The 68962-nt window shown below is 38.7% G+C and overlaps 7 protein-coding genes and 2 pseudogenes across 10 annotated transcripts; 5 read left to right on the plus strand and 4 right to left on the minus strand.

Moving 5' to 3' along the window:
- Window positions 1-12871: 12871 nt before the first annotated feature.
- On the plus strand, window positions 12872-15264 carry LOC143633371 (RNA polymerase sigma factor sigE, chloroplastic/mitochondrial-like). Its single transcript, XM_077101688.1, has 5 exons — window positions 12872-13591; window positions 13672-13818; window positions 13918-14154; window positions 14241-14498; window positions 14589-15264. The coding sequence occupies exons 1-5, from the start codon at window positions 12884-12886 to the stop codon at window positions 14784-14786; spliced, it is 1548 nt and encodes a 515-aa protein (XP_076957803.1). The 5' UTR covers window positions 12872-12883; the 3' UTR covers window positions 14787-15264.
- An 836-nt stretch (window positions 15265-16100) lies between these two features.
- Window positions 16101-18268, plus strand: LOC143633362 (uncharacterized; annotated as a pseudogene). Its single transcript, XR_013153660.1, has 3 exons — window positions 16101-16488; window positions 17522-17778; window positions 17856-18268. The product of XR_013153660.1 is annotated as an uncharacterized LOC143633362 (transcript).
- Window positions 18269-18739: 471 nt separating this feature from the next.
- Window positions 18740-20674, minus strand: LOC143633386 (syntaxin-61-like). Of its 2 annotated transcripts, none has more exons than XM_077101703.1 (7): window positions 20486-20674; window positions 20130-20243; window positions 19589-19702; window positions 19349-19515; window positions 19171-19261; window positions 19007-19072; window positions 18740-18921 (listed from the first exon to the last, which is right to left on the minus strand). In XM_077101703.1, exons 1-7 carry the CDS (start codon window positions 20537-20539, stop codon window positions 18811-18813), a joined length of 717 nt encoding a protein of 238 aa, XP_076957818.1. In that variant the 5' UTR covers window positions 20540-20674; the 3' UTR covers window positions 18740-18810. The 2 variants fall into 2 exon arrangements, with proteins under 2 accessions (XP_076957818.1, XP_076957819.1); XM_077101704.1 differs by having other exon boundaries at window positions 19589-19707; window positions 20486-20624.
- A 1507-nt stretch (window positions 20675-22181) lies between these two features.
- LOC143633385 (ATP-dependent zinc metalloprotease FTSH 11, chloroplastic/mitochondrial-like) lies at window positions 22182-27561 on the plus strand. Of its 2 annotated transcripts, none has more exons than XM_077101701.1 (17): window positions 22182-22830; window positions 23458-23611; window positions 23703-23795; window positions 23907-23995; window positions 24566-24689; window positions 24814-24933; window positions 25051-25101; window positions 25372-25433; window positions 25622-25679; window positions 25773-25898; window positions 25980-26060; window positions 26147-26276; window positions 26388-26536; window positions 26623-26904; window positions 26994-27083; window positions 27158-27211; window positions 27294-27561. In XM_077101701.1, exons 1-17 carry the CDS (start codon window positions 22340-22342, stop codon window positions 27438-27440), a joined length of 2301 nt encoding a protein of 766 aa, XP_076957816.1. In that variant the 5' UTR covers window positions 22182-22339; the 3' UTR covers window positions 27441-27561. The 2 variants fall into 2 exon arrangements, with proteins under 2 accessions (XP_076957816.1, XP_076957817.1); XM_077101702.1 differs by having other exon boundaries at window positions 22182-22817; window positions 23454-23611.
- A 174-nt stretch (window positions 27562-27735) lies between these two features.
- On the minus strand, window positions 27736-29445 carry LOC143633372 (putative trehalose-phosphate phosphatase 2). The gene is made up of 7 exons (XM_077101689.1): window positions 29163-29445; window positions 28935-29075; window positions 28755-28826; window positions 28554-28679; window positions 28426-28482; window positions 28019-28330; window positions 27736-27952 (listed from the first exon to the last, which is right to left on the minus strand). The coding sequence occupies exons 1-7, from the start codon at window positions 29265-29267 to the stop codon at window positions 27788-27790; spliced, it is 978 nt and encodes a 325-aa protein (XP_076957804.1). The 5' UTR covers window positions 29268-29445; the 3' UTR covers window positions 27736-27787.
- A 15372-nt stretch (window positions 29446-44817) lies between these two features.
- Window positions 44818-47714, plus strand: LOC143633373 (cyclic nucleotide-gated ion channel 1-like). The gene is made up of 5 exons (XM_077101690.1): window positions 44818-45582; window positions 45676-45977; window positions 46072-46183; window positions 46653-46889; window positions 46975-47714. The coding sequence occupies exons 1-5, from the start codon at window positions 44818-44820 to the stop codon at window positions 47668-47670; spliced, it is 2112 nt and encodes a 703-aa protein (XP_076957805.1). The 3' UTR covers window positions 47671-47714.
- Window positions 47715-48755: 1041 nt separating this feature from the next.
- Window positions 48756-52567, plus strand: LOC143633388 (plastidial pyruvate kinase 4, chloroplastic-like). Its single transcript, XM_077101705.1, has 4 exons — window positions 48756-48868; window positions 49990-50414; window positions 50590-52191; window positions 52278-52567. Exons 1-4 carry the CDS (start codon window positions 48806-48808, stop codon window positions 52411-52413), a joined length of 2226 nt encoding a protein of 741 aa, XP_076957820.1. The 5' UTR covers window positions 48756-48805; the 3' UTR covers window positions 52414-52567.
- Window positions 52568-52794: 227 nt separating this feature from the next.
- LOC143633374 (spermine synthase-like) lies at window positions 52795-56039 on the minus strand. Its single transcript, XM_077101691.1, has 10 exons — window positions 55437-56039; window positions 54830-54874; window positions 54670-54746; window positions 54463-54585; window positions 54145-54249; window positions 53997-54069; window positions 53721-53792; window positions 53453-53648; window positions 53201-53330; window positions 52795-53006 (listed from the first exon to the last, which is right to left on the minus strand). The coding sequence occupies exons 1-10, from the start codon at window positions 55540-55542 to the stop codon at window positions 52947-52949; spliced, it is 987 nt and encodes a 328-aa protein (XP_076957806.1). The 5' UTR covers window positions 55543-56039; the 3' UTR covers window positions 52795-52946.
- A 579-nt stretch (window positions 56040-56618) lies between these two features.
- Window positions 56619-59369, minus strand: LOC143633389 (pentatricopeptide repeat-containing protein At3g49170, chloroplastic pseudogene; annotated as a pseudogene).
- Window positions 59370-68962: the final 9593 nt, after the last annotated feature.

Raw genomic sequence — 68962 nt, forward strand, 5'->3', positions numbered from 1 at the left:
GAAAATATCTACGTTTATTTTTATTGTTGTTGGGTCAAAGTATTTAGTTTATGTGTTAATGGGCTGAACTAATATATAAAAGGCCTATGTTTGCATTTAATGTATAATGGACCTATAGCTCAGTCAGTATGTATTTTAGGTTTACGTAATGTCTGTTAAACGTTGTCAAGAAGTTGATAGTGAACAGTTATGAAACAGTTAATCAACCGTTCTCATTAACAAGTATAAATGGGTCGATGTATAGGATTGTGTGTAAGTGTATTCTATGATCAATATATTATCTTTTACATCAGTTTGTTCTAATAAGATTTCTGTTCCATTCACTATATTAATTGTGTTATATTATTGCTGTGTTTTAAATCGATCATCATGAAGCCCTCATCGAAGCAACATACCAACAGAAAATACCAGTCCTTGAGGCCTTCAAGGAACAACAAGTATATATGGTCTTTAATTTGTATGAACAAACATTTAAAATGAAAACTACACTTGATCAATTTGTAAATTTCAAGTTCTCAAGTTGTGCCGGTTCAATTCTTGAATATGATATGAAGTAGTTAAGAGCATCCTTAACGTTATCCAAGTTCAAATCGCTTTAAAAAGTAAAAAAAACACTAATTCCTCTCATAACACTATAAAATTTCAAATCCACACACACAAAAATCGTCAGACATGGCCACTTAGGCCATGTTGTGGGGGGTGCTTTGACAATTGGAAAAGGGATACCTAGGTTTTTTACTTAAGTTATTATATATATATATATATATATATATATATATATATATATATATATATATATATAATCTTAAAATGTGTTACACATTTGTGGCCATACCAAAAACGAACTAAGTCTTTAATCAAGCTATACACGTATGTATTAGTTAATGTCCTCGCAGTTTATATTTGTTTGTGTCCGCTTATATATATTGGCGGTGAAAAAAATCATCTTGTAAAGAAAACCTATCGATGCAACAATCTTTTGTTCATGTATCATTAGTAAAATGCAGATCTTGGTGACAAAAAAAAAATAATATTAATAATACAAATGTTAGCGACAAGAAATATAGATAATTAAATAGCATGCATAAAGTATAGTACTTGTTTTTATTGAATTAATATATCAATATTGTTATTAGGAAGTGAAGAAATACGGATCTGATCCCCGGGTATGGGTCCTGGATCCAATGAGTATACGGGGTAAAGTACGATAATTACAACTAAGATATGAGTAAAGCTTCCCAAAGTCCGATGACCGGAACCTGCAAAACAGACACCGTGAGTCTCGTTACAGGAATGACAAGAGGGGGGGTCTTCCTGTAACCACCCTCCGGCGTGAGAATCAGTAACCTTCGTAAATGAAGAAAGTACTAAAGTAAGCAGACTAATTAAGAGGATTCTCTGTAACCCGCGGGTGATACTTAAGGGTATTTGGGTGTTTTTGGTACCCTGCAGGTCTTACTCGTCAACGTGCTGCGTCCCACCAAACGGCGAACCAAGACGATGCTACCACTGTAGCAGAAGGTAAGAGACCTGTTGCTCAGGACGTCACTGCTGAGGGTGATCGTCCAGTTGTTGATGCAGGTGCTTCCAAAGTGGCGGGCAAGCGCAAGGTTAATCCCGTAAAGATTATTTCTAAGAAGAAAAAATCTAAAAAGACGAACCCTTCCGCCTTGGGAGCGCGCCTGGACCAGCTTGATGCTGAGGATCCTTCGTTAGGTATGCAATGTTTACCTTACGTTCTCTTTATTTATTTTTGAGTTGGAATATTTCTAACCCACTGTTAACGGTCTTTAGTGAATATGGATAACCTGTCTGAAGGTATTTCCGGTTTAAAGGATTCCCTTGTTCGTCCGCCACCACCGCCTCCTAATACTGCCGAGGACCCGGTAGTTGTAGCGGATGATTCGCCTTTGAAGGGTAAGGGGGTCGACACGACTGATCATGCCAAGGTGTCGCCCTCTTATAATGTTTACCGTTTTAGGGATCGAGAGGAGGGGGTAAGCACGTTCCCTTATGCTTCCCAAACTTCTCCTACTCCTGAAGAGGAAGACCCTACCCCGCATCAACCTAATTGGACCTTCCGTCGGGATTCGACATTCCGTGACGTGAATGCATGTTATGAATTTCTGCGAGAGGGTGTTCCGCATGGTGAAAAGGAAAGACGTCGCCTCAGCATCCGCCAGAGTTGCTGAACTCTCATACTTACTATGTGGCAAATTCTATTTCCACTACCCATGAGATAACCAGAGACTGGCTGGCGATGAATGAAGAATGGGACGAACTGGCGACCTCTACTTCTGATGCTAAAGAAGAAGCCCTTAGGGCTATAAACGAAGCTAGAGAAACCGGCCAAGCCCTGGAGGCGGAGAAGGTCGCTCGCTCCGCAACCGAGGAAGCTAAGGTTGCCCTCCAGGGACAACTGGAAGAACAGGCCAAAGCAATGGCTGAACAGGCCAAGTTGATTGAGGCTCTACAGGCTGAATCAGCGGCCAAAGACAAGCGTCTTTCTGATCTTAATGCCAAAAATCGTGACCAAGCTTTGGAGTGCGCTGGTCACAAGATGGAGCTTGTGCGGGCCAAGGCGGACCAAAAATGGCTATTGGCGGAAGCTATTCCCAAGGTATGTATTCTATTCTAGCCACAAATAATCTAAGTGTTTAGAGTTATTTATACGTGATGATTTTGACAGGTCATTGCTGATGTCCGGGCTAGTGATGAGCTTGGAAATTGTGTTGCTATCCTTCTCAAAGCTTCTAAACAGGCCGGTCGCCAACTAGGCTTCCAAGAAGGTTATCAGTTTGGATTAAACTCCAAGCTTCCTGAGGAGTATGTCTTAGCTGGTCAGGATACTGTTGCCATCCTTAAGCATAAGTCAAAGGATTTCGATTTATTGAAATTCTCCTTGACGGATCAGATATTCGGACTTGCTGATAAGGAAGACAGCTTCCAGCAGCTAAAGACTCTTCTAGAACTTGATGGAGAAGAGGAAGAAGAGGAAGAAGAAGGTGCGGGAAACGATGATGCGCAACACAACGATGCCGCGCCTTAGATAGATTTTTCTCTTTTCTTCTTAATTAAGTTTCTCTATGTCTTTGTAATCCCTTTTTGTATGAATAAAGAAGGCTTTTCTCTTTTCTTCTTAATTTTTCTCTTTTGTAATCCTCTATGTCTTCTTAATTAAGCTTTACTCATATCTTAGTTGTAATTATCGTACTTTACCCCGTAGACTCATTGGATCCAGGACCCATACCCGGGGATCGGATCCGTGTTTCTTCATCGGCGCCATCCGTTTTGGTTTTAGAACAACAATAATTTTCGTTGGTTTTTCGGTTCGTTTGATATGAGTAACCTTCCTGAAGGGCCAACGGGAACCCCTGCACCAGATTCACGTGTAACTAACAAAGAAACACCTCCGGGTCTCAGTGTTTTTGCACGAATTACGACTCCAAGTGGCCTTACTCTTGAACGTGTCACAGCACCGGGGTCACGAATCACCAATGTAACACCTGGGGAATTTACTCTAGAAAATATTACAGCACCGACCGGCTTCACTCCCACAGACATGGGACGTGCCTCGGCACCGGAAGGTTCCAATTTGGGTAACCCCAAACAAATTTCAGAAGAGACCCGCCGAAACCGGTCGATATTTGATCCGGAAAACAACTCGGGCGACTCTGATAGGATGGGATCTCAACAACGTAACTCTAAATCAAGAGGAACGTTAACTCCTGAAGAATGGCTCCACGCGCAACAACAAAGTTTGGTGGCTGAGTATGAACGCAGAAAACGTAACGAAAGGTTTCACATTCATACTCTGGATTATGAGGAATCTCCCCGGAGATCTCTTTCTCCTCCACCTACAATGAGAGGAAGCCAGATCCGTTACAGTCAGCAGGCGGAGCCAGAGTTTGGTGAAATACCGAGGTTACGCCCTCGTCCTCGCATAGACATGCGGATGCCATCCTACTTGGAGGAATTTGATAGCTATGATTCAACTTACCAACATGGTGAATACAGTACGTATACCGGAGATAGTGGAATGAGCTCCAGAGCAAGGAGTAGTCGTCCGCATGACATAGTTCGCCATACCGAATACCACAGCAATGCTGAACGAGACTTCACTAAACCATACCGCTCCGCAGCTTTCGCCGAAAAATCAAAATTCATAGCAAGCATTGCCACAACACCCTTTCCTGTTAATGCTAAGATACCTACATCGGTAGTTAAGTACAATGGTATGACTGATCCAAGTGATCATCTTTAGAATTTTGTGGCGGTAGGCGGTGTTAGTGGTTAGACACTTCCCTATTGGTGTCACATGTTCGCATTGACATTAACAGGGGCAGCAAAAGAATGGTTCAAAAAGTTACCTGACGGTGAAATTTCTAGCTGGGACGATTTGGTGAAGAAATTTTTTCAACAGTTAAGTCAACAGAAGAAACATACTCGAGACCAATCAGAAATTTTAGACGTCGTTCGTCGCGATAACGAGTCTATAGAAGATTTTATTCCCAGATTCAATGATGAGATCCTGGACATCGGTGGTATAAGCAAAGACATGCTTCGGGGTGCCTTTCGTAAAAAAGTCAGATGTGATGATTTAGTCCGCACACTTACGGGCAGAGATGGAATGCCAAAAGAGTGGGACGATCTCATGACTGCAGCAAAAGTGTATGCGAGCACCGAGAAAACGTTAAGAAGTGGTAATTCAAAGCAAAAAATTTAAAGTCGTGTTCCAAACCCCGAGACCAAATAGACAGGCGAAAGGCCCTATCTGGTCAAGAGTTCAGCCAAGTACGGAAGCACCAAAACCATTTGATGCATGATCCCTCTTAGACAATAAAAACAAAACGGGACCCTCGAACCGAGGCCCTAATAATTGGACTCCCCTTTCAAAGACTCCCGCTGAAATTCTCACCATGGAGAATGTGAATTTTAAAAAACCGTAGCCACTGACGAGAAGATCGTTCCCTGACCCGAAAAAGCGTTGTTCGTATCATTATGACATTGGTTATAATACGAATGAATGCAGAACATTAAAAAATGAAATTGAAGAGGAAGAAGAAGGTGCAGGAAACGATGATGCGGAACACAACGATGCCGCGCCTTAGATAAATTTTTCTCTTTTCTTCTTAATTAAGTTCCTCTATGTCTTTGTAATCCCTTTTTGTATGAATAAAGAAGGCTTTTTATTGTATCCGGTACACTTTGTTTTTATATATATTTTTTTTTATAATATGTGTTTTCGGCGGATCTTCTTTGTGTGCGAATAAAGGATTATGTAATAATACAAGTCTCAAATGACTGAAATGAAAATTTTCATAACTAAGGCATAAGCCGAATTACAAGAAACGAAATTACAAAGGTTCTTAGCATCTAGTTAGACACAGGCCAAAAGAAAAACCAACTAAATGTAACATTTTCTCAGTTGGGCCCCATTCCAGGTTCTAGGGATCTCTGTCCCGTCCAACCTTTCGAGTTTGTAGGCCCCTTTAGATAGAACTTTTTGAACTCTATAAGGTCCTTCCCAGGTAGGGGCCAACTTGCCCGAAGGCTCTTGGCCCGAGGCTTCATTACTGCGGAAGACAAAGTCTCCCGCGTCAAATTCACATCTTTGGATCCGAGAGTTATAATATTTTTGCAACTGGAGTTTATAGTTATGCTCTCGGATCGATGTCAATTCCCTCCTTTCCTCAAGGAGGTTAAGGTTCATCCGGAGTTCATGATCATTATCTTCGATCATGAGAACTCTGGCGGATGGGATTCCGATTTCAGCCGGAATCATGGCCTCTGTGCCATAGGTTAGACTAAAGGGGGTTTCGGAGTTGATGGAGTTTTTCTGAGTGCGGAAAGCCCATAGTACATGGGGCAATTCGTCCACCCAACCCGTCCTTTTAGTTCCTAGTCTGGCGTTGATTCCTTCTTTGATGGCCCGATTAGTTCGTTCAACTTGACCATTCGCTTGCGGGTGAGCTACAGAGGTGAAGGTTTGAGAAATGTGTAATTCTTTTAGCCATTCTTGTAACCCACTGTCCGCGAATTGTGTTCCGTTATCACTAACGAGCTCTAGGGGGAGGCCAAAACGACATATGATGAATTCCCACAAGAATTTTTTAACACTCGCTGCTGTTATAGAAGCAAGTGGTTTGGCCTCCACCCATTTTGTAAAGTAGTCAATGGCTACTATTAAGAATTTAACCCGTCCAGGGGCTTCAGGGAAAGGTCCCATGATATCAATAGCCCATTTCTGTAACGGCCACGCTGAAGTGTCTGGAACTAACTTGTTCTTTGGTCGTAGCGTGTTAGGGGCATGCCTTTGACAAGAATCACACTTTCTGATTTCATTTACAGCATCCAAGTGCATCCCCGGCCAATAGTATCCGGCGTTCATTAACTTCGCCATGACCATTCGCAGGCCAGCGTGAAGACCACAAATGCCTTCATGAACTTCTCTGATTAGGTAATTCGCGTCCTCAGCATCCACACATCGTAGTAGTGGTCCGAGGAAGGAACGTCGATACAAGACACCGTCAAGTATTTGATAGTTCAAGGCTTTGTGCTTTATCTTTCGGGCTGCTGTTTTTCCTTCCGGAAGTGCTCCGGGCGACAGGTATGTTGTAATCGGTGTCATCCAGGATTCTACTCCCGTTTGGATCACTAAGACCTAATGTTGCGGGACAGACGGGAGGTCTAATATTTCGATGCGGATGTCTTTGGCAAAGTGTTCGAAGTTTGTTGAGGCCAATTTACTGAGGGCATCCGTTGATCTGTTCTCACTTCTCTTTATATGAATGACTTTGCAAAAAGAGAATTGGAGCATCAGATCTTTCGCCTGTGACATATATGAAGCCATGATATCATTTTTCGCTTCGTATGTGCCGTTAATCTGTCCCGCAATCAACATGGAATCCACTCGGGTTTCCAAATGCTTAACCCCAAGCTTTTTAGCTATTCTCAAGCCTGCCAAAAAAGCTTCATATTCTGCCTCGTTGTTGGTACTTTTGAAGTCCAACTTTATGGCATATGTGAATTCATGGCCTTCGGGATTGACTAGCCTGAGGCATGCGCCACATCCCTCACTGCTTGAAGCTCCATCCGTAAATAAGGACCAAATCTATCCTGATTCCGAAGGTGCTTGGGGTTGTTGCTCGATCAAACATTCTTTTTCTTTGTGATGCGAGACTTCTGTCATGAAGTCCACCAACACCTGCCCTTTGATTGATGGCCTAGGTTTGTACTCTATTGCGTGTTCACCTAACTCGATGGCCCACTTGGCCAGTCGTCCAGACAATTCAGGATTGCTGAGAACGTTTTGAGCTTATATCCAGTTAAGACATTGATGGGGTGCCCTTGAAAGTACCTGCGGAGACGTCGGGCAGCATATACTAGTGCCAAAACAAGTTTTTCCAGCATGGAATATCTTGTCTATGGGTCTGATAACGTTCGGCTGACGTAGAAGAACAGCCCCAATGGCAATGTCGGAAGCTGATAGATACAACGTTAAAGGTTCTCCCGTTTGGGGTGCTGTCAACGTGGGCAATTCCATCAAACACCTTTTAACCTCCAGAGAAGCTTGTTCCGCTTCCGCGGTCCATTTAAATTGTGCCTTCTTGAGGCAATTCCTTAAAGTTGAGATGAAAGGATGAGACTTAGCTGCATGATTTGCCAAAAAAGGATTCAGAGCAACTAGTCGGCCATTGAGTGTCTGAACTTCTTTGAGGGAAGATGGAGGAGGCATGCGGGCTATAGCTTGAACTTTATCTGGGTTAGCTTTGAAGCCAGCATCCGTGACAATTACTCCCAGAAACTTTCCCTCTTCCATTCCAAATGAACACTTGGCGGGATTCAACTTCATATTGATGCTCCTCAGAGTTTCGAAAGTTTCTTCGATATCCCTCAACATCTGGTCTTCCTCAACACTTTTTATTACGAGATCATCCATATACACTTCTAAGTTTCGGCCAATTTGATCTTTAAACGCTATGTCCATTAATCGTTGATATGTGGCTCCCGCATTTTTTAGTCCGAAAGGCATCATTTTGTAACAAAAAGTGCCTTGATCGGTACGAAATTCTGTTTTGTCCTCATCGCCCGCTGCCATGCGGATCTGATGGTAGCCCTTGTAGGCATCCGGGAAGCATTTGAATTTGAATGGTGCCACAACATCAACCTTGAGATCTATTTCGGGTAAGGGATAACAATATTTGGGACATGCTTTATTTAGATCTTTGAAATCGATACACATCCGCCATGACCCATTGCTTTTGGGGACAATAACTGGATTGGCAACCCAGGTCTGATAACGAATTGGGCGGATGATTCCTGCTTATAGGAGGTCCTGGACTTGCTCATTCATTGCTTTTGTTTGTTCCGGACCCATCTTACGTTGTTTTTGAACAATAGGCGTAAACAACGGGTTTACCCTTAATTTGTGCTCCGCAATGTTCCGCGGAACACCAGTCATGTCCGCGGGTTGCCATGCGAACACATCAATATTTTTCGATAATAACTGTTTTAAGAAAGTCCGTACTATCTCGGAAATAGCAGGTCCTATTGTTACAGTTTGATCAGGAAATTTTATGTTCAAAACCCATTTCTCTGGTTCGGTCTTCATAGTTTGTTTTGGAATCTTGCTAGGTTTTGAGCTCTCTATTGCAAATCAGTGTCGATTAACATAAATTATTGCTATGCTGGTGTGAGTTGGAACTCCTACTGCACCGTGTGCTGTGGACGGGTGAGCATTGAAGTCACCAATCGCTTCTCGTCCAAAAATAATGTCATGCTTTGATGTTGCTGTTAAAACCAGAAATTCGACCTCTTCTGTCCTAGAATGAATTACATCACTTAAGGTGACTGGGAATGAGATTACCCCTCACGGATGCATTATTTCCCCTCCGAATCCCGATACTGGAGCGTGGATGGGTTTTAACCTTTCCTTATCGTCCTCGTCAAGTTGTTCAAAACATTGTTCATACATAATGTCTGAAGTACTACCGGTGTCGAAGAAGACGTATTGGGAACGGTAATGTCCGAATTGAGCAGTGATGATCAAGGGGTTTTTGTTATTCGGGACTCCTTTGATTCGAGGAAAAATCACTGGCTCATTCTTCCATTCCTCATCATCAGACTCCTTCCTCTTTTTTCTTGTATCATACCCGTCTTGTATCATATGGACGTTTAAATCTCTAACTTGCTTTTTAATCAGACCCTGGATATCCCGTGCGGGAGCTTTACCATTGTCAGGTTTTCCACCTTTTACCAAGTGTCCAAGTTTTCCAGACTTTATGGCTGCTACAATTTCATTTTTGAATGTTCTGCATTCATTCGTATTATGACCAATGTCATCATGATACGAACAACGCTTTTTAGGGTCAAGGAATGATCTTCTCGTTAGTGGCTGCGGTTTTTTAAAATTCACATTCTCCGTGGTGAGAATTTCAGCGGGAGTCTTTGAAAGGGGAGTCCAATTATTGGGGCCTCGGTTCAAGGGTCCCGTTTTGTTTTTATTGTCTATGAGGGATCGTGCATCAAATGGTTTTGGTGCTTCCGTACTTGGTTGAAGTCTTGACCAGATAGAGCCTTTCACCTGTCTATTTGGTCTCGGGGATTGGAACTCGACTTTAAATTTTTTGCTTTGAATTACCGCTTCTTAACGTTTTCTGTAACCCGCGTGTGATACTTAAGGGTATTTGGGTCTTTTTGGTACCCTGCATGTCTTACTCGTCAACGTGCTACGTCCCACCAAACGGCGAAGCAAGACGATGCTACCACTGTAGCAGAAGGTAAGAGACCTGTTGCTGAGGACGTCACTGCTGAGGGTGATCGTCCAGTTGTTGATGCAGGTGCTTCCAAAGTGGCGGGCAAGCGCAAGGTTAATCCCGTAAAGATTATTTCTAAGAAGAAAAAATCTAAAAAGACGAACCCTTCCGCCTTGGGAGCGCGCCTGGACCAGCTTGATGCTGAGGATCCTTCGTTACGTATGCAAAGTTTACCTTACGTTCTCTTTATTTATTTTTGAGTTGGAATATTTCTAACCCACTGTTAATGGTCTTTAGTGAATATGGATAACCTGTCTGAAGGTATTTCCGGTTTAAAGGATTCCCATGTTCGTCCGCCACCACCGCCTCCTAATACTGCCGAGGACCCGGTAGTTGTAGCGGATGATTCGCCTTTGAAGGGTAAGGGGGTCGACACGACTGATCATGCCAAGGTGTCGCCCTCTTATAATGTTTACCGTTTTAGGGATCGAGAGGGGGGGGGGGGGTAAGCACGTTCCCTTATGCTTCCCAAACTTCCCCTACTCCTGAAGGGGAAGACCCTACCCCGCATCAACCTAATTGGACCTTACGTTGGGATTCGACATTCCGTGACGTGAATGCATGTTATGAATTTCTGCGGGAGGGTCTTCCGCATGGTGAAAAGGAAAGACGTCGCCTCAGCGTCCGCCAGAGTTGCTGAACTCTCATACTTACTATGTGGCAAATTCTATTTCCACTACCCATGAGATAACCAGAGACTGGCTGGCGATGAATGAAGAATGGGACGAACTGGCGACCTCTACTTCTGATGCTAAAGAAGAAGCCCTTAGGGCTATAAACGAAGCTAGAGAAACCGGCCAAGCCCTGGAGACGGAGAAGGTCGCTCGCTCCGCAACCGAGGAAGCTAAGGTTGCCCTCTAGGGGCAACTGGAAGAACAGGCCAAAGCAATGGCTGAACATGCCAAGTTGATTGAGGCTCTACAGGCTGAATCAGCGGCCAAAGACAAGCGTCTTTCTGATCTTAATGCCAAAAATCGTGACCAAGCTTTGGAGTGCGCTGGTCACAAGATGGAGCTTGTGCGGGCCAAGGCGGACCAAAAATGGCTATTGGCGGAAGCTATTCCCAAGGTATGTATTCTATTCTAGCCCAAGGTATGATAAGGAAGACAGCATCCAGCAGCTAAAGACTCTTCTAGAACTTGATGGAGAAGAGGAAGAAGAAGGTGCGGGAAACGATGATGCGCAACACAACGATGACGCGCCTTAGATAGATTTTTCTCTTTTCTTCTTATTTAAGTTCCTCTATGTCCCACGGATGGCGCCAATGAAGAAACACGGATCCGATCCCCGGGTATGGGTCTTGGATCCAATGAGTCTACGGGGTAAAGTACGATAATTACAACTAAGATATGAGTAAAGCTTCCCAAAGTCCAATGACCGGAACCTGCAAAACAGACACCGTGAGTCTCGTTACAGGAAGGACAAGAGGGGGGGGGGTCTTCCTGTAACCATCCTCCGGCGTGAGAATCAGTAACCTTCGTAAATGAAGAAAGTACTAAAGTAAGCAGACTAAGTGTAGTCAGAATGCAAGTGAGTGAATGAATACCTCATACCGTTTGACAAGGTATTTATAGCCGAAGGATGTAGGAAGATGATTGGGCCAGCTGTCCTCTTCCAGAAGATCTTTGATAACTGTCTGGACGCGTGTCCTCTTGTGATAGGTTGAGCTATACGTCCCATATGCATGGGCATAACAACCTGGACACGTGTCGCCCGATGATAGGATGGATTGCACCCTGGCCATGTGCACGGTTATAACAAACTGGCCAGATGTCCTTTATTTATTGGCTGTTCAGTCACGTATTCTCCAAGTAAGAATCATGAACCTTCTTCTAGAGAGTATTTGAGTTATGACAGCTGTCCCGCTGGCCTTGTCTTCCGGACGTTTAGGCGGATAGATATCCTATCCTGCGGATGACTTTTGAGGAAGCCGGGATGCTTCCGCATGTGTTATGAGGACGTTCCTCCTTATTCGTGATATGCGGGTAATCCATGTGTTCTGCGGGTGGTTTATAAGAAGATTCCCTGTAACCCGTGGGTGATACTTAAGGGTATTTGGGTATTTTTGATACCCTACCACTCAAATTTTAAAAATGTAGCTATAATTTAACCACGATAATTGAGTTTGAGTGATGATATTACAAGTTGAGTGGTGGTTGTAGTGCCACATAACTAAGCTACATCAATCTACGTGTCAAAAAGATTGATTGATCCACTCCACACAAATATCTCCCAACCACTCAAATATGATTATTCTGCTGCACCTCCTGCCACGTCGTTCCGTCATCACCACCCTCCGATTCTCATTCCATCTCAACCGTCCATTCCTGCTTGTGGCCACCATAATTTCCACAATTCTTTTCTTTTCCCTAACCTTAATAATAATATTATTATTATTATTGAGGAAGGATTGATTGATTATTTGTCTCTGAAATCACACTCTCCATATTGTTTCTTTATTCAGTTTCATCTATTTCTTTCTTTTGAGGTGCAATTCTTATTTCAAACCTTGTCTTTCCTTGCTTCAATTACATAATGTATTCTCTAAGTTTTATTTATTTCTTAATTCATTTCGTTCGATCTTACTCAACGACCAAATTAAGTTATTTGGTAGTTTATGATGCAAGGTATTTATGCTTCGTTTAAATGATAGATGCAAACTAGTTGTGTAGATTCACAGGATTACTATTTATCACCATGATTACTGCTGCCCTGTCCTGTGATCTATGTTTTGTTTATATGTTTGATTGCTTTGCTTGTTAACCTAATAATTAAATAAATATACAACTAACTCACTGATTGCAATATTAGCTTCAACTTTTTTCCCTAGCCTAGTAAGTTAAAGCAATAATAAGTTCGTTCCTGCTTGCACTTGATTGTGTGTATTTGCTTAACCGGGATCCTAACACGAGTATCCCATTTGCCTCTCTACATGGAAAGGAAAATTCCCTTGTTGGGTCCACTCATGCCCAATAATGAACTCACCTATTTGTTTTTCTGCAGGAGTTATCTATCTTAACTTAAGTAAAAGCTCTTCCATTGCTCAAATTTCTTGCTTAATTGGCATGGGAGTTGTGTCGGCATCTAGCACTGCTGCAAGGACTCCATTTGGATCCAGTGCAAGATTGTCAACTCATAAATCTCCAACTAAGAGAATAGCAATACTTGCATTCAAAACAGATAAAACCAAAAACACAGCTTTGGTTACATCCAAAGAATCTGCAAACTTATCAGTCGACACATCAAAAGAAAACCCAAAGAGACTTAGACGGACCAAAAAGCCTTCAGAGCGAGTTCATGCCGTGTCAGCCGCCGAGGCTCCTTATTGCTCATTAGATTTGGATTACCTTGAAGCTGCAGCTGAACTTAATAGATTATACAAGCTAAGTCCCACTATTACTGACTCTGATACTGAAAACCATGATCATCAAGTGAAAAAGGCCCGTAAGAGGAAGAAAAAGACCTCCGATGATAGTAAGAAGCCAGAAAACAAAACAACTGTTGATATCGTGAGGAGTCAACGTAAAAAGTCCCCTAGGTTGACCCTTGAAAACAGGATTAATCTGAAATGTAAGAAAGATGTTGCGGTTATTACTTCAAGCCAGAAGAGAAAATATGTGAAGGGCAATGAAGTTGAAAAGATTAACAATCTGGTTAGAGATTACTCGGCTTCTACAGATTTAGGCAGCTTAGATTGGAAGAAAATGAAGATCCCACCAGTTCTTCCTTCTTCAGAACATACCAGGCTATTTAAGCTATTACAAACTATGAAGGTGAACATTTCAGGTGTTTCCTAAATTTGTTTCTGTTATATTAAAGATCATTTCTTAGTGGTTTTGTTTTTCTATAACAGGCAACCCTTAAAGTGAAAGAGGATTTGTGGGAGGCTTTGGAAAGAGAACCAACAGATGGTGAGTTGGCAGAGGCAACAAGCATGAGCACATCACAATTGAGGCAACAAATCGCACGTGGACAAGCAGCCAGAAACAAACTGATTAAGGTGTGACGATAACCGATAGATTTTCCAAAAAAAGTATTGCAGCGGTAGTAGGCATTTAAGTCTTAACTAAAAAATTGTTATCATGATATGTATTTGCAGCATAATCTTCGACTGGTATTGTTTGTCATGAACAAATACTTTCAAGAGTTTGCAAATGGGCGAAACTTCCAAGATTTATGCCAGGCTGGAGTAAAGGGTCTGATCACAGCCGTCGATCGCTTTGAACCAAGAAGAAAATTACAACTTTCAACATACGCTTTATTCTGGATTCGACATGCCATCATACGGTCCATGACCCTCTCAAGTTTCTTCAAAGTCCCATTTGGCCTTGAATCTGTATGTATACTTCCTATAACTGTAGTTAACGGATATATGACATTCAACCAAGTAACGATGCTAAAATCATTGACACATGAATGCAGGTTAAAATAGAAATACAAAAGGCGAAAAAGAAGCTGTGGTTTGACCATATGAGACCTCCAACCGAAGAAGAGATAGCAAAGAAAGCTGGAATATCCGTTGAGAGATACCGTGAAGTAATGAAGGCATCAAGACCTGTTCTCTCTCTTAACAAAAAAAATCCGGTGACACAAGAAGAATTTATCAACACGATTGCAGATGATGATGATGGCGATGAGAGACGACAGCCTGCACTACTCAGGCTTGCACTCGATGATGTGGTAAATTCTAAAATTTTCATCCTTTTTATCATATTTGTCCAGTAAATTCATCAGCTTTATTTATAGATAAAATGAAACGAAACTGTGCAGCTTGATTCACTGAAACCAAAAGAGAGCTTGGTGATCAGACAACGATACGGGCTAGATGGTAAAGGGAATAGAACACTGGGAGAGATAGCGGGTAACTTGAATATATCAAGAGAAATGGTTAGGAAGCATGAAGTGAAGGCTTTGATGAAGCTCAAACATCCGGCTCGAGTCGAGTATCTCCGCCATTATCTCTTGTAATAATTTGTTTTACCTTTTTACATGGATATATAATTGTGTGTATAGGTGATACATGTATCATGGTCATGAGCTAAAACTAAACATAAAGAACAGAACAGCCTCATTGTAGTTCCAGGTTACACAACATTTGGGGCAGGTACATTCGTGAATAAGTGTGATGGTATAAGTTTCTAGTTCTTAGTGTGTTTATGGTTGATAGATGTACGATTTTTATGCGTCCTAAATCTTGTGACTCGTTACCAAACGTGCTATAAAACTGATGTTGAAAGGGTTGAAAATTTGATCAAATGTGTGTCTAATTCTGACTATTAACTGAATACATTATCAAAGTTTAGCGAAGATGTTCAGACATATTTCATTTATCATTTAAATTGCGTTTTATCTAAGAATCTCAATACATGAGATTTAAAAGTTTAATTGATAAAGCCGGGATTAGTTAGTATGTAACCCAATCATTTAGAGTTTCTAATAACATATTTTGAGGAAAAAAACATTTTGGATTATTAGTTGGATTATTAGTCAGGCCGTGTGTATGGGAGCGGTTTGCGCAATGTGACGTTACAGCATCATAAGGGTTTTTTGCTACAAAGAATGTACTTTCAATCATTATCTCTTTAATTAGTATTTTCTTTATTTAAAATAATGCAAATAACATTTCATTAAATAACTAAATTTTACATTAAAATTGAAAAACGACTAGAAATTAATCGTCATCGTCGTCTTCTTCTTCTTCTTCAGACTTGTTTTCACCTTCTTCGAACTCATTTTCACCTTCTTTGTCTTCTTTGAACTCGTCTTCAACTTCTTCGTCTTCTCCTGCAAACTCCTAACCGTCTCGTCATCAGCCGTGAGCTCGTTATTTTTTAAATATCAGTTGTTTATGTCAGAGGAAGATGGAGAATCCATTTTTTTGAATAGAATGTCTATAAAACTGTGATGATTGTTGTAGGATTTGTAGAGTTTTATAAAAGTGTAAGGATTTTGGTTGATTATATAAGAAAAATAATTGATTTTTTTATGTATATAAAAGAGCCGTTACCACCTTTAAATCGTCTAAATATGTTAGAATTGTATAAATAATAATAATAATAATAATAATAATAATAATAATAATAATAATAATAATGTTGGTTTCCTTTTGTTGTCAGATAAACGGGGACGAATGGTATGGATTTATGCTAAATATAGAAATGCCACGTGTCATACGCATGACACCAGTCGCCACGTAACCCTCCACTCCACTCTGACTCTTTCGCATTCTCACTGATCTTCTTCTCTGCACTTCAGATCGTAAAAACATCAATTAATATTACTATTATTATTATTATTATTATTCAATTCAATTCAAACGATAATGGTGAAGCTGGCGACGGCACGAGAGAGCCGGAAGTACGGATCACGGCGGCGAAGGGAGAGATCGGAGTACATGAACGCCGGACTTTACTTGTTCTCGACGATCGTCTTACTGTGTGGCTTTGTGGCACAGTTGTCCAAGGAGGCTAAATCAGGACTGGTGGTGCTGTTGATAGGGTTAGGGTTGATAGTCATAGTCAACATACATGATCTCATCGCACATCTCGCCGCCATTCATTACCGTTTCCGCCTAATACACCTCGATACTCAGCTTCTGTTTGTCGAATTCGCCGTTCAGGCGTTCGGCGGCATCTTACTTTTCACCGCGCTTCTTCTCCTCGTCCTTCAGGTATAATAACATTATTATACCATGACTTCCGTATAATGCAAACATTTTACCTTAAAAAAAACAAACTACACCTTAGACACTTAACAAACCTAATGTACTTTTTTTTTATGTTTTTTACTCTTTTGGACTTTTATGTATTAACTGGTATTATTTACACCCCTGCGTTGCGGGGACATTGGGGAGGAGGGGTGTAAAATCGTTTATTTATAAATTCACTTTACTCGAAAATATGGAGTCGTTGAACCATAGAGGAGTGGTTCATATTGATGAAAGACAAATGAAAATTAGATATAAAAACGTTGACTCATGCATGATGGTTCATATTGATGAAATACATCAATAAAACAATAAGTACAACACAACATTCTTTACTGACAACAAAATAAAGTAGAAAAATCGAAAATAACATAAAGGAAAACAAAATAATAAATTTATTAAAGTTTATAGACTCTAGTTTAACTTTTATAAAAATTTGATTAAAAATTAAAACTGACATGTGTGTATATATATATATATATATATATTGAATAATTGTGTTGAAACACAAAAAAAAAATAAAATCAAAGTTAGTGGATGGCATTTGGTTTAAACATCTAAACTTTCAAATGTACAACACTTGATGCAGGTGGTGCAACCCTCCAAGCCAAGCATCTCCCAAAATTGTATATATATAAATTTTATGTTGCACAACCTTGCTTGAGCCGAACTTTGGCTCATTCAAGGTACTGCACAAAAGTCGAGCCGAGTTTAGGCTCTTAACATTTTTCTCAAAATATAATTAGAAATTTATATAAAATAATTGATAAATGATACACAAGCCGAGCTTAGGCTCGTTAAGATTTTTCTCTAAATATATAAAAATAATCAGGAATGTATATAAACTATTTAATAAACGATAAATGAGTTGAGCCTGATCTCGAGCTTGAAAAAATCTAATGCGCTTGGCCAGCTCGTTTGCACTCCTATTCGGGTACTCGTTGCACGTTATTTAGTTCTACCAAATGATTTTCTGATTTTTATTTCTCGTACGTAGGTAGATAGGGGATTTGGTTATGATAAGTTTGAGAGACATGTTCTTAACTTGCTTGTTGCCGGCACTTCGCTATGGGCGGTCGGGTCCATCCATAATTCATGCCAGATTTACGAGCACAGCACGCAGACGGGAAAGTTCAAATCTTGCAACATTGTGTCCAAATCCCCTTCTTGATGGGCAGCTTGTTGTTTTTGGCGGGAGCAGTTGTTAATTTTATGGAGCAAGTTGGACATAGACATGATGGTTTTAATTTGTTGGTATGTTTGTTTATGTTTCATCTTAATTAGAAGTGCATAGAAAGAGGTTAACTATTGTTTTGATATGGCATGTGCAGAGCTATAGATGGGTATGGATAGGGATGACAGCGAGTTCGTTTTTGGTGATCGGGGGGTTAACAAATGTGGTTAAAGTGGTGATGATGTTACATATGGGAGGAATAAATTTGGAGAAGCTCCGAGGCGGAGCACAAGAGCAGCTCATCCAAGAAGAAGAAGAGAGGTTTCTTCTGTGATTACCGGATCAAACCAAGCCAAACCAAACCAAACCAAACCATTCTTTGCTTACTTGATCGTCCATGATTCGTGATCAAGTGCGGCCCTTGTCCCCTGTTAGGACGACTTGTTTTCATTAAGTATCGTCACGTAGATTGAAGGAATTGTTTGATCAGTGACTGAAATTTTGGAGTTACTTTTAGTCACTACTGCATGATTACAATTACAAACAATACAAGACACAATAACTGTCACAAATGTCAAAAATAATCCGGAACAAAACATCTAAGTTTTTACCAATATAAGATGTACTTGTTACTGAAAACGATAGTACGAGTAATGAGAAAACAACGGACACATTATAGACATTATAAGTTTACAATATCTCTATCGATAAGGGACTTGTCGAACCTCTAATGAACTCACGTCGTACTATGTAGAACCATGCTGTTAATATCAAGTCTAGGTAAAGAAAACCAGAACATATAAAAATGTGAAAAGTTGACAAAATAAGCCTGTCACTCAGAACAATTGGTATCTTACATAATGGAAAACAAAACAACTATCAGTTTCTGCAAGTATAAGACATAATTATTACTCTGTATTCAAAATATAAACCTCCGAAACCAATACAAGTGTAAGTAACGAAAAGACAACCAATACAATACAAGCGTTGAGTTTACAGTACCAATATCACAAAGGGATGTGTCACAGTACCAATATCACAAAGGGATGTGTTGACCAAAAGTCTATTGAGCACACAACATACTCTATAGAATCATGCTAATAGTATCAAGTCTAGGTGAAGAAAACGAAAACAAATAAAATGATGAACAGAACGATCAAAAACAGAATCATCATAAATTGGCCCTTGGCACTCGCCTTCTTCATAACTACAGACACCTTTTTCTGCAGGCATTCAAAAATAGCAATCCTACCATTAGAATGTGACTAATTTAAAGGAACCACTGTTTCTGAATAATAGAAAACTCACCTGAACAAAATCGAGCCGATTAGAAGTGCTATCCATCTCTGAACCCAATTCTTCTATAATTTTGTCCTGCATAATATAAAATTTTTTAATTATGGTGTGCTTCATTACGAGCAATCCATTATGTAAATGCATACATAGATATATATGAGAAGGATCTGAATCACCTGTGCAATGAGTTCATCATGTATCGTAAGCCCAACAGATCCGATCCTTTCTACACTAGCACTAAGCTCATCCAGCTCTTCGTCTTGTCGCCTGGAGGTTCACAATTACAAGGAAAAATCAGTCAAGTGACAGAAAAGAATGTTATCTAATGTGAAGAACAGGGAAACACAATATTACTTGATGAGAAGCATCTGTCTGTCTGATTCAGAAGATATGAAATCATCATTATCTACAGCAGCATATGTTGTAGTCCTATCCTGCTGATGACTCTTTGGCATTCGCATTAGTTCTTGACGCATCCCACCAAAGTTTGAACTGCTCACTGTCTTCTTAATATTGCCCACCTAATTATATTACATGGCACTAATATCAACTGCAAAATAAAACACATGCATACATAAAAAGAAAGAGTCTTACTTGAACCCGAGCAGTACTAGTCCACTTTCTTCTCTTATCAAGCTCAACTTCATTGATGCCATACAGAGAAGGGTCTCTGGCTGCTACAGATATAGCCTTTTCCAGCTCATCCACCTTCCCTATCACGAAAACCAATCTTCAGTACTGGACAAACAAAATTATCCACCGGACATGAGCTTTTAGATGAAAAATTCAATATTCAGAAACAATGACCATATAAAGCATGCCAACTATCTTCCACTAATCTCCTATACACACAGCCAACTGATTATATTATTTGGTAAATTCTAAAGTTTCAGCGTCAACCAATTAACCTCAAAGTCAAAACACACCTGTGTAACAACTTTTTACAGAAAAGTCATTTGATTTCAGTTGATTCCCTACAGCTTGTGTGCAGAAAGAGGTGAAAAGAGAACATTATAATTTGAAAAACGCAACGTAGTTTTTCATGTGATTTGAGATACAGAGATAGAAACCCTCGATTGGTTTTCAGAAAACAAAAAAGAAAACATGATTTGTTAATTGCATTTCAGATACATACCTGCCATTCGATGCTCTCACAGTTGGAAAGGAGTTCTTTTGTGAGTCGGGATTGCTCACCGCTTGCCACAGGGATGTGTTCCCATTGATGAAAGGTAGCTTGCAGATTATCAATCTAATAATAAAAATAGTAAAAGATAGATAATCAGACCGCCAATAAACTTGAATTATATCCAATCCATCAAGTTAACTTAGGCATAGCACTAAATAAATGGCAAAAAGTCATATTAAAAAAAAAAGACAGGTTGGCGTTGGAATCCAAATCACATAATATGGATCTATTATCAGGCAGGCATAAAGCAAGCGGCAATGGCAATGAGATTGATTATCCTTTACAATGTAAAGAATGTAACTTACAGAGTCTTGAATCTCGTCCTTTACTATGTAAAATGGATCCTGAGCTGAAGACATCTTTAGAGATCAGCAAACTAGAATGAGATCATCAATTTTGCGCTGTTCAGTTGTAGATATGATATGATGATCCCTGCTTAAGTTCGTCAGTCCCCGTTGGTAGTCGTGCAGACTGATACAAATCCTAAGAATAAACAGAGAGACAGTTAGAGGGACAGTCCATCTACATGATTTACAAAAGTATAAATAGCAATATATATAGAGTGTTATTGAAACTTGAAATGCCTAGGTTTTTTTTCGAAGCTGAGGGAGAATTAACATCTGTATCAATCACAATTCAATTAAGCCAGCCAGGTCCATCTAACTGATAATAAACCTAATTTGTAGCTGATCTTACATACAATATACAGAAGGAGTATGTATGAGGATCTAAATAATATATTATATATGATTGATCATGAAAAACTAAGTGGCTGGCTTCCTTGTTTAATTAGCAATCAATATACATATATATATATATATATATATATATATATATATATATTAATATACTAGCAATAATAGATAAGCAGGTGATTAATAGGGATTAATATTCCTTCCAGAATAACCTAATTAAACAACAAAGAAATGAAAACAGGACCAATAGCAGCAGATAGATCGATCTGTACCGATGCCGACTTTACGAAGCCTCCGTCTTCGTCCTTCTCCGATCTGCTTGTTTACCAGTTTCTTTCTTTTCTTCTTGATATTTATTTCGATGATAAAATGAAATCCAGTTTTTGTTCCTTCAGAAAGTAAATCACAAACAGGCCCTTGGATCGGATTGGATTTTGGGCCTTGTGATCTACCGGGTATTTTAGGAACCAATTATGGGTATGGTCAACAAAAGTTAAAACCTGGTCGGGTAATAACTGGTTTCGGATATAGACATGTACTTGAATGGGTTTTCTGGGTCGGGTTTTGACCAGGTAAAGGTTGAATCGGTTTCCGGCGGGTCCGGAACCAAGTATCTTATGCACCTATAATATCGTACTTGCTTTGTGAACTACTTCTATTACAGAGAAGAATTATTAAGAAGAGGGGTTGATCGATCAATCCCTTTGGACAAAATCGGATACATTTACTCAAGGATTGTATATAAACCATACACATCTTATGAAGAAAAATAAAAAGATAATTAATATAGTGTTTTGGTTTTTTCTAAGCTATTCTTGTTGTTTCACATTTGATAAATTACAATACATGTTAATCATAGAGTTTTAAATTCCGTGTCATACCATCAACTGTTTCAGTTAATATAATTACTAAGCTAAAAAATTATGTGAATCTTGCATGGTCACGTGGTTAAAGTTATTTTATTTTAACTTTATTCTTCCTAATGTAAAACTATATAAGTTATACAGCAAATCATAGTATCGTAAGGATCGACTCAAAACCGATACCGGTCAAGTTTATATCACACGCCTAGTGCAACGCAAGGGTCGAATGCAACTAGTCAAGAGGTTGTGAGCAAATAAACTGATTAATCGAACCAAAACTAAACCGATTAGAGAATGAGTGAGGGTAGCGACTAGCACGTATTCGTTTCCAAATAATGAATCTATCGAAAGAAAGAAAATATATAAATAGAGAAAAAGATAATAAGAGTAGTAGGATAATAAATAATAAAAAAGAGACAGAAAGACAAGAGAAGAGAAGAGCCAAGTTCTTCTTCAATCATATCATCGGAGAAGATAAGGTTTTGTTTCGGCAACCTGTGCTGTGTTGTGTGGCTCACTTTCATTTTATTTTATTTTATTTCCGTCCGGCAAGGCAAAACTCATCACCTCCGATACCTAATAATAATAAACCCTAATTAATATGTCTGCTCTTCAATCCTTTCTCATCTGTAAACCCCCAATTACATCCACTCTACTCAATCGCCCAAGAACCCTACAATTTCGCTCTTTCAATTTCAATTCTGGGCTGTCTTCTTCTTCAACAAGATTAAGTTTTTATTATTATCGCATAAAGCACCGGCCTTTCTTCGCATTGGATCCAAATAGTCTTGATTCTTCTAATCTTGTTCAAGATTCTGACCAGGATGCCCAGCAGGTGTTGAATAATGAAATTGAAGGTGACAATCAAAAGAAAAATGCCAGCTTTCCATTGTTTGTGTTTTTGATGGCATTCTTTGCAAGGTTGAAAGCTGGATTCCAGAGAATAAAGCTCTTGTTTTTATCCAATGGGTTTAATTGGTGGCCCTTTTGGCGCCAAGAGAAGAGGTTAGAGATCTTGCTTTCTGAAGCTGACTTGAATCCTAAGGATGCTGCCAAACAGACTGCTTTGTTGGTTGAGCTCAATAAACACAGGTGATGGATCAAGTTCAAAAAAAATTTATTTTTTTAATTTTTAGAATAAATTCATTGACTTGAATTGAATATTTGGTTTGATTGCTGTTTTTGGGAATGATATAAAGATCATGATATGTTTGGTGTATTTGTCTATACTGTTTGAAACTGATTACTTATTGGCATATTGCTACTTAAAATAATTAGGACTGACTGTTTGATTAAAGTTGGGGACAATCATGTAATTTACATCTGTCTTGACTATTAGTTTTCAAATGACCAGAAGATCATAATTATAATCGCTTTTTCCCAAACACTCATGTTGCTATAATCATTTTTTACTTTCCCTGAAGGCACATTAGACTCTGTTAAACTGAATAAAGCAAATAGATTTTGTATAATGTTTTATTATGCGATCATCTTTTGATGTTACTGATGGATAATCTTTTAAAAGTTAATCCGACCTTACAAGAAGATCCATAGTTTTTCAGAAATTAATGTGCTCTTGGTGTTTTACATCAACAAATTTTCTTTTACTGTTGATGACGCCTTTTGACTTTTGAATGCTTTCATTTATGTCTAACTATATAGTCATAAAAGAAGGTATATTATTATTATTACTATCATCATCATTAATTTTATTTTCAGCCCGGAGTCTGTTATAAGGCGTTTTGAGCAAAGGGAGTATGCAGTAGACAGTAGAGGAGTTGCAGAATATATTCGAGCTCTGGTGGCCACTAATGCCATTGCTGATTATCTTCCTGATGAGCAATCTGGAAAGCCTTCCGGTCTTCCTGCTCTAGTAAGTAATTTTTTTTGTAAAGCATTCCGTTGTAATGATATTAAGATATTAAGTGGTTCACAATAATATATGGTTTACAATCTATATTCAGTTACAAGAACTGAAGCAACGGGCATCAGGAAATTTAGATGAGTCCTTTTTAAATCCCGGCATATCTGAGAGGCAGCCATTGCATGTAATGATGGTGAGACTTCATTTGTTTATAAATTTGGGCCTGTTTCTGCAGGACCACTATCCTTGTTTTTCTTTGCATAAAGGGGGATTGCTGTTTGACTTTAGGGCTTCTTGTTTGTAGGTTGATCCTAAAGCGTCAAACAGGTCATCACGTTTTGCGCAGGAGCTCATCTCGACAATCTTATTCACTGTTGCTATTGGGTTAATGTGGTATGAATTTCTCCTCAATTATTTGTGCCTTTGTTATGGTTTTGCTTAGTGTTTCAAGGTAATGAATAGATTATGAGAAGAGGTTATAGAATATAGACTCATCCTATTTCTCTCCAAGTATTGTGACACCTCTTGGTTGCTGGAGACAATTTCAACTTATTTATATGTGTAACGGACTATGGGTAGCTGGTCAAATGGGTAGACTTTGAACAGTTAACTAAAAACAATATAATCATGTTGAAATGATTTTTGACCAAGTGTTCATAAATTTTACATACACACAATTTTCCCTGAAGAAAACTGGATCATTTATTTATAAAAGGTTGTATTCATAGTTAGTTAGTTACTATACTAATTATCAATGATAGGACAAAAAACTGTAGTCGGGTCAATCCCACCTGTTTTAAGTAGTCTTCAATATATACCTTCTTCGGTTTGGACCTTTTTGATCCATTACTAAGTCTGCTCATTTTTGCCACCTATACTCTTGGTAACAGCATCTTGCATGCTAGTTTGTTTCATTTTCTGTTGGATTATTGTTGAAGTAAAGATGTTTTTTCCCTTCATCAGGGTAATGGGTGCCGCTGCACTTCAAAAGTACGTTGGAGGTTTAGGCGGTATAGGAGCTTCTGGTGTTGGTTCGAGTTCTTCTTACTCCCCAAAAGAATCACACAAAGAAATAGCACCTGAGAAGGTATATCTATCTCTTCAGTTATATTGTGTTTCATGTTTTCTAGTAGTTGATTATTTTTTATTTTTTTTGCATCTATTAAGCTAACAAATGTGTAACCTTTGTATTATGAAATGATTTTGTGCAGAACGTAAAAACATTTAAGGATGTTAAAGGTTGTGATGATGCCAAACAAGAGCTTGAGGAAGTTGTGGAGTACCTAAAAAATCCCGGGAAGTTTACTCGGCTTGGGGGAAAGTTACCAAAGGTTTGTATGCATACGATATAAACTTGATATTTTTGTTAAAAGTTGTTGTGCTTTTAAAATATGTCTCTTGTTGATGTATGTTAGTGATAAGAAGCCTTCTACTGGATCATTTTGCAGGGGATACTTTTGACTGGGGCACCTGGAACAGGAAAAACTCTACTTGCCAAGGTCTGTTTTTACATGATGTTCGTGTTTGCAGTGTTTGTTAAGAATCCACTTTGATCATGTGGTAATGCCACTATGTGTAACCCGTATTTGTAAACTGTTTCGGGGCATATTATTTGCATATCTGCAAATTATGTAATCATTTGATACAATCACATCATTCTCTTGTGTGCATCTCTAATAAATCTGCATGTTATCAATAGATTGGCTCTTTTTCTTTAAGTAGTTTCTTTTCACAAGTTGTAAATTATGATTGTTACAATATTTTTGAAGGCAATTGCCGGAGAAGCTGGAGTTCCTTTTTTCTACAGAGCAGGTTCCGAGTTTGAGGAAATGTAAGTATTGTTTTTTGTTGTGTAGTATTTGGCATGATTTGTATATTTGGGAGTTTGGAATATGAAGTCCAACATAACAAGTTTCATGAGCACTTTGTATTAAAATGATAAACAGTAATGTATTTATTATAGACGGTTAAATGCTATTTGCTGAATACTGAATATTTCTGTTTGTTTGCCTGTGTTAGGTTTGTTGGAGTTGGTGCTCGGAGGGTAAGATCCTTGTTTCAAGCAGCAAAGAAAAAGGTTCGTCTTTTTCGAATCTAATTCTACTACAGGATGGTTGCTTTAAGTGTGCTAATTGTTACTGAATATTGTTTTTTGCTCACACTATTTCAGGCTCCTTGCATCATTTTTATTGATGAAATAGATGCCGTTGGATCAACTCGTAAGCAGTGGGAAGGCCACACTAAGAAAACACTGCATCAACTGCTTGTGGAAATGGACGGGTTTGAACAAAATGAGGTACATACAACGACCTCGGTATATTTTCTTTATATGCTTTATCCTATTCTTCTATGTTATAAAAAATGTTTTTTTATTCAGGGCATTATTCTGATGGCTGCAACAAATTTGCCTGATATTCTTGATCCAGCTTTAACAAGACCTGGTAGATTTGATAGGCATGTAAGTATGCTAACACTCTATAATGAAAGCTTTTGTTATGATACATCTACGTTTTCTTTTTCTAACATGATGGATATTGTTTTCAGATTGTTGTTCAAAATCCAGACGTGAAGGGTCGTCAAGAGATTCTGGATTTGTATTTACAGGATAAACCACTTGCTGATGATGTTGATGTGAAGGCAATTGCACGTGGTACGCCAGGGTTCAATGGGGCAGGTACGTTTCTACATTATAACAAATTGAATCACAATGCTACTCACTATAAAAAAAATTTATGCTTGATTCGTTTGTAATTTAAAATCTTAACTCTTTTAAAACTTTGAATAGACTTGGCAAATCTGGTCAATGTTGCTGCCATAAAGGCTGCTGTTGAAGGTGCCGAGAAACTAAACGCATCACAACTGGAGTTTGCAAAGGACAGAATAATTATGGGTACAGAACGCAAAACTATGTTCTTATCCGAAGATTCAAAAAAGGTACCTTATTTTTTTTTTCTTTAATGTTGTTTTAACTTTTGGTTTTAATGTTCTAATTATGACACGGTGGGTTATTATATTTACAGCTGACTGCTTATCACGAGAGTGGTCATGCAATAGTTGCCTTGAATACGGATGGTGCACATCCAATTCATAAGGCAACAATCATGCCCCGCGGGTCCGCTTTGGGAATGGTGACTCAGCTCCCGTCAAATGATGAGACATCCATAAGCAAAAAGCAATTATTGGCACGTCTTGATGTTTGCATGGGTGGACGGGTTGCAGAAGAGCTTATCTTTGGCCGTGACCATATTACTACCGGTGCTAGTAGTGATCTTCAGTCTGCTACAGAACTTGCTCAATATATGGTATTTCGCTCATCTCATTTAAATCCCAATTTTTTTTTTATTTTGTTCATGCTATGCTTATTATATATGTATATATTACTGTCTTAAAGGTATCATCTTGTGGTATGAGTGATGTTATCGGTCCGGTTCATATAAAAGAGAGACCAGGGTCTGAGATGCAGTCGCGTATTGATGCAGAAGTATGTTTCAAGTAACCTAACACTTTTAGTTAAATATATTTTTTTTCGTTACTGAACTTTTCATGGTTTTACAGGTCGTCAAACTTCTAAAAGATGCTTACGAACGCGTAAAATCGTTACTAAAAAAGGTTTGTGTGTCAGTTTAGTTACTTCTAGCCGTTACATAGGTATAATATTAATCTTATTCTAAAAATTTGGTTGTTTTTTTAGCATGAGAAGTCGTTGCACACTTTGGCAAACGCACTGCTGGAATACGAGACACTAAATGCAGAAGAAATAAAGCGGATTCTTGAACAACGGCAAGGAGTTATATCTGATGAAGTACTTCAACAAGATGGAGAACTTGTATTGGCATAATAGACACAGGTATTTTTTGTGATTTTTAATTAGGGACTATGTACAGTGTTTGTATACAAAAACCAATTATTCATTCAAAGATGTTGCAATTCTTATTCTTACCATATCACCAACATTGCCTTTGCCAATTGCTTGCTCATACATGTAGTAGACTTTGTTTCTATATATGTTTTTAGTTGGGATTTTTGTTGCACAATGGCATTAAAAACGCTTACACCAACATAACTATACACCTATTCCTAGCGAGAAGCACGGCTTTTAAAAAAACGTCCTTCACGCTTATGACTCTTTCGCCTTCATAATTATATATACACAATGGAAATATCATTGGCCTTGGATGGACGCGATCAATGTACGTTGTTAGAACCCCATCTACCTAAGCGAATCAAGAAAGAGAGTACTTCAGATGGATCGTGAAGCGAGTGGAAGGCCATTGTCTTCCTCGGTTTAGATGAAACTACAATCGGGTATCCTTCACCTCTTTCCCTTAAAAGCCTGAAATAACATACATCCTTATTTCTTCTAACCATGTGTCGGTTTATATAATTCATTGAAAAAACGGATGTATGTATGTATACCTTGAAAGCATCCTCGTCGGTTCTATCATCTCCGATATATATAGGCAAGACGTTATCAAACCCCAAGTTATGGAGTAAATACTCAAGGGCGTGACCTTTGTTCCAGTCGATGGAAGGTCGGATTTCCAACACCTTTTTGCCACTCGTCATGTGAAACTCCGGATAATTTACAAGCATCGACTCCACTTCCTCTTCTACTCTCTCGTATTCCTCGCCTCTAACATGACGATAATGGACAGAAAGACAAAACCTGTTATCCTCAATCACCACTCCTCGGATGTTTTTCGTCCTCTCCGTTATTTCAACCAACATCTGTCCATCAAATTTATTATTTGCCACTTCATTTCTATGAAACATGACAACAATGGTGTTTTGTGAATATGTGCTATACAAAATTACACTCGCACCTTTTTAATCACGGGTAGAAAGTCTTTAGCCGGTTGGAAGACGACTAACTCGTTTCCCTGAGCCATCAAAAGTAAGACAAAGGGATTTCTGTGCCCTTGAATTCATGGTAAATAAAATATTAAGTTACCTCTTCATCAATGGTTTTATGATGATATTTTTCATCATATGAGTTGTTTGTTTTGGCTGGTCCCATGGTATCCATTCCATGACTCCCAGAATAGTACACTTGTCTTAATTTTACAAAGCTATAAACCTGAATTAAACAAAAGCATGTTCATGTTCATGTTCATCATTAATATTTTCTTTTAATTCTATTCAATTCATATACCTTTTGACGACTCCTGCCGCTGATAATAGCTGTCGGAAAGTGCTTAGAAACATCCCGAACAGCTGCACGCATCTGGTTCGTAGCACAAACCATTAATATATATACATCAAACTAACACAAATATAAATATCATGTGTTTTTGAATGGAAACCGGCCAGTTTAATTAATCAAAGTACGTACCTGATCAGACATGTAGGCACGATCAGGATCACATACGATGGGTGATAACGTGCCATCATAATCCAAGAAAACAACTATCTGTTTTCCCTTTGACGCATTAATCATCTGTTGGAAGGAGCTTATAGCACAAGGATGTTCTTTCTATCAATTTAATATATAAACATCAGGTGCTGGCTAAACCATAATTAGATAAATATATGCATAATAATAATACTGAAATTAACATACCAGCCAAGAAATATAGTTTTCATCCGCATGATCATGTCGAGCTTTGGACATGGATTCGGAATCAGATTTAAGCCATCTTTGCATTCCCATCGCCTCGTAAAACATATATCTAAACAAATTAAGGGATGACCAAATATTTATAAGTGTGAAGAAAATATCTAATAAAATATCATGTACTTGTATTTATGTATATGTATATGTAATTAAGTTGGCCTTCTTTATAAAGTACCCAATATAGAAGACAACAAACGTACCTAACGATCTAATATGAGAAATGAAGTATATGGCAAGCAACTCCAACTCTAAACAACATATAATTATATACAAGGGGCCCCTAGCTGGTGTTTAACGAATGAATTAATGGTTGTGAAATAACTGCTGTCACTAACCACAAGACAGCAACAAGTTGATGTACGTATCATATGTTTACAAGTGTATGGATGTGATTGACTGGGGACCCCACGTACACTGATCATGTTAGGGTGGTCTGGTCTGTGAGTTGAACAAATTATATGCATGGTACTGTTGGCCATGCATGTGCCATCAGTGTCTTAATCTATCATTATTACGTAGCTAGCTGCCGCCCATCGTTTAGTAATTAGTTGATTATTATACATGATATTTGAAATGGTTTCTTTAAGAGATGGATTAATTGAGTGTTAGTTTCGTACAGTCTTGGATTTACAGGTGTCTCGTGAATCACTTTCAAACTAAAGTATTTTTTGATGATGCTATATATATATTCTCGAAATCTGATTCGGATAATTCGAAAAGGTAACAAAAGAAAAGGTCTAGTCTTAAGTTCTTTTTTTTTTCATGCCCATTGAATTATCATTTCAACTTAAGATGCTCAAATGTATCCCAAAAGAATCTCTCGGTATTCAAAGTAGAATATATATATATAACCAAAAACATTGAATATATATAAGTGTGACTTGACTGACTTCATCATGCACTTAAATGAAATGAATCGAGTCATTGTCGCTGATCACTTAGCTTGCGCATATATTCTCGAATATAATCTGTTGCTATTTTGAAATGATCAAGAGGACAAAGTAATACTAGCTTAAAACTGAATGAAATAATAAACAATCATTTATATGCATATGTTTTAATATTTAAATTGTTTTGAAGTGGACAGGTGTAAGGTATACATTCAGTGGCACTATTATTATAAAATAAAGGTCACTGACCCGGTATATATTAATATAGTAACAATATATATGTATTCTTGAGACTAGGGGTGTGCAATAAAACAAAAAAACGATCCGAAACTGGAAAACCTGAAAAGTCTAAACCGAAAAAACCAATTTTATGTTTTGTAAAAACCGAATTAATGGTTTGGCTTTGGTTTTGCATGTAATAAAAACCGAACCGAATTCCTAAATTTTTGTTTTTTTTATATTTTATATTAAGTAATCTATAAGAATTTAATAAATATGTAACTCAGAATATTTTTGGTCAAATACATAATAGTAGATTATTTTACAATAAACAAAATTATTTATACCTATATTCATTATTGTTTGCCCACTTTTTTTTGACCTAAAATATTCAAGCTCAAATGACAAAATCCGAAAAAACCGAAACTAAAAAGAAAACAGAAAACCGAAAAACTAAAATCGAACGGTTTTAAAAACTCCAAAAACCACAGTTTTGGTTTTAGCTGAAAACCGCATCAAGCACACCCCTATTGAAATCAATTAAATTTACAGGTCTAGTTGGAATATTATATTTGTCGTGTTTTGATTGTAATTTTACCAAACACGGACATGATAATATGTTTATAACAGTCAGTTTTAACATTTTTATAATAAAATATAAAATAGCTAAATAACTCTACGCTCGATATTCAATAATACATACCGTAATTGTTTGGTTTAGTGGACCAAAAGAAAAGGAAATACAATGCCAGGGCAGCCTATTAATTAATTAATTTCTGTCACGTTATAAGGGGATGGGTGGTGGATGTGATGCAATTTCTCATCTCACATAACTCACCCAATCAAATGATGTCACATCACCAACCTCAAATCCATCACATGTGATGGATTTTTACTAGGGGTGGTGGTGTATGATAGGAATATTTTTGTATTTGTTTTTTTTTATTGCAACTTAAAAAAAATAAAACAATATTTTACTAGAACTTAAAAAATAAAAATAATGGTTTACTAGAACATAATTCAACTTAAAATTAGAAATAAAAAATAAAAGTTACAATAAACGTCTACTCCCCGTCTGAATCCGGAAATTCCAAACCTAAAGAACCTATAAGCTCAACTAGATCCTATCTCAACCGATGATGAATATCTTCAACCCGCAAGTCTAATTAGACATCATCGGGAACGGGAACTTGAGTCGGAGGATCCGGTACCCAATCTGGAGAAATTGCATTTCCATCTTCTTTTATTAACATATTGTGTAATATGATTGATGCATACACGTAGCTAGAGATCATGGGTTTTTTCATTGCACGAACCGGTCGACTAAGTATGCACCATCTACCCTTTAAAACACCGAAAGCTCTCTCAAAATCTTTTCTTGCCGATTCTTGCAACTTCTTGAACGCCTTTTCATTGATCTCGACAGGAAACGAAAAGGCTTTCACAAAAACAGACCATTGCGGGTAGATACCATCGACAAGATAGTAGCCACGTCTGTAATATCTCCCGTTGACAAAATACGGACAGAAAGGTGCGGTGCCATCTGTTACGCTCTGAAACAACGGTGATGTGTACAGAATAGTGATGCCGTTGTTTGAGCAGGGAACACCAAAATAAGAATGCCAAATCCATAAATCATTTGACGCAACCGCTTCTAGTGAGATGGTCGGCCGTTTGATATCACCCCTAACATATGCCCCTCGCAACTCCCGTGGACATTTCCTCCATTCGATATGCGTACAATCGATGCTACCGAGCATCCCTGGAAAATGCCATCTAGCCTCGTGTGCGGCGTAAAGACGTGTAATGTCGTGTCTTGTTGGTTTTCGTAGAAACTCTTTGCCATACAATTTTATAATCGCGTTACAAAAGAATTGTAGACATTCACGGGAAGTTCTCTCATACATTTGTAAGTATTCATCGAATTGGTCGGGTGGGTTACCTGTCGCTAGTTGACGAATAGCGGATGTGCATTTTTGAAGCGCCGTAAAACTTCGTTGCCCCTCGCGTCGTAAGATTCATGAAACCATTTATCGTTTGCTTCGACGCCGGCTACAATTGTGACAATCGTCAATTTCAGGTTAACTCCGTTAACTCAACTCCGTCAATTCAAACTTAAGATCACTGAATCTATAACGCACACCTCATTACATTTAAACTAGGGTTTAAATGACGCTTAACACTTACTACATGTGTAGTCTTTCGGGAATTGCACCGAAACGCAAACGAGTTGACGCAAACGATTGATGAATAAACGAAAAACGTCAAAACAGTAATTATGTGATAATTATGTGTTAGACTTATGTGTTATGTGATAACGTTGTTATAAACGTTAACTCAATATACTAGAACTAGTTAATTAAGCTAGAAAAACAACAATTGAAAGTGGAGGGACTTGAATGTAACATGTTATGTTTATAAATACATCATTAACTAAACCCTAACTATTCTTTTCTTTCCCCACTCAAAACCGATCAGCCCCCATTCCCTTTGCTCCCTTGGCTGCCGTCGACATACACACACAAATACACCATCAATTTCAAGCTTTGATTGAAGAATTAGGTGCTAGGAATGTATAATTGATTATCCTATACATTCTTATTACTTGATTTTGATGTTTGTTGGGTTAATTGTAAACCCTAGCTGCCGATTCTATATGTATATGTAGTTAATATGATTGTTGTTGATTAATTGATGATTTGATAAGTAGAATCGATATTGTAACATGTTGATTGTTGTGTCTTTGATTTGAGTTCAAACATAAACCCTAATCAAGTATGTAATATGTAATTGATGTGCATGGATGGTGTTTATGGAGTCTAGAGGATTATATGAATGCATGATAGTTCATGGATTGTTACTATGTTGAGTTTGGATGCAAACAGTTTCTGGACAGAATGTGTATTTGATGTTTAAGTGACTGTAACGAAGTGTAAACATGAAAATTGGTTGAGATTATTAATACTAAAGTAAACTAGGTTGAGTCTAGTTTCTAAAGAATATAAACTTGTAATTTTTGGACAAGTAGAAGTTAACTTTTATGATTTTACAAAAACGTTGTGCAAAGCTGAGCTGTTAGACCTGCTGTTAGGTTGTTTTGTAAATGTTATATCTCATGAACTACGAGACCAATTGGGTTGGTTCCACTTCTGGAAGTTGACTCATTGAGTTAGGAACCTAACCCAAGTGGTCTTGCATTTATTGTATTTTTCGTTTAACGGTAATTGCAAATAACATTCTGTTGCGCATGAATTTGACTGTTATGAGTTTGCGGTAATGATTTGATGATTGTGAGAAAACTATGTGGAATAAAAATATAATAAAATATGTTCTGGAAACCTAAGACATATATGCTTCTGTGATGATTTTTGGTAAATTAATTGTGATGCTGTGATCGGTGAGATAGTACAATCTTTCAAGTAGAATTTCTGTCTCGGTGAAACTAGCTGCTGAATTTTGTGAAAATGCATGAAACATGATACTTGCTATATAATTGTTATGATTTGACCAAATTGCCCTCATGGGGAATAATGGCTAGTTAATTGTTATGTGTGTTAACCAAATTGCCCTTACGGGGAGTAATTGCTAGTGATGTACTTTATGAATACATGACACGTAAATAATTGTTTACACATGTAACGTATCACAAATACATTTGTTAAAGTCACACACAATTCACAAACGAAACACGAAACATGTTATGTGCATAGGTATTATGTGCCGGGTCTAGAGACTCGATAATATTCCGACACTTAGAAAAATCTCTTTGTTGTTTTAGAACGCTAGAGAGAGTTTTTATGTGACGCGCATCTTGGTGAATTATTTTGGGAATACTTCGCAAACAGTGAGTTTCACTTTCCCCTTTTAAACTTTTTTAAACGCTTTTCACTTGGGGGAGATAACATACTCCGAAAACGCATTTAAGATTTTGTTATAACTTATATATCACTTGTAAAGGCTAAGTGGCAAACGAAACATTTGAAGTCCTACACATCGAACCGGTTAATATTTAGAATAGCGAGTCACTGTTGAGTAGTACTACTTGGTTTGACAAACCCCACCCAACGCTAAACTCGACTGGAGGTCGAGCGGGTGTAATTTTGGCTAACACGTACCATGGTCTGGAGGACCTGGTGACAAGGCACTTAATAAACGAGTCAGCTTCGGTGTCGAACACTTAGTAATACTTGTTGTATAGACTAGCTACCTATCGATATATAATTGACATAACACTATCTGGTAACGCAAAACGCTGTAACGCAAAACGCTGTAACGCAAAACGCTGTAACGCTGTAACGCACAACGCTGAACGCAAACGCTGAACGCTTTATTTTTATTTAAACTTGTGAACTCACCAACCTTGTGTTGACACTTTTAGTATGTTATTCTCAGGTAGCCGAGGCGGGCGCGCGGTTTAGGAACATGCATTGCTTGAAACATTCTAATTATGAAAAATTTATTTTAAACTATTATCATTGGGTTTTAAGTCGTCCTGCGTGACGTAACATTGTCTGCTATGGTTTTACGCTTCCGCATTTAACTACTCGTAAATGTTTTCATGGTTTTGAAACTTTGTTTTATGGTTTGATTATAACTAATGATTCCGATCCTGTTAGTTCACACCCTCTGACGGTAAAACTCCGTTAGTGGATTTTGAGGGTGTGACAGATTGGTATCAGAGCCATTGGTTAGAGCGAACTAGAAGCTAAATGCATACTAGACTATAACCACGACGACCCATTTGTTATAATGATACGCACTGCATAGATTTGTGTAGTCTTTGTTATCGATTCTCTTTACCTCTTTCACTCATACGCGCGCGCATACACGGCTTACCTGTAGGAATGTCGACGCCGCTACCCTCATCATCATCTGATCCGATGACTCATGCTCATGGGAAGGAACCACAGATACCTACCGCATCGCCACCCCGAGTAGTCCCGGAACTCGAAGCTCCCGCACCGAAGAGGTACCGCCTATCCGGAGGCATATACGAAAACGACGTTAGCTGGGATTGGTACCCTAACATGATCAGACGTATGGTCTATCGCGAACAAGTTCCCCCGTTACCTCACCCGAACCACCCTGCTTATCCCAACACCCTACCACCCATAACCGAACCTGTAGAGCGAGTTCTCGCAGCTGTTGTTTCATGCTTGGAGCGTGACGTGGGTTACATGCGCTATACGAGAGCGAACGTTTCCGGACTGTTAAAAGACGGAACCGAGACTAAGGAGGAGATTGCCCGCATGGCAGCGGCAACGAAGGAAATGCAAGAAGTTAGTGATCAACAGATGAAGATTATGAGGAAGATGCAAGCCGAGATGATAGACTTGCAAGAGCAACTCCAAGTAGCAAGGACCCGAACCGAGATAGCTCGAGAGCGTTGCGATGTCTTACAAATGCAACTTGCTCAGAACGCAGCCGAACCTGAGGCAGAGCCTGAAGAGGAACCTGAAGAAGATCCCGAAGAGGAGCCTGAGGAGGATCCCGAGGAGGAACCCGAAGGAGAACCGGAGGAAGAACCGGCTGAGCCAGAGGCACACTCAGAGGTGTCCCCAGACGATGTGCAGATGTGCAAATTCTTGGATTGGAACTGGCTAACGCGATGAACTGGGAGGAGTTCAAGAACATGATGCGAGAAGAGTACTGTCCGAGAGAGGAGATTGCAAAGTTGGAATCCGAGTTTTGGTCATTGAAGATGGTGGGTTCAGAAATCGAAGCCTACACCACCCGTTCTCACGAGTTGGCTGTGATGTGTCCACGGATGGTAGACCCGCCGAGTAAGAGGATTGAAATGTATATTGATGGGTTAGCACCACAGATTCAGGGCATGGTGAGCCACGATTCAACAAGCGATCCGTTTAGCTCACAAACTGACGGATCAGGCTGTGACCCAAGGTGCGTTACCACCTAGGGGTTCAACCACTAAAGCCCGTGACAACCCGAGCAATGACAACAACAGCAACAGCAACCCGAGCAGCGGAAAGAGAAAGTTTGACAATACCAGATCCTCATCCTCGAACCCCCCACAGCAGCAACACTACCGAAAGCCCGAATTCACTCGAAGCTTTAACACTCAGAATCACAAAAACAATAACAACGGTAGCGGGCAGGGTTCGGGCGGATATGCTGGAAAATATCCAAAGTGCAATAGGTGCAACTATCATCATGTTGGCCAATGTGACCGCGTCAAGTGTCAAAGATGCTGAAAGATGGGTCACCAAGCGAAAGAATGTAGAGGAGACCTTGCGGCAAAGGGTGCTCCTAAACCACCTATGACGATGAAGGGATGTTACGAATGTGGGCAGGAAGGTCACTTCAGGAAGGATTGTCCCAAGCTGAAACAGAACGACAACAATGGGGGTAATGGAAGTGGCAGTAATGGTGGAAGCAATGGCAAGGGAAGAGCGTTTGTAATTGGGTCGGGTCAAGCCCGCAATGATCCGCACGTGGTGACTGGTAAGTTCCCTGTAAACGATTGTTTTGCTTCTGTATTGTTTGACACTGGAGCTGATAGGAGTTTGTGTCGAAAGCCTTTAGTCAACTCTCAGACTTAACCCCAGCTCCGTTAGATGCTAAGTTTCCTGTTGAATTAGCTGACGGTAAGACTATAGTAACGACTCATGTACTTGCGGGATGTAAGTTAAAACTGTCAGGTCATGTCTTTGACATCGACCTTATTCCTTTTACGCTTAGTAGTTTCGATGTCGTTGTCGGCATGGACTGGTTATCCGAGAATCGAGCGGAGATTTTATGTCACGACAAGATAGTTCACATTTCTACCCCTTCCGGGGAGATCATTTCGGTCCGAGGTGAGAGAAGCGGGATGACCACCAGCGTTATTACCCTCATGAAGGCGCAGAAGTACCTGCGAAAGGGTCATCCGGCAATTTTGGCGCAGATTGTTGAGAAACCCGCGGAGGAGAAGCGAATTGAAGATATACCAGTTGTGCGAGATTTTCCGGAAGTTTTCCCGGATGATTTGCCTGGACTCCCTCCTATACGACAAGTCGAATTCCAAATCGAGTTGACACCCGGTGCAGCACCCATAGCACGAGCCCCGTATCGGCTCGCACCGGCGGAGCTTCAGGAGTTGTCCACTCAGCTGCAAGATTTGTTGGATAAGGGTTTTATCCGACCTAGCTCATCGCCGTGGGGAGCCCCTGTCTTATTTGTCCGAAAGAAGGACGGGACTTTCCGCATGTGCATCGACTACCGGGAGTTGAACAAGGTGACGGTCAAGAACCGTTATCCTTTACCCCGAATCGATGATTTGTTTGACCAGCTTCAAGGATCGAGTTACTACTCGAAGATCGATCTGCGATCCGGTTACCACCAACTGAGAGTGCGCGAAGAAGATATCTCAAAGACGGCTTTCAGAACACGGTATGGTCACTACGAGTTTTCGGTTATGCCTTTTGGCCTAACCAACGCACCAGCCGTATTTATGGATCTCATGAATCGAGTATGCAAGGCGTTCCTCGACAAGTTTGTGATTGTGTTCATTGACGATATTCTCGTCTACTCCAAGAACGAAGCTGACCATGAAGAACACTTAAGGGTAATTCTGGAGTTATTGAAGAAGGAACAACTGTATGCTAAACTCTCGAAATGTGAAATTTGGCTTCGCGAAGTTCACTTTTTAGGACATGTGATCAACGAGAATGGTATCCATGTCGATCCCGGTAAGGTAGAGGCCATCAAAAACTGGGAAGCACCTAAGACTCCGACTGAGGTGCGGCAATTCCTAGGACTGGCCGGCTACTACCGACGTTTCATCGAGGGTTTTTCAAAGATTGCTCAACCCCTCACCGCTTTGACTCACAAAGGCACTAAGTACAATTGGGGTGACGCGCAAGAATCCGCTTTTCAACTGTTGAAAACCAAACTTTGTAGCGCCCCTATTCTAGCCCTCCCCGAGGGAACGGAAAATTTTGAGGTACACTGTGACGCATCTATACAAGGTCTCGGTTGTGTGCTGATGCAACTCGAGAAGGTAATAGCCTACGCCTCTCGACAACTACGGGTTCACGAGAAGAACTACACGACCCATGATTTGGAACTCGGAGCTGTGGTGTTTGCTCTTAAGATATGGAGGCATTACTTGTACGGTACCAAGTTTACCATTTACACCGACCACAAGAGTCTCCAACATATCTACGATCAGAAGGAGCTGAACATGCGACAGCGTCGTTGGGTCGAGCTGCTTAAGGATTATGATTGTGCCATCAAGTACCACCCTGGCAAGGCCAATGTAGTGGCCGACGCCCTCAGCAGAAAAGAAACAGATAAACCCAGACGAGTGCGAGCATTGCAACTCACGATTCATGCCAGCTTACCCGATCAGATTCGCGATGCGCAACTTGAAGCTTTGAAAGATGATAATCTTCCATCGGAACTCATGCGGGGCATGAACAAGCAACTTGAAACCAGATCGGACGGGGTCCGATATTTTGAGAACCGGATTTGGGTTCCACGGTACGGAGAGTTGAGAACTCTGGTGATGGACGAAGCACACAAGTCCCGATATTCTATCCACCCTGGCTCAGATAAAATGTATCATGATTTAAAGGCACTTTACTGGTGGCCGAACATGAAAGCCGACATTGCCACCTACGTGAGTAGATGCTTGACTTGTGCCAGAGTCAAGATAGAAAACCAGAAACCATCTGGCCTACTGCAACAACCGGAACTCCCAATGTGGAAATGGGAACACATCTCAATGGATTTTATTACGGGTTTACCTAAGACACCGACGGGATGCGATACCATCTGGGTGATCGTTGACCGGTTGACTAAGTCTGCACATTTCTTAGCGATTAAGGAATCGGACAAAATGGAAAGACTGACTCGCGTCTACATGAAAGAAGTGGTATCTAGACACGGAGTGCCTGTCTCAATCATTTCCGATCGAGATTCTCGTTTCACTTCGCACTTTTGGAAGTCGCTGCAAAGCGCACTAGGCACCCGTCTTGATATGAGCACAGCATACCATCCTCAAACGGATGGGCAAAGTGAACGAACTACTCAGAACCTGGAGGATATGTTGCGTGCCTGCGTATTGGATTTCGGAAAAAAATTGGGAACCCCACTTACCCTTGGTAGAGTTTTCGTATAATAACAGCTACCACGCAAGTATTAAGGCAGCGCCGTTTGAAGCGCTGTACGGACGGAAGTGTCGATCACCACTCTGCTGGGCAGAGGTGGGTGACAGCCAAATCACTGGTCCAGAACTAGTACTCGAAACTTCGGAAAAGATTGTTCAAATCCGAAATCGCATGACAGCAGCACGAGACCGCCAAAAGATTTACGCCGACAAGCGCCGAAAACCTCTCGAATTTCAAGTGAACGATCGAGTGTTACTCAAAGTCTCACCTTGGAAAGGTGTGGTTCGCTTTGGTAAGCGAAACAAACTCAACCCACGATATGTTGGTCCTTATCGAATAACTGAGCGCATTGGTCCGGTGGCGTACCGATTGGACCTACCAATGGAACTCAGTGGCGTACACAATGTATTCCACGTGTCCAATTTGAAGAAATGCCCATCTGATGAAACCCAAGTAGTCCCTTTGGAGGAACTGCAAGTTGATGAACAGTTACGTTTCATTGAGGAACCAGTCGAGGTTTTGGATTGGGAAACCAAAACACTCAAGCACAGCAAAATTCCAATCGTTAAAGTTCGTTGGAACTCGAGACGTGGACCGGAGTTCAGGTGGGAACGTGAGGATCAAATGATGAAAAAGTATCCTCACCTTTTTGAAGGGCTAACCAAACACAGAAAACCGCGAAACCCGGCAAACCGTCAGACATCACCGGAGGTATGAATTAAATTTCGGGACGAAATTTCTTTCTACTAGGGGATGATATGACAAACTGAAAATTTTTCTTACTTTTTCAGACACTCATCACGACTTGACTCAAATTTTCGGGACGAAAATTCTTTAACATGGGAATGATGTGACAATCGTCAATTTCAGGTTAACTCCGTTAACTCAACTCCGTCAATTCAAACTTAAGATCACTGAATCTATAACGCACACCTCATTACATTTAAACTAGGGTTTAAATGACGCTTAACACTTACTACATGTGTAGTCTTTCGGGAATTGCACCGAAACGCAAACGAGTTGACGCAAACGATTGATGAATAAACGAAAAACGTCAAAACAGTAATTATGTGATAATTATGTGTTAGACTTATGTGTTATGTGATAACGTTGTTATAAACGTTAACTCAATGTACTAGAACTAGTTAATTAAGCTAGAAAAACAACAATTGAAAGTGGAGGGACTTGAATGTAACATGTTATGTTTATAAATACATCATTAACTAAACCCTAACTATTCTTTTCTTTCCCCACTCAAAACCGATCAGCCCCCATTCCCTTTGCTCCCTTGGCTGCCGTCGACATACACACACAAATACACCATCAATTTCAAGCTTTGATTGAAGAATTAGGTGCTAGGAAGGTATAATTGATTATCCTATACATTCTTATTACTTGATTTTGATGTTTGTTGGGTTAATTGTAAACCCTAGCTGCCGATTCTATATGTATATGTAGTTAATATGATTGTTGTTGATTAATTGATGATTTGATAAGTAGAATCGATATTGTAACATGTTGATTGTTGTGTCTTTAATTTGAGTTCAAACATAAACCCTAATCAAGTATGTAATATGTAATTGATGTGCATGGATGGTGTTTATGGAGTCTAGAGGATTATATGAATGCATGATAGTTCATGGATTGTTACTATGTTGAGTTTGGATGCAAACAGTTTCTGGACAGAATGTGTATTTGATGTTTAAGTGACTGTAACGAAGTGTAAACATGAAAATTGGTTGAGATTATTAATACTAAAGTAAACTAGGTTGAGTCTAGTTTCTAAAGAATATAAACTTGTAATTTTTGGACAAGTAGAAGTTAACTTTTATGATTTTACAAAAACGTTGTGCAAAGCTGAGCTGTTAGACCTGCTGTTAGGTTGTTTTGTAAATGTTATATCTCATGAACTACGAGACCAATTGGGTTGGTTCCACTTCTGGAAGTTGACTCATTGAGTTAGGAACCTAACCCAAGTGGTCTTGCATTTATTGTATTTTTCGTTTAACGGTAATTGCAAATAACATTCTGTTGCGCATGAATTTGACTGTTATGAGTTTGCTGTAATGATTTGATGATTGTGAGAAAACTATGTGGAATAAAAATATAATAAAATATGTTCTGGAAACCTAAGACATATATGCTTCTGTGATGATTTTTGGTAAATTAATTGTGATGCTGTGATCGGTGAGATAGTACAATCTTTCAAGTAGAATTTCTGTCTCGGTGAAACTAGCTGCTGAATTTTGTGAAAATGCATGAAACATGATACTTGCTATATAATTGTTATGATTTGACCAAATTGCCCTCATGGGGAATAATGGCTAGTTAATTGTTATGTGTTGACCAAATTGCCCTTACGGGGAGTAATTGCTAGTGATGTACTTTATGAATACATGACACGTAAATAATTGTTTACACATGTAACGTATCACAAATACATTTGTTAAAGTCACACACAATTCACAAACGAAACACGAAACATGTTATGTGCATAGGTATTATGTGCCGGGTCTAGAGACTCGATAATATTCCGACACTTAGAAAAATCTCTTTGTTGTTTTAGAACGCTAGAGAGAGTTTTTATGTGACGCGCATCTTGGTGAATTATTTTGGGAATACTTCGCAAACAGTGAGTTTCACTTTCCCCTTTTAAACTTTTTTAAACGCTTTTCACTTGGGGGAGATAACATACTCCGAAAACGCATTTAAGATTTTGTTATAAATTATATATCACTTGTAAAGGCTAAGTGGCAAACGAAACATTTGAAGTCCTACACATCGAACCGGTTAATATTTAGAATAGCGAGTCACTGTTGAGTAGTCCTACTTGGTTTGACAAACCCCACCCAACTCTAAACTCGACTGGAGGTCGAGCGGGTGTAATTTTGGCTAACACGTACCATGGTCTGGAGGACCTGGTGACAAGGCACTTAATAAACGAGTCAGCTTCGGTGTCGAACACTTAGTAATACTTGTTGTATAGACTAGCTACCTATCGATATATAATTGACATAACACTATCTGGTAACGCAAAACGCTGTAACGCAAAACGCTGTAACGCAAAACGCTGTAACGCTGTAACGCACAACGCTGAACGGAAACGCTGAACGCTTTATTTTTATTTAAACTTGTGAACTCACCAACCTTGTGTTGACACTTTTAGTATGTTATTCTCAAGTATCCGAGGCGGGTGCGCGGTTTAGGAACATGCATTGCTTGAAACATTCTAATTATGAAAAATTTATTTTAAACTATTATCATTGGGTTTTAAGTCGTCCTGCGTGACGTAACATTGTCTGCGATGGTTTTACGCTTCCGCATTTAACTACTCGTAAATGTTTTCATGGTTTTGAAACTTTGTTTTATGGTTTGATTATAACTAATGATTCCGATCCTGTTAGTTCACACCCTCTGACGGTAAAACTCCGTTAGTGGATTTTGAGGGTGTGACAACAATCTTTAAAAATAAAGATTTCGGCAAACGAAAGCGTTCCCTAAACGTCTCGTCATTGTATTTCGGCTCCTCCACAAAATTGTCGTTCATTAGCACGTCGTGGGCATGTATACGATCACGCTCCACCACTTTTTTCTTTGGACGGCTCGGGCCTTCAAGTTAGTTATATAGCAACGGGAACCATTTGAGAATGTCATCGTCCGAAGACGAAGAGCTATCGGTGTCTAAGGGAAGCAAGTAATTTGGAAATGCCATATTTTTTGTTGTGAATGAAGGGGAAGTTTGAGAGAGTTTTTGAGTTGGATTTTGTTTTGAGTTGGATTTGGTCAAAACGGAGTTGTGCATAACAACATACAAGTTCTACATATCAATCTAAGTTTTACGAGTTAACATGTCGCAATACACGTGCGTGGTTCAAGGTTTTTACTTCAATAAATTGTTCGGTTTCATGGCCCTGCCACAAAAGCGCATGTTCTAAACACTAGCTAGTGTGTGTATGTGTATAGAGAGAGAGAGAGAGGTTGAACGCGGTATCACATAAAAAATTCCTTGCAATGTTAAATATAAAATTTCGTTTCACATGTGTTCATATTGGGTGGTCTCGGTGCAATTGGTGATCTCAGTGGTAATGTTGAGTTGACAAGGCCCATCACACGATAAATTATGTAACGTATCATCAAGTGTATACTCATTAATACTTAGCGTGCTTATTATCATCTATTTTAGGGAATGTATCATTAATACGTAATAATCTATGACCTTGTGTTCTAGTGGTATGATGTTTGCCCCTTCAAAGAAACGTGATGGGTTCAAATCCGGATTTTAGGTACACAAAATTGTCATTCAAAAGAAATAGTGTTGTATAACGAAATATAAATTATAACTCATTAATACTTAACATGAATCAGCCTTGTGTCACCAAGTATAACTAAGTACACCTAACATAGGTTTATATATATATCGGCTAATTACTTAAAAAAAATCAAGACATGTGTTTATTGAAAAATTAGTTATAATTAATCATGACATGTTACACTAACGAATTAGTTTGAAATCTTGACATGCGTAATTAATGATTGACAGTTAGTTTTTATCTCTCACTATTAAACTATATAAGTTATAAAAAAATAACAATTAATAATAGTATCATATGTTTGTTTATCTATCCAATATTGTGCATTGTGACTTGTCTAAACTGCATAAATTCAAAGCCCTCAAAATCTCTGTGTGTGTCACTTATCGTTCATCATCATCATACTTTGTTCAACATCTGTTCTTGTACGTGCAATCTTTTATGTCCTGTTATTTTATTATTAATTTTAGTAGTTTCGGTGTTTATGCATGGTTAGTTAGATCTATGTGTATGTATACTTAGTTAGTTTCTTATGTCAGTTATTATATCCTAGTATTAATTTATCAAGTCAGTGAAGAGCAGTTTATGTTCATCAGATTAACTGCTAATGGAATTGGTTGTTTAAGATTAATCTCTTTAAGGGTACACAAGTTGTTTATTTTTTTCACGATAAATTTTATGTATATGTAAAACCGATATAACTTTGTTCTACTTGGGAATATAAACATTTGGACATGCGAACTTTAAATTAACACGAAACTTGCAAATCATCATCATTTCTATCCGTAGGATTTAGTTGAAACACAGATTATGTGTAATCAATATTCGGTTCTTAGTTTATGGTTTTTTATGCACATCTCAGGTTGTTCACTTTCAGCATTCTGAGTCCGTTCAACGCGCCCTTTTTATTTAACGAGTTTAACGCTTGATGTTGTAGTTTAAACTCTTTTCTGGCATATCAATGAATTAACTATTGACCCGAAAAAGTTTCCAAGGTTAGTTCTTGTGTAGAATTGAATTATTAGTGATATGATGTGAGTATATATGTAACTTTATAATAATGTGACCAGTTATGAGGACTGTAAATCAGAGAAAAACTGCAATGGAGGTTCTAAACAGATTTAGAACATCCTTAGGTTCGGTTTCCAGTGGGTTCCGGAAAGGCTTGGAACATGGTTCTGGAGGGGTTGAGAGGTTGAAACGATCAATGCAATCGCGCTCTCGTTCATTAAACAGGATTCTAAGTAGAGACCATGGCTCCGGGAAGAAAGTGCTTAACCCACAAGGGAAATTCTTGCAAAAGTGGAACAAAATATTCGTCTTGTCGTGTGTGGTTGCTGTTTCAGTGGACCCTTTGTTCTTGTATATTCCAATACTGAAAGACGACATGTCCAAGTGCCTGGATTTGGACCATGGGTTGCAGATCACAGCTAGCGTTTTGCGTTCATTCATGGATATTTTCTACATAGCTCATATCGTATTCCAGTTCCGTACTGGTTTTGTCGCTCCTTCTTCTCGAGTATTTGGTAGAGGTGTTCTAGTTGAGGATGCTTGGCTGATTGCAAAGAGATACATGGCCTCGTATTTTCTGGTTGACATTCTTGCTGTTCTTCCATTGCCACAGGTTGTGATTTTGATCATTATACCGACGATTCACGGATCAAAACCCTTGCACACAAAAAACATGTTGAAGTTTGTTGTACTTCTCCAGTACATCCCGAGGATGCTTCGAATCTATCCTCTGTACAACGAGGTCACGAAAACTTCTGGCATACTTACTGAAACCGCGTGGGCTGGAGCCGCTTTTAATCTCTTTCTTTACATGTTGGCTAGTCATGTAAGAGGTGGCATATTATATATTTATATCAACTAGTCTTTCCCTTTATGCATACATATCATTAATATAGTACATGTTTTTGATGATGCTTAGGTGTTAGGGGCCTTTTGGTACTTGTTTTCTATTGAACGTTTCGCAAGTTGCTGGCAAGAGACGTGCAGGAATACCTCGACAGGTGTATCGGGATGTTTGATTGCTTCATTTTCTTGTGATGATATGGAGGATCTGGCACTTAAAGACGCGTATTTGAATAAATGTTGCCCTATTGTGGAAATGGATAATCCTCCTTATGATTTTGGAATGTTTCTTCCTGCACTTCAATCTGGTGTTGTCAGCACAACTGATTTTCCTCAAAAATTCTTTTACTGTTTTTGGTGGGGCCTGCAGAATCTGAGGTCTGCAAAAACTGGTTGACTTTACATTAAAATCCATAGATAATATTAATACTAATACTAATACTAATATTGTTGTCTTGGTTAAATTTTGCAGTTCATTAGGCCAAAACCTGAAAACAAGCACTTATGTGTGGGAAATATGCTTTGCAGTGTGTATATCTATATTCGGTTTGGTTTTATTCTCGTTTCTCATTGGAAATATGCAGGTTAGTTGGTAACTAACTACTGATATATTTTTTATTAGAGTAAACTGCGATTAAATCCGAATTCATTAACCTCGTTAAGTCTAGTCGTTAAACCCATCAACGTGTCCCTCACGTGAGGTACAATTTTTGTCCTTTTTCTCCCCAAATAAACCCGCTTCTAATTCGTAAGATCCCTCACGTGAGGGGCTGGGGTTTATTTGGGAAAAAAAGGACAAAACTGCCCCTCACGTGAAGGGCACGCTGATGGTTTTAACGACCAGACTTAACGGGGTTAATGAATTCGGATTTAATTGCAAGTGAAATGAAACCATAGGGACAAAAAACGCAAATTTAAAACTATTGGACTAAAACTGCAGATTTGAACAAACCACAAGGACGAAAACCGCAGTTCGCTCTATTTTTTATATAATGTTTGAAACTGGTATTTTTTTTAAAGGCCTAATGGTGTGTGTGTGTGTGTGTTGTATAGACTTACTTGCAGTCGACAACGATAAGATTGGAGGAAATGAGGGTAAAAAGACGAGACGCAGAGCAGTGGATGTCCCATCGTATGCTTCCGGAATCTCTCAAGGAGCGAATCAGAAGGTACGAACAATATAGATGGCAGGAAACACGAGGTGTTGATGAGGATACTTTTATTCGGAACCTTCCTAAGGACCTCCGAAGGGATATAAAACGCCATCTTTGTTTGAAACTTTTAAAAAGGGTCAGTCTTTATACATTCCCTTGTTGTTTGCGGTTATGCTAACCGAGTGTTTAAGTTTAATAAAGTATGATATTGGTTGTTTTAGGTGCCCATGTTTGAGAAGATGGATGATCAACTAATGGATGCAATGTGTGACCGTTTGAAACCGGTTCTTTACACGGAGAACAGCTACATTGTGAGGGAAGGGGACCCGGTCGATGAAATGCTTTTTGTAATGCGAGGCAAATTATTAACTGCAACAACCAACGGTGGTCGGACGGGCTTTTTCAACTCTGACTATCTAAAACCAGGTGATTTTTGCGGTGAGGAGCTTCTTACATGGGCGTTGGATCCGCATACATCATCCAACCTCCCTACCTCTACCAGAACTGTCGAAGCGCTTGAAGAAGTTGAGGCGTTTGCATTGGTGGCTGACGATTTAAAATTTGTAGCGTCTCAGTTCAGAAGGCTTCACAGTAAGCAGTTACGTCACACGTTCAGGTTCTACTCGCAGCAGTGGAGGACATGGGCGGCTTGTTTCATACAGGCTGCATGGAGGCGGCATTGCAGGAAGAAGCTGGAAGATTCGCTTCGGGAAGAAGAAAACAGGCTGCAAGATGCATTGAGTGGATTTGATGAGAATGCACCTAGTTTGGGTGCGACTATGTATGCATCACGGTTTGCTGGTAATTTGCTTCGTCGTGTGAGGCGAGATGGTGCGAGGAAGAAGAGAGTTCCTGAGAAGTTACCGCCATTGATGCTTCAGAAGCCTGCAGAGCCAGATTTTACTGATGCAGTTTGATGAAATTAGTTTGGTTTGTGTTAATATAATTATTTGTATTTGTGTTGTACGTACAAGGAGGACATATGTAGTTACTTGGAGTGATGTAAAACAATCTCGGGTGATTTTTTTTTTATCAGTAACACATTTGTAAAACTGTAGATAAGTCTTCAAGTGTAACTTACCCATACATTAATATGCTTCACATGTCTCCTCCATGCTTTTTTTTTGGGTAGTTTATTGAAAAACAATATATTTCTTATTTTGAGTAATTCAACCGAAGACGGTAAAAAAAGAAATAAAGAAAGGTGTCGGATATGCTCCTAACAACTTTAACTTCTCATAATATATCAGACATGACACAATAAAATATGATGACCTGTGGTACTAAACACGAACACACACGATAACTAATTTTTACCATAAAAGCAAATCTTAACATCTATTAAATATAATATCGGGTTCTGACGGACACAAGTGTAATGGTATGTAAGTGTATATTTAGTGTTATTATTATTATTATTCTAAATAAAAATCTAAACATATTGCTAACATGTTTCATGTCATGTTAAATATGTTAAAATCTTATTTAAGACACAAAACTTGTTAAGCTCTAAGTTTAAACATGTTAAAATATATTACGTGTCATGTCGTGTGTTAAAATGTGTGTCTGTCATAAAAAGAATTAGGTTATTGTATGTACGTATGTATGTATGTTTGTTTGTGAGGTTGACCAAAGAAAATAAAGAAAGGAAGAATCTGGGTGGGTGGCTCGTGGCAGCCACACTCCTCTTCTCTCATCCATCAAATCTTCTTCTTCAATCAATAATTCATTCAGAAAGGTGAAATCTTTTTGTTTTTTATTCATTTCATATGTCTTGTTATTAATTTACACATACATACATGTCTTTTGATCATTCTTTATTTCTTTTTTTATGGGATATATATATATATATATATATGAATGAATGAAATTTGGCTGTTGAATTTAGTTTCTGATTCTTATTATTTCTCCCCGATTGGATTGAATTGGATTTAAGACAAAAAAAAAAAAACAAATAAACAATTATTAATTAATTATGGTATTTGAAATGATTACTGTTATCAGCAGTAGCAGGTTGGAAGATATATATTCATTGAACCATTTATCTTGTAGATGAAGTTCGCTGCAGCACCTTCACTCTCACTCACCAGCCATGCCTCCTCCTCTATTTATCATGTGAGCACACTCTCAAACTTATTAAGCTTATCCATGGATAATGAGAAAATTTCCCATCCCTAGTGGTCTGGCATGCTAACAAGTTTGGGATAGAATAACTTGTCCTAAAATGATCTTTTTATTTCAAATCAGAACGGGTTTTGACCAAAATGAATACGGGCCGACATTATTCCCATGTTTTAGAATATATATGTGTGTATTTATATCTCTACTAAAGAAAACTTCAAGTTATAAAAGTACATAGCATCAGTGATGGTAACTTGGTCCTGGTTTCTTATTATGTACGAAAAGTGCCATTCAATTTGTGTTAGTTTGACTGGTTTATGTAATTGGATCACAATATATGATTGGCTGATTTCTTATGCTAACGTGTGTGAAACAATTACTAAATTGTTATGCTAACGTTTGTGATTAAAAAAATACGAAAGGTATCTTGTTGGGGGATCTACAGCTAAAACATATTAAATATTTTAATAGTTGGTTACAAAATATATATATATATATATGATAAAAAGCAAATTGTAATGTTGCATGTTTCAAATGTATTACTCAACTTTGTCACTCAACTCAGGATCATAACTATAATTATGATCTCCTTCACACACAAATGGTGGCCAATAAACAACAAACAAACAAAATGTTAGTTTTTCGGGTGATTCGTTGAATAGAAATGTAGGATTCTATGGCCGTTTGGTTCAATCGATTGCGGGTCACTCCATTTTCAAAATCAACGTTTCTGACTTTCTTGCCTCGCTCTCTCCCTCTCTTCAGAAGAAGGCAGTGGACGACGGTGGTTTGCATGTTCAATGATCAATCAATAACCCATTAAACACCTGCCTCACCAACACTTTGTTGGATATCCAGTTTGACCCATAGCACTACCTGCTAGTGATAGAACTACTCGAATTTATATTTAACTTAGATATATTTCTTCTATACATCTACTTACTGCGTATGAAACTATTACCATTCACACATCACAAATCCTAAAGCCTGCAAGTTTTATTTATTTCATCAAATTGTGCTTAGTCTTTCTTTGCAATTTATAGTTTTGATGGCAGCATAAATGTCTTGTTCTTTTTTTGGCAATTAACAGACCGTTTTCAGGCCAATATTTGCAGGGCATTAACACAACTGAAGCATTGCTGTTGGTACCCTCAAACTTAAATGAGAAACCTCTACACTTGTCCTGTGGACTTAATGCTAAAATACTAGTTTCAAGGAGTGAGATGTTCCAAAGTTTGAGGACGCATAAACGGGTATTTCCATTGACGCTTATTGTATCTGCTATTCGAAAGGGAAATGATGAGCATGAAAGCATCGTCGGTGCTTACTCTGATGATCAATCACTTACAATCTCAAACGACAGTCGCAAGGCAAATGATTCATCAAAGGAAGTTGCTGCTGCTGCTTCATTATACCCGAGTGAAGATCATGCTAAACTTGTGGGAAACCATGGAAATCTTCTAGATAAACTAAAAGCGATTCACATGCATGCTTTAGCAATGGAACAGTGGAATGCTTCTCGACTAGAACAGTGTCACAGGTTTACATTACTTTATTTTGCTTTATAATGCTATGCTTGATCAAGTCATATGGAATCCAAAAACTGCAGTAAATCGAGATTTTTTGCATAAATCAAGATTCAACTGCTACCTTACTAATCATTGGCTTTCTAAACTTTGGCATGCAATAATACAAGTGTGTTCTTGTATCTGCAGACGGCATGCGATGAGTGCTGCAAACCTGATACACTATTTGGCTCTCAGAAGCCTTGATGTTGACCAGATAAAAGACGACCTGTCTTCAGTGGGACTTCTGAACTTGGAAACAATCAATCCATATGTAATCGCAAGCCTTTCTGCAGGAATCCAGATGTTGGAAAACCTAAAGTCCACCTCTTTAGTTGGAAGTGACAAAGGTAACAAAAGTCAGTTCACAACAAGTATGATGACAAATAAGGCAAATTCCAACCGGGACTTGCTCATCGGTCCACTTCAAGATGAAAGAAGTCATATCATGGTCACAGTTGGTACAGAAGCCATATCCAATGAAACATTTATTACCGACGTTCTTAAAAAAGGCGCCACAATCATTCGTATCAACTGTGCTCATGGTGATCCAAGTGTTTGGAGTGAGATCATCAGAAGAGTGAAGATGAACTCTCAGATGCTGGAGAGGCCATGTCGGATTCTCATGGATTTGGCGGGGCCGAAGCTACGAACCGGTAAGATGAAACCAGGTCCATGTGTCATGAAAATATCTCCAAAGAAGAGCGTGCATGGAAACGTGACCAACCCGGCCCATGTTTGGATTTCCCAAAAGGGAGCAGGCCCCCCACCGCCTCATGTTTCTCCGGATGCGGTCCTATATGTGGACGGCCAAGATTTTCTCACAAAGCTTGAGATTGGCGACACGGTTAGACTTAGTGACACGAGAGGTAAACAAAGGCTGCTCAAGATTTCAAAGAAATTTCCTGTTTTTAACGGTGTTGGATTCATGGCGGATTGCACAAAGACATGTTATGTTGAAAACGGAACGGAATTGTATATCAAAGGGAACAAAAAAAGGGCTTCATTTGGATGTGTGGTGGATGTGCCTCCTACTGAGACATTTGTTAGATTAAGAGTTGGAGATTTGCTAGTGATAATGCGAGATAGCTCAAACGAAGAAGTAACTTCTTCAATGGCTGGCACTCCTAGAGTCACTTGTTCATCCGGTTATCTATTTGACTCGGTCAAACCTGGAGAGCCTATTGCTTTTGATGATGGAAAAATATGGGGAGTCATCAAAGGGACTAGTGTTTCAGAAATAGTTGTTTCCATTACTCGTGCCGGTCCACGTGGCACTAAACTCGGTCCAGAGAAATCCATTAACATCCCCGAGAGCAAAATTAAATACGAAGGTTTAACTTCAAAAGATATTATCGATCTTGACTTTGTTGGTACACATGCTGACATGGTTGGAATTTCATTCGTCCGAAATGTGAATGATATTGTTGTGCTTCAGCAAGAGCTTAAGAAGAGGAAGCTAGAGCAGTTGGGGATTGTTTTGAAGATCGAAACTAAAGACGGGCTTAAAAACTTGGCTGTCATGATTCTAGAGGCGATGAAGCTACCAAATCCTTTAGGTGTCATGATTGCTAGAGGCGATCTTGCGGTTGAGTGCGGATGGGAGTTGTTAGCAGATATTCAAGAACAAATTCTGTCGATATGCAGTGCAGCACATATCCCGGTTATTTGGGCAACACAGGTACTCGAGACGTTGGTGAAGACTGGTGTGCCTACTAGAGCAGAGATAACAGATGTAGCGTGCGGAAGAAGGTTGTTATTTGAATTTGAATTTGTTTAATATGTTTAGATTTAAGAGAAATGATTTTAAGTGTGTCATACATACTTGCATACTGCAGGGCAAGTTGCATAATGTTGAACAAAGGGAAGCATATTCTGGAAGCCATTGGCACTTTAGATGCCATACTAAAAAGCAGCTCTACAAAGGTGAAGGCAGAAGTGAAACCACTTGTATTATCCAACCACCTCTTTTAATTATATTATACTATTGTGTTGTAGTGTCTGTACATAAACATTATCTAGATTTGATATTGGTGTTTTTTTCTTGGTGTGGAGGATGGATGACTGTAGCCATTTGGGATGGATGACTGTAGCTACATTATATTTTTACAAGGCTAAATTGGTTTTATTTATTCTTTTTAGTTTTACTCCTTTCATAAGTTTCAAGCCTAAATTGATGTTTTCAAAGTTGTACAGTTTATTTACAATTACAAATGTTAGGGGTAAATATTTACACCATGCAACTTTCAAGTTACAAGACATAATATTCTGTTATATCCTCTTTAACCATGTTACAAAATCTAAATCAATTTTTTTACTCTTAAGTGTACATTTAAATCACACAACATCTGAAAGCAAGACAAAACGTGCACATGCATACACGCAAAATACATTTATCGCAAAATACTCAGAAATTCAAAAGAAAGATTCATGAACATGTACAGAAGACAAACAAACCAAACCTCACATAACAGCTGCTCACACAGAATCACACAATGCTAACGACATTAAAGACAATTCACTTCCCTCTTGACGAAAGAAGGCAAGGCAAAAGCAGCTCTATGCATCTGTAAATCATTTAATATATTATCAGTACTTGGTACTTCAACTTTTTATTAAATACATCAATATATCAAGTATATGAACTTGATCTTTTTCAGTCCTTCATTCAAGTACTCTTTAGTTAATTTTTTTTAATCATTAAGTTAAAATGCAAGAGAAGATGTGACTATCATAGATGCACCAATATAAATATTGTTACCTGAGAGTTGTAGAATCTTAATTCTCTGTGATGCTTGAGTGTTCCCTCTAGCTTCTCAATGGGATTTACAGGAACCTTGAAGTTTACAGGCGGGCCATCCGTTGAGCACAGTATGAATCCAATAACACCACTGCGTAAAATATGCCAACATTGAGTTTTCTTTATATTTATATCCCGGCTTTTGTTTGATTCTCTTTTTGTTTTTCTATAAATGTTTCCAGATTATAAAATAGCCGACAAAATGAAAACTACCTGGGATATGTGGGGACGCTTGTCCACGCATAATGAACAGAACCCTTAAAAATGTGACGACAAGTGGTGATCATATCCTCAATAAGATGAGTGTGGAGCCACATACTCTCTGCCATGTTACATAGAACACCACCGGGCCTTAAGGCCCGCGCTAACATCTCAAAGAATGGCCTTTCCACAAGCCCTTGAGCAGGACCTACATTCGGAGAACATGAGTTAACGATAATGGTCAGATTTTAAAAATGTTAGGGAAACTTGCATGACATACCCACAGGATCAGACGAATCAACGATAATGGCATCATACTTTCCTTTTGGTGTGTTCCGGATAAACTCAAGAGCTGTCCAAATTAGAAAATAATGTTTTAAAATGACGAATGTTAATAAAAAGATTAAAAACACACTCAACATAGATCACTACTTAACTTGGATGTGAATCCTTAATAATTAAATCAACCATAATGAAATTACAAAGTTAAAGTTGTGCACCTATTTAACTTAATGAATAAAGCATGTGGTCAATATAAAAAAAGACAAGTAATTACCATCACCAACATGGAGATGAACACGGGGATCTTCAAAGCCAACAGCTAACTCAGGAAAAAACCTTTTACTAACCTACAAAGCAGAAATAACAGAATGAGCCCCCGTGATATAAAATAAAAATTGAGAGATTATTCTTTCATCACATACATCTATAACCATCATATCTATTTCACATATATCGATCAATTCCACAGAGCTGTGGCGAGATACTTCTCTAAGAACTCCACCATCGCCGCCTCCCACAACCAGAACCTGGTATACACCATACGATATTATTATTAACCATCTTATCTATTTCACATAAAAATAATAATATAAAACAATAGCTGTATTTGAAAAACATATTCAATGTAGCATAACATAAAAGCAAGATGTGTGCCCTGCAATGACTTTATACATTCCAAATGCGGATGCATTAATATCAGTTAGTACATCTTCATGATGACGAGTTTCAAGTAGAGGTACCTTTTTTGGCGATTCAATGGAACAGAGGGGAAGATGGGCAATCATTTCCTGATAGGCACACTCATCTTTCTCGGTCAGCTGAAGAATACCATCAAGGACAAGCACTTTTCCATATGGTGCAGACTGTAAACCAAAATTATAACTTCAACATATATGTGATTCTTCATAAAGATGATTAAGGACTAGGTTGATCTTCAAATGTGATACCTCAAAAACCAGGACCTCCTGGTACTCTGATTTTTTCTTGAACAAAATCTGTTCTACTTTCACGGAATGTGCTTCTCCTTCATGCAAAGTAAAAAAGATGAGCTCAAGTTGCAATCATAACTTACAGGCACAACTAACATGAACTTGAGTCTTAACATACCTGGCCACATGGGATTGTTGAAGTACTTGTTTTTACCGACTTTATCTGCAATTAACATTATAATAATGATCAAAAGGTGGTCAACAGTCAAAAATCAAGATGCCAGTAAACTAACAAGCCTACTTGTAACATCCGGCCTCTCACACTTTTTCTACTAATGATTATCTTATCATATAAGGGTCAAAGTGTCAAACAATCACTTTCAATTAGCAGCAGATAATTTGATAATGTAGTATATCCAGCTATTGTATATGTTACAATTAAGTAATGAAAATGTTCTAAAGTCTTAGGGGGCGTTTGGGATTCCTTGTTTTAGCTCCTTATAGCTTATAACTTATGAGTTTAAGTTATAAAGTGTTTGGAAAAATTAGATCTTGTGAGTGTATAAGGTATAAGTTACAACTTTGTAACTTATAACTTATGCCTTAAATAAGTTATAAGGAGGTAAAAAGGAATCCCAAACACCCAACATCATCAAAAGTGACTATTAGAACTTCAAGCAGCAACAACACATTCAAACAATGACTTTTTAAAAGTGCATATCCAAACACCCTAAGAAGTAACAAAGTTTAGAGAAAAAAAAACTAAAAGAAGACGGGATATTGACCTGAGAACCATCCAGATACAACAGTTGCATGACAATTGGCTCCAACTAGTGGGTCAATAGGGAAGGCTTGGGCCTTCAGGCAGCAAGACGGGATATTAGCCTCCATAGATTCTCTCCAGCTTCAGCCTCTAATCAGCAAAACACGTACCTTACACTTTATATATTAAACATGCAGCAAGATAACATAAATATGAATATTACAAATGAACAACCCATATTATATAACAGTAGAGAATACAGAAAGGTTGCATCAAAGAATAAATCATGCATAGACACATGGACATCCAATTCAACAACCATTATATTCTGTTTCGAGAGAGACCATTAATTTGATTCCGCTTCCCTCTTTTGTGACATTGTAATTTTATTGTTTACTTTAACAGGAACATTTCACAAAGTGGATTCTAGTTAAACGAATCCGTACTGTTAACACACTAATCTAAAATTGGAGCACATGGACAGCTACCTAAATTAGCTTAAGATATAAGCTGAAGATCAAGATTCTGTATAAGTAATCACACAAATAAAAAAGGAATAAGTAATGAAGTATTGAATATTGATTGAAATCACCAGAGTAGCACTACTTTCCGATAAAAGAGAAGCACTAAACCTCAAATACTACAAACCTCATGATTTTGACTATAAATTACAACTGTTGATAGAGATTATAAAAAGTCAACTGCTTATTTTGACAATAAAAAGTCAACTGTTAGATTTGTCTATTAAATTCAACTTCAATACATCAAACATGAACAAATGTCTGATTGCCTGTTACCCATAACACTTCAAACTTCATAATAATAACCTATACTAGATAAATCATGTGTTACACTGATCAGCCACACGCTGACACGTAATACAGTCAGGCCATAACCATTTCTCATTTCTTGTACTTCGATTCATTTTCTAGACATGCAGTCAGATACATCTTTGGATTCTGAAGCATATATAAAATCTTATACTACTTAAATCATACTTCAAACTCGTCAACAACAGTTCAACTTCTAAAACAATCAAACAATAACCATAGCTGGTAAGCTATTACCTCACAAGTGGCAAGCTAATTAATCAAATGTTAAATTTTACCCTTCCCCATGGCTAAACTATAACAGTAAAATCATTATAACTATAATAACCTTTATTTTAGCTACATGCGTTCGATCCACTTTTGGACCCAAATTTAATGGTGCAATTTTCTGTATATTGTTAAACTAATAACTTGTTTGAATATCAAAAACCTTCTCTATTGTTACAAGATACATACAGCAAAATTTCAATACATCCACATGTTCATCAACGTACACCGGCAACTAGAAAGAGGCAGCCATGGTTGAAACACTTAGCATCTTCAAGTCACAGCTTTTAAAACCACCTGGAAATCATCACCAATAATCGTTGCAAGAACATGAACCGTCCTTAAAATGATGAAATCTATTTGAATCTCTAACCACAATTTCTCTCCCCCTTGCTACTGATATATACTTCATTGCAGTATGACAGTCTCCACAAACCCTAAGATTCTTAAACACCCTTATTGGTTTCGTTCTCGACATACTTATTAGCCCAAACGCCACAGCAATCTTCTCACTATGTTGAACCAAGTATCGTTCTTTTTCTTCCTCATCAAGTTCATGAAGGACAAAATCTGTATCAGGAACGTAACCTAGTTTCTTTATGTCTACTACTAACTGATCTAACTCTTTGTATATCTCATGTGCACGGGGATGACATGTATCCCCTACATAGAACTTGTGAGCTTGGTTTTCAGCTTCTATCCAACTGCAACCTGCTTCCTTAATCAAGTTCCTTTCTTTCATGGTTTTTCGGATTTTGACCATGTTTTCCCATTGACCCTTTGAAGCATACAAGTTGGATAACAGTATATAAGCAGATGGATCATTTGGATCCAGCTCAGTGATCATTTTTGCAGATAATTTTCCCAATTCTGTATTACCATGGACTTGGCAGGCTCCTAGTAACGTTCGCCATACCAAAGCATCAGCCTTGAAAGGCATCGAGTCAATGAAGTCAACGGCTTTTTCAAGAAAGCCTGCCCTTCCTAATAAGTCCACCACACATGCATAATGTTCCATCTTTGGGGTTATCTTGTGCTCACTATACATTGAACTAAAGTGTCTCAGACCCTCATTAACCATCCCAGCATGACTACAAGCTGATAAAACAGCAATATACGTGACTTCATTTGGCTTCACACCCGCTTCAAGCATTTCATCGAACACTTTTAAAGCTCTTTTTGCTAGACCATGTTTTGCAAAACCAGTAATAATTGAAGTCCATGATATTACATTGCGGTCGTCCATTTTGTTAAAAACTCGAGCAGCTGCTTCTATGTCACCACACCGGGAATACATTGAAATCAAAGCATTACATACCCTTTGGTTGGAAGCAAAACCAGACTTCACCAGCCGAGCGTGCATTTCTTCACCCTTTCCAACGGCACCAAGACTGGCTGCTGCACTTAAAAGGCTGGCAAATGTGAAAGAATCGACCCCTGTTTGAGTCTCCTCAAATTTATTAAACATCTTAAAGGCTTCATCAGAACTTGTATTTTTAACATACCCATCCACAATGGCGTTGTAAGATATTAGATTCTTCTCGAGAAGAACTTCAAAAGCCTTTTGGGCATCATCCATGCTACCAGACCGGGCATACATGCTAATAAGAGAATTGCCGACACAGTTCACAGACACTAGACCTAACTTTACCGCATGGTTATGAACCTGTTTACCAATTTCAAGATCTGAAAGGCTGCCACATGCCTTTAAAACGCTTGAATAAGTAAAATGATTTGGTAAGACATCACCTTGCGTGATCATCTTACAATAGAGATCAATCGCAGAGGTATCAAGACCTCCACTTTGCACATATCCTGTTATAACCGCAGTCCAAGACATCACGTTATGGTCAGGCATCCGTTCGAAAACTTTTCTAGCATCCTCCATAGGCTCAGTAGTCGCACACTTGGCATACATGTCCACAAGACTGCATCCGATATACACATCCATACACAAACCTGACTTAATCACCCAAGAATGCATTTGCTGACCAACCAAAAGAAAACCCAATTCGGCACACGCAGACACGACACTACTCATCGTAAACCGATCAGGCATAAACCCAGACATCAGCATACGCGAGAACAACTCAATCCCATCTCTATGACGTCCCAGCTGCGCAAACCTCGTTATCAACAAAGTCCAAGTAACCGAATTTCTCTCGGGCATTTTATCAAACACCTTACACGCGGACTCCAAGTCACGAAAACCCTTTGCGAATAGATCAATCAGCGCACACCCGACACACACGTCGGACTCAAAGAACCCCGTCTTGATCACAAACCCGAAAATCGCTTCTCCCGTGCACGCGTTATCCCGGTTACAACACGCGTGAATGACGGCGGAGAAAGAAAACTGGTTTGGGTATTCTCCATGCGTAAGCATGTCAATAAAAGTAACCAAGGCTTGTGATTCCATTCCGTTATGTGCAAAACATGATATCATGGCACTCCAAGTAACCAAATCCTTTAACGAATTATTATCATTGGTCATGGAATCGAATATGGATTTAGCTGTGAGGCAGTCTCCGGACTTGGAATAGAGGGTAATGAGGGAATTGAGTATGATATTGTCTAATTTGAGTCCGGATTGGTTGAGTTTGGAATGAATGAGTTTGCCGAGTTGGTAATTACGGGTTCGGATGCAGGATTTGAGGAGGACGGAGAAGGTGGTGAGGTCAGGGGTGAGCTGCTGGTTATGGTTGATGACGTCAAGTGCTTCCTGAATTCGACCGGTGTTAGATAGACTGATCAGTCGGTCCTTAAATGGCTCGAAATTTAGGGTTTTTTTGGTGGATGATTTGTGAGACGTTGGCAAGAAGCTGCTGGCGGGAGGGAGAATGGACAGAACTGACATTATTATTATTATTCTCTGTGACTTCAACTTCAGATAGTGAAGAAGAAAGACAAGGTTTGGTCTTTTATCCACACACCATTTTTCAATTTCTTTCAAATTGATAACTCAGTTTATTTTTTAACTATGTTATTTAATAGTCATTATGTTATCTGTTAGGTCTTTGCGTAGTGGAGGTGCAATAAATTAGGACTAATGTGGCACCCATTTAATAAGGTGTGAGGATTTGTTTTTAGGATGTAATGGTAAATGGCTACAAATAATAATATAATAATATTATATGTATATATATTACACACACATAATAATATAATAATAATAATAATATTCTTTTCCTTCTTCCAGGCGACAAAACATTTCCGCCCCCGCCCCTTATCGCCCGGGGGCGGTGTTCCCCCCCAAAATTGCCCCACTCACCTTCCACATTTCGCCCACTACACAAAGCCTTATATGTTAGTGAAAAAATATGTGTCATGTAGATGTTCGTTAGGTAATTAGGTACACAGTGAATGTGAAAGATTGTTTTCACATTCAGGCTCACTAAAATGTGCTATTGTTAAGTGAGTTTGGTTGGGTGAGTGAAAAAAATTATTGTTTAAAAAAAGGAGTGGTTAAATGAAGGATTAAGATTGATGTTAAAACAAAAATGGGTTAATGTTTGAAGTGGAGAGTGTCTCAACGCCCATAGAGCTTCTCACGCCCAAAAGAGTGGTATTTCATGTAACCAACGCTATAACACGGTCTTAGAATGGGTTGACCTTAGGTAGTTAGGTACACCTTGGTGACAACTGGCGAAAGTGGCGTGTACAAAGTTATTGAATTAATCAAGGATGATGTCTCATTCTGGTTGCAAAATAGATCCAAACAAGATATTTTAATTTATACATATAAAAAGTAACGTGAAAATCGACCCGACGGCTATTGACATATCCATTTCTTATTTTTAACATGATCATTTTAGCTCGTTTTTCCTCTAATTACCAAGTATAAAAATAAAAATGAGTTACTATAATATAATTTTATAATAATATTGATAGATTCATATCAGAATTAATATAAAATAGAGATGTACATAAAGTGTATCCAACTATCCATCATATTTTTGTATAGATTTAGTTTGCCTGTGATATAAATTGTTTGTGGTTTGGTCTGGCCCGTTTGCAAAAGAAGGGCCCGTTAAAGGATTGAAAGTTGCATATGGATATGGATATGGATATGGATATCTATCTAATAAACCCACACACTAGAGGTTGTTGATTTATGGCTTTAGTCTAAGAAAGAATGCATTAACTGTTAATTATTTTATTTTTATCAGGTTCAGAGATTTATGGTTTTAGTCTAAGAGAGAATGTACCTTAGTTAATTTTCGTTTAATTAATTATGCGTTTTATGATTGTATTAAAACCAACTATTATATATAGATGCATATCTAGCTAGTTACATGCATATGCATAAATGGTCCCTGCCTTGTCCTGCCCTATCTATTCACTTCGATGCATCTCTTTTAGTTAATTAATTATAAGGTCCTCAAACATATATATCATTACTCATTAGAGATGGCAACCTGCTACCTGCAACACAAATATCATTACATTTGGGATAGCAACAAGCCACAAGTTTTGATAAGTTTTGTAGCTTTTAACCATAATATTTGAAAGAGTCATGACGCCTATCACTAAGCCTTCATGGGTGATATGGCGGGCAACCACGCCTATCACCACACCATAACACATACCTCCTTCAACATTAATAACAACGACACGCATATATATAAATTTAATTACGCTATAGAAATATATATAATTGATCAGAAGAAATATAATTAAGCTGGGTGGAGAGAATTTGAAAGTGACATTAAAGAAAAGGTGGATTTTCACATGCATTGGTAACCCATGATTTTGATGTGTTAACAATCATGGGGACGCCATTAATCAATAATGTCACAAACTTAATAGATAATAATAATAATAATAATACGAAACACTATATATACATATAGTCTCCAAGTCAACCTATCTACAAGCTAATTGCATGTATCATTAGTAATTGACTGGCTTTAACAATAATAACATCAATATATATACCCATGTACATATATCTCCCGCGCAGCCTGCAGCTCATGCCCGCGCTTCACAAAGGCAGCGTTGGCACTTGCTCGGTTCTCGCTAAGTTCTGCTTGGAGTTTCTCAGCTCTCTCTCGAGCGTCAGAAAGATTCCAAGCAGAAATCTTAGCCTCTTGCTTGGCCTCCACCAGGGCATCACGCACTTTTATATAATCATTGCGAAGCTCTTGGGAGGCAGCAAAGAACGCAGACCCAGCAAAAAGGTGGTCGTTGAGCAAGTCCACGCGAGCGCGGTCCTCCTGAAACCTCCTTTCAGCCGGAGGAACAGAGTGAGCCCAGAAGTCTTCACACACGCCCATGAATTGATATGAGCTATCTTCAGTAATATTCCAGCTCGGGCGGTATATGTGATCGGCTTCCTGCAAACACAAAGCAACGCAAAAGAAACGTTTTAGTTATCTAGACACTAATTTGGAAGTCCGCACAGCGGAGAAAAACAAACTTATACCTGCGGAGAACCGGCAGAAAGGTCAGCACCAGCTGGTGAGCTCCTGCCTGCCCCACGAGAAGAAGGCTGCGCCACGAAATCTCGTGGCGCTATAGGGCTTGCGCGGCCACCATCGGAATCTTCAAAATTGACCCCCTCATCATCCTCTGTAACAGGTCTTTTCTCCTGCGACTTGGAAAAATCAAAAACAGTCTCACGAGGAGGGCTGCGCGCAGGAGGAGGTGAGGGAGGTCTTGACGCCGTTAGATCAGCGCGTAAAATAGCCTCCTGCTCCTTAGTGATCCCAATGAGAGGAGATTCAGTGCTTGTTGAAGCAGAAGCAGAACTAACAGCGCCGGCGCCAGCAGTGCCACCAGCAGCTTGTGTGCTAGCTATAATTCCTATGAAAAACCAACAAGGAGAAATGATTCATAACTTGAACTAAAGGAAAAAATCAGAAAATCAAAGCGCAATAAATACCTTGGCGCACCGCCGTCCGCGAATTGAACATCGCCATGAAGTTCATTTTCCCCTTTTTCAAGGGTAAAGCAGGGGACTTCAAAGCAACCTTCGGCGCAGCCTCGGTACCTTGCCGCGCCTGAAGTTGAGCCACCAAAGTCGCCGGCTCTACAAACATTTGAGTGAACAAAGCTTCATTAATAACTCTATCGGAATCACGCTCATAAAACCACAAAATATAAACAAAGTATACCTGTTGGAGAAGATGAAACAGCAGGCGCAGCGCCGCTTCCCTTGTCCGCCGCGCGAAGAGATGAGGTGGCAGCACCATACCTCGTGTGGACGGGAGGATTGCCCACACCTCGAGGCAAAGAAGACGAGGAAAACTTGGAGGTAAATCCCTTGGTTTTCTCAAGTCCCTTCGCTTGGGTAGGAGGATCTTGGGCAACAGGGGCATCATTTTTCTTCTGTTTTTTACTGGCCCCTGCGCCAGTTTTGCCTTTAGCTTTGCGCTTGAGTTGTGGCGCCTCAGCTTCTTCCTCCACCTCCTCTTCCGCAAGCTCCAACTCATAATTCTCGAGCGCATCTACAATACGTGCAACAGAAATGTTAACCAAATTTGGTATTCTAAAGGCCTAAGCATAAGTACAAAGGCTTACCAGGCGCATCGCTGTCAAAGCAAAATTCTAAATCGACAGGGATGAACATATCATCGAAGCGATCGGGGAAAGCAACTTCCCCATCGCTCAGCGCGACAGAGCCACCCTCCATATGCTCGTCATAGGCGGCGTGAACGTATTCCTTGCTTACTGCATAAAACAAGACAAATGATATCAGCAAAACGAATTATATTCGCGCAGAAATAATGCAATGAGCAAATAACTCACCTAAGCCATTAACATGGATGACAGGCTTAGTCGCGCTGTCGGTCCACCTCTTGCTCATACCAACCCCCACCAGCGCCTCCTCGCAAATATTCTTGGCGGGGGATGGTTCAGCAGATAACTTGTTAACTCATGTGCCCGTTGGGTTCTTAAGAACATTCTCATCCGCGGGCGCAGAAGTGATCGCGCGCATGGTCATGCGGATGGGAATCACACCAGCCTTAATATAAAAAATTTTTTCAGTCCAGTCATGAAGGCTTTTGAAGGAAACAGTGCAGTACTTAACCTTCTGACTGCGCGGTGTGAATGAGAACCAAGAATCTTGGATTTTTGGCTTGTAAAAATATTGAAAGCGCCGAGGGGTGGGCTCCTCGCGCTGAGCTTTGCACATGAACTCAAAATGAGTCATGCGCACTAGTCCACAAGGATGGACTTGGGATATGTGAATCCCATAAAACTGAAGGAGCGCACCTATAAACCTTGTCATCGGAAGACAAAGGTTACAGTGAGTGAAAAAGTGAGAGTATAAAGAGATATAGCCGGTGGGCGGATCTGCCGCCGTTTGCCCGGTCGCCGGGAGCAGACAGCTGTACTCAGGGAGAAAACCCTGAGAGGCGACGAGATTATCGAAGTCAGACTGTTTCAATTTGCAGGGAATCTCATCCCATCTCTTCACCGTTTTGTTCTTCCCCACCTCCTCCGACGAGGCCTCGGCAGCCCGTTTACCCTTGCCGGTCTTCTTCAAAGTGGACATAACTAACGATTTTACACGGCGTTTGCTGGGGGAAATTGTGGTGTCTGGGTTATCAGACATACAATTGTGAATCAAACAGCGGTTACTTTAAGCACGGAAATCTCGAAGCAAAAGATAAAGGCTCTTAATCGGAATGAAAATTGAAGGAGAAAGAGCTCTGAAAATAACAATGAAGATGAAGAAAAAACCACTCAAAAGGCTTGCTTTTATAGGCCCAGGAGAGAGAAAGAAACAGGTAATGATCAGAGTTACGCTCACGCGCCCCCACTCGCAGGTGCAGGCCAACATGAGCGCGACACGTGTTCCTGACACTGTATGAGGAGACATGAAAGGCCACTGTAGCACCTCGAGCACACGAAAATTCTGACACATAACGTCTCCATCTCTGACGCATGTCAGCACCAACCAACCACGTACATGGACGATTCATTTCAACCAAAAGGATAGAATTTCGCGCAACGCACATATGAGAAATGAAAAAGAAAAGACAAACCCTATTAAAAGAGCAAACTATTAAGTCTAATATCTATCTTACCTCGCTCGCGCGAGACAAGACACACATTAGACTGGGAGGGCTTGAAGAGGTATGCACCCGCCTTAACATCGAGCGGGGCGGGTCAACCCAGAAGATATAGACAAGAGGCTTGAAATCAGGATGTCATGAAGACACAAAGCCAAAACCTATGCGCGTGGCGCATATCACATATGCTCACGCATATCACACATGTTCACGCATCACATATGCTCACGCGTATCACATATGCTCACGCATCATATATGCTCACGCATATCACATCTGCGCGTGGCGCATATCACATATGGTCACGCATATCACATCTGCGCGTGGCGCATATCACATATGCTCACGCATATTACATATGCTTGCGCATATCACATCTGCGCATGAAACATCTGCGCGTGAGAATAAAGAGAAGACCTCGCGCATCCCCAGGATAGGCGCATATCACACATGCACATAATCAACCACGTCCTTATCCAAATCAGGATAAGGACAACCATGATTGTGCTCATCAGACAACATTCCAGAAGGTATCCTTTAAGGAATAAAGAATATGCTGATGTTGACAGCTGCCAATGAAGGGTGGACAACTCAGCAAAGCCCATGTGCTACCACGTGATTACACATGGGTCAGGTGAAATACCTTGGTCAGAGAATATTCAATGAAAAAGCACCAGGTGTCCTAAGGACACGTGGCGCGAAGCAATAGGAGGAGGCCAAAAAGGCCCTAATTGGGTCTGAGCCCAATCATTGGAAACCATAATACTATAAATACCACACCACCTCCACAGTGGGAGGTAAGCAAGAAAATACATTCTAAGTCCTTACTCACTTTCAGATTATTATCTTCTCCTACAATATCTTATTCTCACACCGGAGGGTTACCCCAAAGAGGTCCCCTCTGTCCCTTTCTGAGGGGTAAGTTCACGGTGCTGCTCGTTTTGTAGGTGGAAGAACTCATATTCCGGAAAACCATCGGTGATATAGCACACTCATACCCGAAGAAAGTTGATCGTATACTAGTAAGTCGATCCACGTTTCTTCAATCAGTTTTATATTAAATAGTTTAACTTTGACCATGAAGCTAGCTAGTTGATGTGCGAGTGGTGATTAATTGTTGATCGACAATGATATTTTGGTAGATCGAGTTTGGACAAAAATAAACACTTTGGATTGACCACTAACACAATGCGTTGCGTGGGCACACCACCATGTGAAATTGCATGGGCCTGCTAGGTGCGGTCTCCTACTACATTACAACTTTGCACATGCCTTATTAATTCCTTATATTAACTACTCTTTAGCTGTAACACATAATTTCTTATATTCCTATAACTATTATTATTGTATTATTTATTGCTTTGTTGATTTTTCAACACTTATATTTAGATTATTAACATTAAATTCTTTAGCATCACATCAACATACATACCCAATCTATGAAAACAAACCAACGGTTGTATAATGTATAAACAAAAGTGGTGAGTTTTTACCTTTTCAAAAACTTCATTATATATGCCTTTATCATATTTATATCAATAATAACATACATAAATACATATATACAAGATAGTGAGCAAGCTATGATTACCACATACATTGACCCACAGAATAATAAGTTAGAAAGTGGTATGTTTTCTTTATATCAGATTACAGATAGAAATAGTCAACTAGAACCACCAATTATCATTTTTGGCTGACTTGTTGAATATGAAACATGGCATTCAAACATGTTATATTCATTCATATATGTATCTGAAATAAAAAAAGAAAAAATAATATAGGAATACATAAAAAGATGTTGTCCATGTAAACAGTAGTTTTCTTTTTTTTTTCTTTTTTTTTTCATTTTACTTTTGAAGTTTCATTTTCACCCTTATACAATAAATAATATATGTCTTTTAACTTATTTAATTTATATATCATGCAACTTGATTTTTCTCTAGTAACTAGAACTTTATAGAAACTCAATATGCAATTGTATTAAAACAACAATTTCTTGACATTCTGGTGTGAATTATAGATTTTGTACATTCATTCAAATTAATGTAATACATTTTTCCGTCCTGTGTACTACATTGATTTTAAAACTAGTTAATTATATAATAAAAAAATGTTGTTGTACATGAAGCTCGTGAAGTGATACATCATCATTTAGCCAATCCGCTAAATGATACAAATGTATACGGGAGAAAAAAAATGGCACCTCACTCTTCATTTCTGTGTTATAGAGAGATTTTGTATAACATGTTCAAAGGAGGGTGAACAAGTTGTTGCATGCAAGCTACAAATGAAATATGTTATTGATTATTTCTTCATGGTAAATCATTATATACTCAACCCATCTATAACTTCCTCCTTACGTGTTAAATACATATATACTTGTTAACTCATCACCAATTCCCTGAACCGACATTACTAGTCTTTTCTCTCTTTCCCTTAATTCGGGTCCATATGTCGAAAATTACGCTTCACCAGACCTAGCTCCCAGCATGACATGTTGCCTTACCATTTTTGTTGTTTTATCTTTTAATGTCTTACACATAATGACTAATGTGGCGATTTTGCATACCAAATTAACACGATTATTTGAGTTGACCTAATAAGATTTATAAGATTTTTATGTTTTGAGAGATGGGAGAGAAAAAAATAAAAAATTCCCCTGCCCTGCCCTGCCCTGCCCTGCCCTGCCCTGCCCTCTCTTTTAAGAAAATAATTGCGCAAACATAGTGAGTTTATCATATGTTGGTCTCAAATCTGTTTAGCAAGTGTAATTGAAATTTGAAAGTATCCTCTACAGGAATTAACATTTTTATTTTTTTTAAAAAAGGATTATAACTTGTTTATTTAACACAAATCATCTTTTCTCTTTTAAGCTCTTGGATTTGCATGTCTGGTGCCTGCCAAACTCATGGGGATGCATGGACCTTGATCTAATCGGATATGCACGTCTAATTTCTTCTTTATTTGGTTAGGGTTACACGATGAAATTGGTTTATGTTCGAAAAGAACCTATGAAAGATCATTCAACTCAATTTCTCTCGGAAATACTATGATAAGTTCAAGTTTGATGATTTTTTTTCTTCCAGAAATCATTCTGTTGTCTTAAAACTCAAATTTCATCAAGAAGAAAAGAATTAATATATAAAATCATGAAAGTTTCAATAACCAAAATGGCTTAAGTTAATTATAACTAAAATAAACTGAAAGAAGAAATATGCATAATAATAAGTTAATAATTTGTTTCTTTTACATAAATTGGTTTATTATTATAAATCCTTTTATTAGAACTAGAAATAGAAATAGCTAGCATGATAGCCGAACGATGACGAGCCTTCGAATAAAAAGTTATAAAAAACAAAAGACTAGAATTAGAAGATAAAATATAAAGTAAGAATAGAGCAAAATCGAGTGTTACATTACATGGGCAATTTAAAATTGAATAGTGGAAGGTTTTTGAAGTGTTAATATTAATATTTATTTATTTATTAATTAAAAAATAAGACTTAAGGAATGGAATGAAATGGATAATTGGGGTGCCTGCCAGTAGTTGCCACCAGCTAAGCCTTCCGACATCGACTTCACAACAACAACTACTACTACTGCTGCATCGACTTCACAACAACAACTACTACTACTACTGCTGCATACTTGACCACCGTATATACATTACACACACACACCCTTACACTCCCATCCATCATTCATTCTCCTTGATTAATTCACTATGGAATACGGCAGGCTTGGCAAGTACCAAAGTTACTATCATTAAAAAGTTCACACATTCACAATAAAAGTTTTCTACTTTCACTGTAACACTTTTTGGAAGCAAGATAAAACGCGTTATTTTCCTTTTTGAAAGTTTATTCACGTGCATTAAATATTGCTATGTTCTTAAATATTCTAGAGGAGCTCCAATCAAGTGATTCTTTGTGAAACTTAAGATTATAATATTACTTTGGTTAGTTATATTGGAGAATAACGCTTTTAAAATAGTAATAATAATAATAATAATAATATAGGAGTAGATGCCAAGTGTAAAAATGTGGAGTAACTTTTTAGTTCGTTAATTATAAAGTCTCCTAGTTTAAATACATATAGTAGGAGGGGAGATAGGGGCAATCATGGGTTGTTTTTGTTGAATGTGATCATTATTAGGCTGAGGGGTGTGGGGGGCGCGAGAGGGGGTGCGAGTGGGGGCGCCAGCCAATAATATTGTGACGTGTGGCAGAGAGAGAAACTTGATAAGATGGGTGTTGGTAGTGGTGCTCGCGCCCCGGGACATGGTGTGGAGGGGCGCGAGAGGGGGCGCGAGCGGTTTTTTTTTTTATTTTTTTATAAATGTATTAAAAAAACGTATTATTAAACAAACTCAAAAATTATTTAAAAAAACACACATTTTTTTGAAAATTCATAATAAAAAAAAACAT

Source organism: Bidens hawaiensis, unplaced genomic scaffold (assembly GCF_021521415.1).
Source record: "Bidens hawaiensis isolate Kalapana, Puna unplaced genomic scaffold, B.hawaiensis_p1.1 tig00006709_1, whole genome shotgun sequence".
In the NCBI taxonomy this organism is placed as follows: domain Eukaryota; kingdom Viridiplantae; phylum Streptophyta; class Magnoliopsida; order Asterales; family Asteraceae; genus Bidens; species Bidens hawaiensis.

Coding starts and splice junctions, on each gene's coding strand:
- LOC143633373 (XM_077101690.1), top strand. CDS start 44,818: ATGAGGACTGTAAATCAGAGAAAAACTGCAATGGAGGTTCTAAACAGA. Junction 45,978..46,071: donor TGGGGCCTGCAGAATCTGAG/GTCTGCAAAAAC, acceptor TAAATTTTGCAG/TTCATTAGGCCAAAACCTGA. Junction 46,890..46,974: donor GTTTGAAACTTTTAAAAAGG/GTCAGTCTTTAT, acceptor TGGTTGTTTTAG/GTGCCCATGTTTGAGAAGAT.
- LOC143633385 (XM_077101701.1), top strand. CDS start 22,340: ATGTCTGCTCTTCAATCCTTTCTCATCTGTAAACCCCCAATTACATCC. Junction 22,831..23,457: donor GTTGAGCTCAATAAACACAG/GTGATGGATCAA, acceptor TTTTATTTTCAG/CCCGGAGTCTGTTATAAGGC. Junction 26,537..26,622: donor TATCCGAAGATTCAAAAAAG/GTACCTTATTTT, acceptor TTATATTTACAG/CTGACTGCTTATCACGAGAG.
- LOC143633374 (XM_077101691.1), bottom strand. CDS start 55,542: ATGGAGGCTAATATCCCGTCTTGCTGCCTGAAGGCCCAAGCCTTCCCT. Junction 54,250..54,462: donor CCATTGAATCGCCAAAAAAG/GTACCTCTACTT, acceptor GGTGTATACCAG/GTTCTGGTTGTGGGAGGCGG. Junction 53,331..53,452: donor AGCGTCCCCACATATCCCAG/GTAGTTTTCATT, acceptor TATTTTACGCAG/TGGTGTTATTGGATTCATAC.
- LOC143633386 (XM_077101703.1), bottom strand. CDS start 20,539: ATGTCTTCAGCTCAGGATCCATTTTACATAGTAAAGGACGAGATTCAA. Junction 20,244..20,485: donor AGGACGAGATTCAAGACTCT/GTAAGTTACATT, acceptor TTTTATTATTAG/ATTGATAATCTGCAAGCTAC. Junction 19,516..19,588: donor CTAGTACTGCTCGGGTTCAA/GTAAGACTCTTT, acceptor TAATATAATTAG/GTGGGCAATATTAAGAAGAC.
- LOC143633372 (XM_077101689.1), bottom strand. CDS start 29,267: ATGTTTTACGAGGCGATGGGAATGCAAAGATGGCTTAAATCTGATTCC. Junction 28,827..28,934: donor GTGCCTACATGTCTGATCAG/GTACGTACTTTG, acceptor GCTACGAACCAG/ATGCGTGCAGCTGTTCGGGA. Junction 28,680..28,754: donor GCGGCAGGAGTCGTCAAAAG/GTATATGAATTG, acceptor TGTTTAATTCAG/GTTTATAGCTTTGTAAAATT.
- LOC143633371 (XM_077101688.1), top strand. CDS start 12,884: ATGGGAGTTGTGTCGGCATCTAGCACTGCTGCAAGGACTCCATTTGGA. Junction 13,592..13,671: donor AGCTATTACAAACTATGAAG/GTGAACATTTCA, acceptor TTTCTATAACAG/GCAACCCTTAAAGTGAAAGA. Junction 13,819..13,917: donor CCAGAAACAAACTGATTAAG/GTGTGACGATAA, acceptor ATGTATTTGCAG/CATAATCTTCGACTGGTATT.
- LOC143633388 (XM_077101705.1), top strand. CDS start 48,806: ATGAAGTTCGCTGCAGCACCTTCACTCTCACTCACCAGCCATGCCTCC. Junction 50,415..50,589: donor CGACTAGAACAGTGTCACAG/GTTTACATTACT, acceptor TTGTATCTGCAG/ACGGCATGCGATGAGTGCTG. Junction 52,192..52,277: donor GATGTAGCGTGCGGAAGAAG/GTTGTTATTTGA, acceptor TGCATACTGCAG/GGCAAGTTGCATAATGTTGA.